This window comes from Notamacropus eugenii, chromosome 6 (genome assembly GCF_028372415.1).
Source record: "Notamacropus eugenii isolate mMacEug1 chromosome 6, mMacEug1.pri_v2, whole genome shotgun sequence".
Classification (NCBI taxonomy): domain Eukaryota; kingdom Metazoa; phylum Chordata; class Mammalia; order Diprotodontia; family Macropodidae; genus Notamacropus; species Notamacropus eugenii.
The window spans coordinates 283,570,915-283,643,003 of NC_092877.1; the positions used below are offsets into that span (position 1 = coordinate 283,570,915).

The 72,089-nt window shown below is 34.8% G+C and overlaps 1 pseudogene; it reads left to right on the forward strand.

The window, feature by feature from the left end:
- The first annotated feature begins 31,032 nt into the window (after window positions 1–31,032).
- On the forward strand, window positions 31,033–32,255 carry LOC140512361 (TATA-binding protein-associated factor 2N pseudogene; annotated as a pseudogene).
- The last annotated feature ends 39,834 nt before the right edge of the window (window positions 32,256–72,089 follow it).

The following is a 72,089-nucleotide window of genomic DNA, read 5'->3' on the forward strand; positions in this document are numbered from 1 at the left end:
CAATAGCAGTAGCAAAGGCAATAGCAGCAGCAGCTTTGGGAATTTCAGGCCACACATATTAAGGGAATTAAACATATGGTCAAAAAGAGGACCTTTTGCTGGTACTAGGTGCAGTTGATAGCGATTTGCAGCTGTATTGTCCATACTCAGTTCTATATTGCATTGCCAAGGTGGAGAGTGCCTGTGGCTGCTCAGAATGGAGCTGTGTCTATCGTGCAGTTATAAGGAGCAACAACACTAGTGGCTATAGGATAGAAGAGGGTGTGGTCATAGTTACAGAGGTAATAGATATGGCTGTAGGAGAGAAGGGGACATCATCACAGTTCCAGGGCCAAGAGGAACATCAATGCTTGCAGATGAAGGGAAGCAGGGGACATCCTGTGGCTATGTATCACAGCAGAGAACAAGAGAGTAATTATCACATCTGTTCCTGGATCATACCACCTTGAAAGCACCAAAATATTTCAGACCACCAAAACTCACTCTGAAAATACCTGAAGTGAAGGACAATATCTCCACACACCCAACTGGGCAGAGCCCAACTGTAAAGTTTGGCGTCAAGAAAGCATCTAGAGAAGTGAGCAAATAAGCAGTAAAAAAAGAACTTGACCATAAAAAGTACTATGTAGAAGTAAAGACCAAGGCATAAATTCAAAAGGACACAATGTACAAATAGCCACAAACAAAGTCTCAATAAAAAAGTATCATTATACACAAGGTTAACAATAATTTCTAAAAGAACTAAAGGAAGAGATGAGTGGTAGAAGAAAAACTGGGAAAAGAAATGAGAGAAATGCAAAAAAATATATGAAAAGAGAATTGTGTTCATCCTTCGTTCCTGAAGAAGATCATGCCAAAAGAGAAATGATGACATGACTTGCACTTGACTTTGTTCTGAGTGAGGGAGGGTTGTGCAGGTCACCAGCCTGACTTCTCCTCCAGAGACGTCTGAATCTAGTGGCCAAATAATCATCAGGATAGCTGGAGATGATCCAGTATGCATTGGGAGACCTTGGGTCCTTTAGGTCAAGGTCTTTGCAGGTACTCACTTAGGGTGAGGCGAAGCCCATTCATTGAATAAATCTGTTTAAGATGTAGCCAGGGCATGGCTCCTTTAATGAGGCCATGAAAAAGAAAGACGTCAGGCTGGGAGGAGAATGATAAAAAGGTGGGTGGGTTGAGAAAGGCTGTGGTCCAAAGCAAAACAAACTTTAGAGGAGGGACAGGATAAAAAAAAAAGAGAGAGAGAGAAAAGTATAAATATAATAGGATAGAGGAAAATACACAGTTAGTAATCATAAATGTGAATGAGATGAGCTCATTCATAAAACAGAAACAGATAGAAGGAATTCGTATCCAGAATCCAACAACATGTTGTTTACAAGGGGCACAATTGTAACTGACACGTACAATGTAAAAATAAATGTGTGGAGCAGAATCTATTATGCTTCAACTGAAACAAAAAAGATGGGGAGAGGGGATAATCATGATCTCAGATTAAGAAGAAAGCAAAAATAAGCCTAATTAAAAGCGATAAGCAAGGGAACTACATTTTACTTAAAGGTACCATAGACAAGTACTATCAAAAAAATTACAGGAAGTTTCTCTTTAAAAAGTCCTTGTTTCTCAATATATAGGCAACTGAGTCATCAAAAGTCATCTCAATTGATAAATGGTCAAAGAATATGAACAGACAACTTTCTGAAGATATAAAAGCTCTCCATAGCCATACAAAAATGCTTTAACTCACTATTATTTAGAACTATGCAAATTTGAATAACTCTGGGGTAGCACCTCACACCTATCAGAAATAAAAATACTGGAGGAGTTGACAGAAAATAGTTACAGAAATAAACCATTGATGGAATTATGAACTAGTGCAATCATCCTGGAGAACAACTTGAAAATATGCCCACAGGGCTATAATATTGTTCATATCCTTAGCCCCAGCAATACCACTACTTGGTCTGTGACCAAAAAAGATCAAAGAAGAAAGAATAGGGCCTATATGCACAAAGCAATTATTACAGCTCTTTTTGCAGTGATAAAGAATTGGAAATTGAAGAGTGGTTGAACAAATTGTGGTATGTGATTGTCATGGAGTATTCTGTTGCTATAATAAATAACAAAAGGGTTGGTTTCAGAAAGAAAAAAAGGGAAGACTTATGTAAACTTGATGTAAATTGAAGTGGAAAGAACCAGTAGATCATTATGCCCAAGACCAGCAGTGTTGTAATGATGACCAACTGGGAAAGATTTGGCTACCCTGATCAATACAATCATCCAAGATAATTCCAAAGAACTCATAATGGAAAAAGAAAAAAAAAAAAACAACATTCTTCTCCAGAGAGAGAACTGAACCCTGAGTATAAGTTTTTTACTTCATATATGTGTGTAGTATGTGTATATATTTTGCATTGCAGTTAACATGGACATGTTTTACATGATTTCTCATGTAAAATCAATATTATTTCACTTACTTTCTCAGTGTTTGGGAGAGGTGAAAGATAAGGAGAAAATTTGGAGCTCAAAATTTATAAAGAAATGAATGCTAAACAATAAATAATTTAAAAAATAAATGATATTTTTAAATAAAAGTTATTCCATGGAGTCACAGAGTCAATGTGAGTAGAGTTACTATGAATTATTTCTTGTAAGATAAGTAAAGTTCAATATGTCAAAACAAAGATAAAGATTCGCCACTGAACAAACAAAATGAGTTATTTTTCATGGTTTAGTTTATTATGACTGTGGCCTTGAGTATGGATAATTAACATCAGTTAAAAACCTAAAACTTTACAAAACCTCCCTTCATCCATAGCACTTAGTTAGCCCTTCAGATTATGTCTGTATCAGCATGATTCTAATACATCTGGAAAAACCAAATTATTATTAAATTAATTGTAGTTTCTCAAATTGTATTTTAAATTTGTGAGAACTTTCCACTTTTCTTTAGGATGCATGGCATCATGTAAGCACAGATTCAATGCCTTCTGATAAACCATAGTTTGCTTGTACTTTGACAGTATTTTAACTGACCATTTTCACATCCTGTTCCTCAATACAGTTTTCATTACTATATACATTCTAGGTTATTGGATATCTCAAGGAAAATGCTCCAGTAAAAAATGCCTGAAAACTACCTTGTGCTCTTATCTTTTCAAAGGGAAAAGCATGTGCTGAATAGATGAATTAAAAGAAGATAGGGCACCATAGACGGTCATTTAACAGAAACCATTGATCTTTACAAACTAGACTGACAACAGGGATCTGTTAAAGTCCATAGCAAAGTGAAAAAAAAATCTCTTCCCTCTGACTTCTTTTTATCTCATCTCCTCCTGTTTCTAGCTTCTCTCTTCCATTCTCTCTTGTCCTGCAGGACTGGCACTAAATATTGATGAGGTAATAGCTGATAGAACGTCAGTCTATCCCAGTTGGAGAATGATTTCTGACTCCTAATATGCTGGATGATTTTTTTTAACAATTTGAGTGATGGCATGCTTGCTATGGAATGATTACCTAGAAAAGAAATTTTATACTGAAAAAGAGGGGTGGATTATTTAACTCAGCCATATCCATGCAGTAAAAGACACTTAATAACATTGCTTATGTGTATATATGATGGGGAAAGTGTGGAAAAGTAGGAGATGGAGAGTGAGTTGGAAATTTAATGCTCCTTTTGATTCTTGGTGAATTTGTCTTTATTTTGTTGCTGTTTATAATGGACAAAACCTGTTGTGGACATAACTACTAAGTGCCTAAGAAGAAGCCTTTTAGCCTACATGGCTACTGGACAGAAATTCTCATCCTGTGAAATAAAGGGAAGATCCCCAGTAGAGTATGGTCAAGGATGATATTCAGTGCATGCAAATTCAGCTCTGGTTGAAGATGCACAAGTTCAGGTAGCAGAACTAAAGATGAAACAGTGGCAATGATTGGTAAGCATAGTGGCTGTAGCTGAGGTTGTGTGATATCAGCATTTTTCCTCCAGGTTTGAATTCACAAATTAACATCATTAATAGAACTGAAAGGGTAGAGATCAGGTCCTTATTGAGAAACAAGTGGGGTGGAATATATTTGGTTATGGAAGATAGGGAAGTAACAAAACATGCAATGTCTCAAGCCATGATTCAGTCAATCTTTTCAGTTACTGAACTTTTGCCTTTTCCATTGAATTTTTCATTTATCTTATTTTTTGTCTGTGTGTTTGTTCTTTCATCCATGTAGTTGTATGTTCACTGTTGCATTTCCCTCCATTTCATTTTATTGTTATTTGGTCCTTTAATGTTTGATTTCAAATTTCCCTGCTAAGGAAAAGTATTTGGTGACCTATATGGTGTGATATTCCCAGGTCTCTGCCACCTGTACAAAATATCTACCCAACAGGGTTCATTGTTCACTATTATTTATTATTCCCAGTCCATGAGCTTAATTTAATTTAATTCAGTTCAATAATTCAAAATATCTTTTAAACACTTACTATATGTAAGGCATGCATTGTGCTCAATTTTAAGAACACCAAAGTCAAAGAAAATGCACAATAACTGATAACAAAGAGTTTACCAGTGGGAGGGGCTAGAATAGGATATATACACATAAAGGTAAATACAAGATAGAGTAAGAGGGAGATGAAGAAAAAATGCAGTGTTTTTGAAAATTTGTGGTAGGGAGAGGAGGAACAAGAAAAGTGAATATGAAGGGTGATGAAAATAAATTTCACAAGTTTCATGATATTTGATTTTTGAAAAGTCTGCCATTTATTAAGCATAGTAAGTAGGGGGAGTAGTTAATTTAGCTTATAAGAGTAATTATTATACATAATATACTATGAGAAAGGTAGGAACTGTTTTTCAGCTAAAATTTCAATGTCTCAAAATTTCTAATACAATTATTATCCTACAGTAGCCACTAAATATTTATTAAATTGCCATACTTTGTGACTTCCTTTACAAATCAGAAGTTTTTTTCTCATTCCTTTCCATTTTCTTGTTAATTCTGCCCTATTTCTCTCACACTCTGTACTTCCTAACTATTTTTCTGCCTTAGATTTGTTTCTTCTAATTTTTACCTTGTCTTTATTGGATGTCTCGATGTCAGACATATCACAGACTGTTACTTTGGTTCAATATTTCTTTTTCTAGAAATAAGAGAATAGTTATTGTTGCTGCTGCTGCTGCTGCATGTGCTAGTGTTAAACCACAAATATTTTCATTTACCAGTTTGGTTCCGTTATGATTGTAGAAGGCTAGCTTATCCAGAAATTCATGTCTATCTAGGAAAGGTACCCACCTTCCCCCTCTCACTTTTACAGATATTCAAGAAAAATCCATTTGAGTTCCAAATTTTGTAGGATAAGGTTTTAGGGAGATATAGCCACCTACTCACAAGGATAGAGGACAATGGAACCCTACATTCTTAAAGTTATTAATAGCTCTCCCACAGTCATGTCCCTGTTCTGGAATCCTGGGCAATATATCCCTTATTATGGCATGATACACCCTCTCTAGCTTCCTGAAATTAAATGAACTAATATAAGTATGACCCTGTTTGGCTTAACTAATTTTGCTTTTCAGTAATACAGGAAAATAAATAATAATAGCTATCTGTTAGTAACTTACTGACTCCTGCTGGGACCATACTCACTATTCTGCATTTTGAGTTTGGGGTAAATCATACTCTACATTCTCCTTCTCCTTCCACAAATTGGTTAATACATCTGAAGTCAAATTACAACCAACAACATAGATAGCCTTAAAGGGAATCCATGTTATAGACATGAAATCTGAGAGTACAGTTTAAAACCCAGGGAAAAAAATGAGCCCCCCCCAAGGGAAAAAAGAAGTAGATTTGGAATCAAAGAACTTGGTTATGAATTCTCCTTCACCAAGGCAGGAACAGCCAGAGGAAGAGGAAGGTTATGTGAGAACTTTCAGCATCTTTCAGAGAGCAAATGTTAATCTAAAATCTCATGGTAATTGACCAGTCATGGAGGTGGTAATATATTGAATGATATCATTAAATGTCAGGATTGGAGATGAAATCCAATGAACAATTAGATATAATTTACAAATAATTTAACTATTATAAGGCAAAATAATAATAGTTGTTGGTATATAACAAAACTTCCAATTTTTTTACCTCTTTATAAACCATATGTCTTTTCCTAAAAATCACTTTTTTAATATGAACTGGCATTGAGTTCAAAATATTTTATCACATTCTGTAATTCATCCTCAAGCTATACTTATTATACTGGATATGAAGCATACATTTTTATAAAGAGGCATTCTTTCCTCCAAATCCAGCCCTAATTAAACCAGTGTTATTAATAGGGTCAAAATGAGGCCAATTTCCAGGCAACTGAAACTTGTTTATCTCTACCTCTTAGATAAATTTCTCAGCTTTTCATAAGGTGTTACACGTGCCACAGTGGTTTTGTGATAGTCTAAGTTAAATCAACAAACATTTATGAAAACATTTACAATGTGTTTGGCACTGTACTAAGACCTGGGAATTCAAAGAAAGAGGAGAAAATCAGTCTCTTCTGTTTGGGAGGTGACATTCTAATGAAGGACACCATACATGAACAACTATGTACAAAGATATACATGCATTGTAAACTTGAGGCAGTCTCAGAGGGAAGGGTGTAGCTTTGAGGAATATTGGAAAAAAGCCTTTTAGAGAAGATAAGATTTTATTAGATGAATTAGATCCACAGATGATCTGCAGGGGTTAATTCTTAGCATAAATCTCTTAACTCTACTGTTCCATTTATACTTACCTTTTGATTAGTACGTGTGCATGTATTTGTGAAGTTCACTTTGTTCCAACTCTCTCCATTCTGTAGACTATTCATATATTTTTCTCTTTGAGTTTTTGTTCTTTAAATGTTGGAATCAGTTTTACTCTGGTATTTTTATAGCTCCTTTCCCATGGTGCCATGTTCCAATTCTAAAGAAGGTGGAGGAGTTGTCCATGTTATTTTTAGGAACTGATAGCACATTCCTCCAAGGTAATGGGACACCATGAGGTGTACTCTTGCATATTACTTCCAATACTAATTAAACTGAATGTGAGAGTGAAAGCAGGTTGACATTGTTAAAGTAAATGACCCAATGCTTTAGTAATGAAGACACATCTAGACTGAAGTTTATTGTTTTAATTTTAATCTTGAAAAATTTGCACACTACTGAGTAGGTTGTTCTAAAACGCCCTGCAGTGCATCATTTCCAGTGAACTACAGTGCAGCACAATCATGCTATGCATGTAAAGCCATTGAAAAGAAGTTGTGCTTGGGGATGAGATAGTTTATTTATATGTGGAATGAATCAATAGAGTGCATTTATCCATTTCCGTTCATAATTTCCTCTTCTTAGTGGGGTTCCTCAGAGGGCAAAGATGTTGGGAGACTAAAATATGCTTCAGTTATGCCCCATAAACATGTTTATGAGGTTCAGTTCTCCTTTGATAGAATGTTCATTACTAAATGCTTTGAAAATGTACATGAAAGTGTTTTAAAAATAAAAGCGCTATCTAAATATTAGGCATCCTATAACCCAATTTGCCTCTGTAAAAAGACATGAAAACAATTTACTGAGGTGTGAAAGGGAGACCTATTTCCTTCATTCCTTCAGGGAGGAAATAAATTCTCCAGCCTATGTAAATGCAAGCTACTGCTTTAATCTACCAATTTCTCTCTATCTACTAGAAGCCCTCTCAATACTTTGTCCCTTCAATGCACTTTTCAAATGTGATCTCTTTTGTGATTATTTGTATCCATATTTTATACTCCTACAAAAGTATAAGTTCCTTGAGGGAAGGGCCTATATCTAATTTGTAATTGTATAACCCTCAGAATCTACCATAGTACTTACACAAAGCAGCTACTAAATAAATTTTTGTTGCCTTGAATTAAAGTCAGTTCAATATACATCTTGGAAAAATTGGACTTTTTCTCCCCATTGTAATAAATGGAGAATGATTTCTCTCTTTTATTTCCCTAGAAGGTTATATGTAAAAAGGGCTATTACTGCAGCCTTGACTCATGAGTTCTACACTGTAACATATTAGTATGTTGTCATTTATTATATATATATGTGTGTGTGTGTGTGTGTGTGTGTGTGTGTACATATAATCTATTCATCCATTCCTTCTAAACTATATGAAGTCAGTAATCTATGCTAATGGAAGTAAACAGTGGTCAGATGATCCCAAAATTGTATTTTAAATTTCAATGGATCTATGATCTCACTGATGTGAATATTCTTTACAGTAGTATAGATCACAACCCATCCAACCTTTCTCTTCATCTGCTTGATTCTTATCCACATTCTCCAGCAATCAGTTTCATTCTAGGTCTGTTTATGTTATATAGTTACTGATGCTTATTCTGGGTTTTATGATTCTGCTTAGATATAAATCTGCTTGATTATCTGGTTTTTAATAATAATTCAGATAACATGATAGAAACTCAGTGATTACTTCCTATAAGAAAGCCTAAAAAGTTGTTCAGCTTTCCAATGGTTGTCCTGCCCAAAATTTTCTCTACTGTCCTATCTGTGCTATGTATGAATGGAAAGCATCAACCTCTAGACTGGTGTAAAGTAGTTGTTTATGCTGTTTTCTCTCATGCTAACTATCCTATTTATCTTTTTGTCTATCTATATCTATCTAATCTATTATAAACCTATCTATATATCTATCATCAATCTTGTTTATCATTTATTTTTCCAACTATCTATTTAATTAGCTAGCTAGCTGCTTATTCAGGGGTAGGGAACCTGCATCCTCAAGGCTGCATGTGGTCCTCTAGGTCCTCAAGTGCAGTCAAACTTTGTATTTATTCAAAAGACTGCACTTGAGGACCTAGAGAGTGACCTTGAAGCGTCAGGCTCCCCACCCCTAAATTTAGTGACAGGATCAATGTTTGATCCATTTCAACTTTAATTATAGTTCAAATGACTAAGTTGAATAGGTTTACAAAACTACACCGATGGTAAACATTATTTCTCATCACTTTAACATATAGATAGGCCCTAAAGATACAGCTAGGACAAGTTAGAATCATTTTGATGCTGTGCACATAGACATAGTGTTTATCTTAATGTCTTTCTGGCTCACACCTTCTCTTTGAACAAAGAAGCAATTAAATGTTTTGTTTTAAAAGGCCTTCTGTTACAGTTTCTACACAACTGAAGATAACATGTGATGAGAAAAGTAAACAAAGATGCTGATAATGTTAACAAATGGCATAAGTAAGTTATGTAGATACAGATTTCAACATGAACTAGACATGAAGAGTTGTTTTGGAAAAGCTATGATGAGACAGATGCAGAGTTGATTTGACCAAATATATATGTCATGATTGAAGCTATATGATTTTCTAACAAAACTGAGGAATGTGAGAAAAGGAAGAGACCTTAACGATAGATAATCTATTCCAAGCATGTCATTTTACAAATGAGAAAACTGAGATCCAAAGAGGCAAAGCTAATTGTCTGAAGTTATTTTGTATAAGTGGGGCAGCTAGATGGTGCAGTGGATAGAGTATTGGACCTAGAGTCAGAAAGGACTGAATTTATGAGTTCAAATCTGGCCTCAGATTTAGCCTACTAGCTACATAACCCTGGATAAGTCACTTAGTCCTGTTGGTCTCAGTTGCCTCATCTGTGAGATGAGCTGAAGAAGGAAATGGAAAACAACTCCATATTGTTTTCTGTATCTCTGACATGAAAACCCAAAGCTGGTCACAAAGAGATGGACATAACTAAAAAGCAACTGAACAACAAATATTTTATGTAGAGGATAGACTAGAATTCAGGTTTCCTGATACTTAGTCTAGTTCTCTAAAGACAAACCATTTTCATTAGAATTAGTAAATCCCAGAAATCTTTATTCCAAGCCCAAGATAAATGAAAATTGGGGGTGGGGAGGACAAAGAACAGGGAATTTGGGGTATTTCTTATAGTAGAGAAATACATTAACTTTTGAATGATTACTTCCAATGAGAGTCAGTGGGACATAGTGAATAAAGAGGAAGTCTTGAATCAAAGAGCTGGGTTCAAGTCATGTCTCTGACACATACTAGCTATGAAACCATGTTCAAATTCTTTAGCATCTCTTTGCCACAGACAGTTTTCTAAGTCAATGAATTAGAAAGTGGTTGTTGATCTTCATTGGTGGACGGTGTTTTCAAATTGAGAATTTCCTGTAACAATGAGATCAAATGTCTGGGAGAAAAAAATATTCCCTGGGTAAGCTGAGGGGCCCAGCATAGAGCATAAAGCAAAGAGGCAGGTCCTTCTACTCTCTATTTCAAGTGTCATCATTTCCTGTCCCCTTGGCTACTTTGGACATTTTACCCTGCTTCTCCCTATGTTTATTTTCCTGCCCACTTATTTTTCTTAAAATCTTATTATTCCTCTTCTGTGGTGAAACATGTCTAGCTTTATGATACTAAATGATTACTATTAAACATGGACAATTGTAGAAAAAAAATGGTACAAACTCAAATGAACCAGTAAAGGCTAAAAAGCAGATTTTATTATGTATGTTTGTGGAAGCCATTTGAGTGATTCTGCATAACGGTTTTAAAGGACTTTCAATAATGCTTCCTGCAGCTGTGCAGACTTTTAACTTTTAACTCTTCATTTAAAAATACATCTAAATATAAATCAAGCACTATACACTTCCAATTTAGCTGTTTCAATGGAAGGAGAAAGTTGAAAGCTGGAGCAGTCATGAGTAAGTGCTATAGAAAGCTGCAGCAGACAGTTACAATTTAAAACCAATCAAGTGGGCAGGGGAAGGGAAACACAGAACCTGAAAATAACTGGTAATCTTGAAAATAGTTTTAAATAATAGCCACTATAATAATGGTCATGGCTAATTAGGAACCTATGTGTCTCTCCTTTGGAGGAAGTATAGTTTTAAAAGTTAAGTGAAGGAGCCAAGGTGTAGATTCTTAATTCGGAAGTGGAATATGCTCACTGGACCTGATTTCCTCCATTGAGAGGGAACTAGTTCAGCACCTTTCTTGATATAAAAGTAAAGATCATCTCCAAGTTTGCTTGATTCATTCAGTCATGTGTTGCATCAAAAATAAAAATACTCTCATTTCTGACTTTAGTGGAGACTTAGTGAAAGGCTGGAGAAATAGGCATTCTCTATAAGGATGACAAAAATCCTCACTCTGTCAAGGAAATAAGAGAGAACACTGAAGAGAAATAATATGTTTCAAGCACGTTCCCTTTGGAGTTTTATGCATATAGGAGTATGAAGAAGCAAGAGTACTTCTACATTAGTGAAGAAATATTAAAGTGCTTTTTGTCTAACACCATTTAGGGGAATTACTGTCCAGTGTAACAACTAGTTCACCAACATTTGAAAGAGAGGAGGTAGTGTGGGAAATGATTCAAGAGCCTCCAAGGTAGGTATTAAAGGTGTTATTGTTTCCATTTTGAATATGAGAAAATTAGTGAGGAGTGATCTCAAAAGAGTTGTGACATAAAGAGGAGGTAGCTACCCACTGAGTAATGGTTTTAATTTTCTCACTAAAATGTCAGATAAGGTTCTCAGTTGGGAAGATGAGGACAAACATTTTGAAGGAAGTTTGAAGAGGGAAGAGTATATTCGGAATCATTATTGTAACAAGTAGGACAGAGGATCAGTCAAGCTTCTAAGAGTGAAAGGTTGTATTGAGGTTATAGTGAAGGCTCATTTGAGATAATATAAGTGGTGCAGTAGATAGAGAGCCAGGCCTAGAATCAGGAAGAGTCCTCTTCATGAGTTCAAATCTGGCGTCAGATATATGATGGCTATGTGACCATGGGCAAGTCACTTAACCTTGTTTGTCTCAGGTCATCATTTGGAAAATGAGCTGCAAAAGGAAATGGCAAACTAGTCTAGTATCTTTGCCAAGAAAACCCAAGTGAGATCACAAATGGTCAGAAATGACTGAAAAATGACTCATTTTTTTTTTTTTATAGTGGACTTAGTCAGCATGTCTGCATGACTTCTATTCTTAGCAGTACTTGAACAAGAGAAGAGGATTCAGAGAAAATCAGGAGTAGGGTTTGGCAGCACATTAATGACAAAAGGACAAGGGTGAAAGGCATTCATGTGTAGAAGGTTCTGGGTATTTGCACTGGTTCACTAAATGATTGAAATTGGAAAGGAAAGAGAACAAAGTCAGAACAGAGTGAAGGCCTAGGAAAGTATTAAGAAGAGGGCTTATAGGTCATAGTGAAGATGAAAAATAGGTTTAGAAAGAGATGGGATAAGGAAGAGATGGAATGATTCAATATTATGATAGAATAAAGAAATTTTAGAGTTCACAGTCATTGGAATGGAAAACGTGTGGGTGATAATGAGATCAAAGCCACAACCTTCCTTCTGTGTATCTGATGTAGAGTGAGAAAGAAAGTGATGAAAATTTAGTAGACTGAGTTACTGGGAAGTTAGGGTGTTTTAGAGAACATTGAAGTGCATCTTAATATTCTCTTATATGAGAGCAGCAGTTAGAAAGACTGTGAACCAGAAACTGAAATAATTAGAATAGAATAAGGATGTCTTTGTGATTTGTAAAAGTAGATAATAGCCACCAATACCTGGACTAGGTTATAAATTTAGTTAGAGTAACCTTAAAGGATTATCATCTTTAAGGACTTTAAAATTAAAGGATCTTAAATTGCTTTGTTAACAACAGATAAAGAATCTGAATGGGAAACATATAGTAGTCTGAATTCTTCTCCAGAACTATCTGAAAGATGTAAACACCCAATACTAGAATAAAGGCAGTGTTGTCAGGGAGATTGAATCATAGGGAATGCAGGATGATAGCAGAAACATGAGAAGAAGAGGTTTAAAATGAAGGGAAGTTTGTTTTTGTTTTTAATTACAAGATGTAAGTTCTCAAGGGTACAATGAAATGAAGTGCAAAAGTGTGAGAGTAGGGTGGATAAAGAAGAGAGATAAAGGGTAGAAAGGGTTTAGGAATGAGGTTTGCACATTGGTAATCAGAGATTCAGTATCACTGGCATTGAAAGAACAGGATGAATGGCAGTTTGCTAACTTTTTGGTAATGAGACATCCCTAGCATCCAAACATTAGCTACTTATACTCAGAACATAGGGAAAAGAGATCCAAGGAATTCTGCAAGACTTTTTTCCCAATAAATCAAATATTGTCAATCTACTATGTGTCAGGTACTTTTAACAGTAAATGAAATTGAAATCTGAATGGAGTGGAAGTTGCTCTACAGACTCAGAATATAAAATTTCAGTGTACCAACTTACAGCTGAACATGAATCCCCATCATATCATTCCTTAGAAGTACTTGTCAAGCCTGAGGGACAATTCATTTCAGAGATAGTCATTCAAATTTTCCCTTGCATTAATTATTTTGGAGTGGTTCTTCCTCCCCACCCCATATCCAACCTAAATCTCACTCCAGCTCCTATCCACCTATTACCTTTTATTTTGTTCTCCAAAATAAAGCAGAACAAGTCTAATCCCTCTTTTTTGTGCCAGTACTCTACTATTTGCAATCAGCTCTCCGGCTCTGTCCAAGCCCTTTTTCTCTTTAAACTAAACAGTCTCCGTTCCCAAGGTTCATCCCCCTCAAAAGTAGATAGAAATATTTATAGACCCTTGAGACTCCTATGTTGATCCTGAAGTTTGTTAATTTCTATGAAGATGTTATTGCATCCTCAATTATAAGCATCCTTCTTAAGTCTAAAGCATTATAGTACAATACTCTCCCTTTACACTACAGTTTTCCTTTGCTCTGAAATCACACATGTGATAAACCGCTTCAGTTCTAGTGGAGTGTGTCTTTTTAAAAGAGGGTTTCTTCTCTTTTTCTTGAATACCTATCCTCTTTATGGACACATCATGGACCCATAAGAAAAAATAGTTAAAGCTTTAATTTTAATATCTCCACAAAAGGAGGAGCCAAACTGTAGTAAGTGTATATTTTATATTAAGTTTAGGACAGATATTTCATTGCCTTCAGAAAAAATAAATGATAAACAGATGCATAAGAGTTTATTGACACAAACTCAATGTAGGATACAGTAACTTTGAGCTGTTATGTTCTCTCCAAAGTTTGAGACCTAACATCAGATCACAAAATGAGTTGCTCCATTGCTGAATGGACACATTGCATTTTACCTTGATTCTACACCTTCTCATCAATGCAGATTTCTTCTAGCAAGCCAGGCCAAGGGAAGACTATGTATCACTAGTCATTCCCTCTAATGCAATAGTTCTTTCTACCACCTATTAGCTTTGACCAAATGATCTATGATCTCTGACCTCTCAAACTTACGAGGATTATCACAAGCCTAAATTGTTTCAAGAACTATGTTCTGTCAACGACACTCAGGGAAGGGACACAAAACCTAAGTGGTAGTTAAGAATCAGAGACGCTATATCAGGCTCACCTAAGTGGGATATGTACTTTAGTGAACATTTGTTCACAAATGTCATATACTAAGGATGGAAGAATGGCACTGGCTACATCCCCATACTTACAGGCATTGGCTTAATTAGACCTAACACAATGTGTAAAAAAGAGAAGAGACTTAGAGGGCAGTCTCCCTATTTCTAAGAATTTGTGACCCAGTGGCTTTCCATGCCCATTGACCGGTAAGATGATTGCTTTCCATAGCACCTGGGTCTTCAGACTGGATTTGTTTTCCAGGTAATACCCAGGGTCCACGTTTAACAATCCATGTTATATATTTTAATCCAACCACCATTCCATAAATAAATCTTAATTACAAATTTGCCTTTATAGCTTCACTGCAGACTATGGTTAAAAAAAAATTGTATAAGGCAAGGTTGGGAAGCTTTTAATTATTCTGTTAGAGGACTGTGACTCATGTAAAGCCAAACAGGGAGGTTACAAAGAAATGGAAAACAATTAACATCCTTCATTTAACCCTACAAGAATGAAAGTCTTTTGTGAGAGACAGACAAAAAGAGGAGAGAGAGAGAGAGAAGGAGAGAGAGAGAGAGAGAGAGAGAGAGAGAGAGAGAGAGAGAGAGAGAGAGAGAGAGAAGGAGAGAGAGAGAGAGAGAGAGAGAGAGAGAGAGAGAGAGAGAGAGAGAGAGAGAGAGAGAGATGGAGATGGAGAGGGAGAGAGAGAGGCAGAGGGAGAGGGAGAGGGAGAGAGAGAGCATTGAACTCACCTGATTTTAGAAGAAAAATATTCAATAAAAATAAAACTAATACCAAAAAATTGCTTAAGGTCTAATTTGTTGACAGTTATTAGGGGGAAAGTGGATGAAGGAAGAGAAACATGTGGAGAAGGTGTAGCAGTGAGGTTACAGAGGAAGAAGAAAATAAAGAAAAGTTCTGTCTTTCCTGAAGTGCACATACATATAGACACTCTCCTGTCACATTCCTCACCTACTGTTATTGCTCTTTGGAAAATAAGTGTATTCTTGAGCAGCTTGACCTCTGTTCATGGTTCTTGAACAACTCTTTTCCTTTAGTTTTCGTTAGTCTTAGTTCCAAATGGAGTATCAGCAACACTTCATTGTGACTGAGGAGAGCAGTAAAGGATGTGTTTTCTGGACTTCAGTACTTCAGTACACTCTTTCACCCGGTAGGATATACTCATAGGGTACACAGTACCAAAAGGCCAGGAGAAATGAGTGTAGCCTAGCAATTAATCTGGTACCGAGACTTAAGGTTCTTTCAACTTTAGGTACTAGTATACATGGAATGTTATGAAATGCTTTTGCATTAGTGAAATACAAAATTATAATGTGATTACAATCATTATTCTTTCACAATAAGCCTGTGATGTGGTAAAAGTAAATAAAAATAGGCATTGGTAATTTTGCTTGTGGCAAAAGGATAACCTTTGCATGGTTTATGAAGCTGAATAGCTATCTTTTGAGACACATTTAGAAATATGGGATTTTTTCTTAAAATTCTATTACTGTTGCTCGGGCTTTTCTACTTTTAATTTGTTATCCTATACTTCTATGTATCCAATAGTGGTAATTTGAAATATTAGCTTCTTCTGTGAACTCATAAATTATACTTTGAAACATACAATGATTGGATAGAGGAAAAAATAGTGATCTGAAACAGGAGGTCATTGCAGACATCCTGCAGCAATTGTAAAACCACGTAATTACACATATCAAGAGACCAACTTTTACACAATTAAGCATATTAAGATAAAGCAAGGGTCTGTTTCTCTGTTGGAGGGATACTACAAGATTATAGTTCTAGTAATCTAATGAGCCTGGATTAAGCACAAGTTGTAAGGGCAAGGAATTCATCTTTTTGGCTACTTTCATCTCCATTTTGTGATATGTGCATGTGAGACCTGTAATTGATGTAAGAAAAGCTAAATTGGTGTATACCAGAACATTTCTATCTTAATCATTTTTAAGAAAATCAATTGAATCTAAATTACAAAGTGATTCATATAGAATTATATCTAATGTCCACTTTCGAATTATTGCAATGAATACCAATAAATTTAAAACTCATTAGATCCATTCTCTTCAAATATTTCTAGGGCAAAAGAGAATGAGAGTGTAAAGAAAGTTAAGCAAATGTGATATATCTTTTATGACAGCTATTTTAGCAAAATTATGCATGTTATATGTATATATGTACATATTTATACATAATATAAATGTATATATGTAAACAAGAGAACCCTTGAAGATTGAAATAAATATTTTACATATGACATTCTTTGTTTTTAAAGTTTCTGGGTGTCTAAGCTCACTCCTTTCTTATTCTATTGTTTAATGTTTCAAGCATTGATATTTGAGTACATAGTCATGGGGAAAATCTTCAAGTTTAGCTGATAAGATACTCCCTTTGTGAAGATATGGTGTAAACCATATCAGAAAAGACAGCAGCAACTTCTGTTTTTCTGCCCTGTGTCACTCATGGTTAAATAACAGAGCACTGTCAGTGTGATCACTTTGAAAGATGTCTTACCTCCATTCCTCCCCACCTCCCATTCTTACCCTCTCCCCTTCAACCTCAGTCCTGGATTTCTTTTTGTAATTGCAATTCTTTGCAAGGTCATGATACGACAACCTGTAAAGGAGAAAATTGTTTCCAGCAATAGGATGTGAAAATAATAGAGCACATGGAAAACAATGTTTGGGCAAAAGCTGGCTAGGATGAAGAATCTTTCATTGTGCTTGATGTTAACTGAAGCCTTTGGTGTAGAAATTTATTTTCGAGGAAAGGAATTTGTTTAATGAGACTGGAAGCTGCTCTGAAGCAGAGATTTAGTTCCTTTTCCCCCCAGAAGTATTAAGAGAACTGGATGAAGAAAGAGCTCATATGACAAGCTTATGCAAATGTGAAACAAAAATGCAGTTAGATAGCTCCCAAGACATTTTGGCTTTAGGGGTGTCTGGACCATGTTAGTGAGCTACTTTGCTCCTGGCTTGCTGGATTCTGTACCTCCCCTTCACTCTCCTATTCCTCTAGCCTAGGGAAGTAACTCACTACCACGTGAGGTAAGGTAATGAGAGCATCCCACTATGAACTTCTATATTTAAAGCTTCACTCAGAATTGGGACTATTTTGGTGAAATTTGCTCATGGCTTAGCTAAGCCTGGGAAATTTTTCTCTACAGTTTATCAATCTGCATTAAAAGAAAAAAAAGGGTTGGGAGGTCATAACTGTTAACTAGGAAGATTAGTAAGATTAGTTTTAATTGTAAATGGATAGTCAGAAAGTGTATTGATTGATTTCACTAGCATTTTAGGTATCTTTTGGGTTAGAGTCAGGCAGATATCAAAGAATCACAAAATTTCAGATTTGAATGAGACCTCAGTGGCCATGGAATCCAGCCTATTACCTCTGTACCCACGCCCTTCCAAATGCTACAACAGAATACCCAAGAAGTAGTCATCTAGCCTTTAATAGAAACAGTATAATATTTTATAACATGAATTGATCAAGTTGTTAATATCATATTTAAAATCAAACCTCAGTTTGCATCTTTGTAGCATCTACTTAATACTCTTCATTCTGCAGAAACAAAAGAATATTGATGGTAATTATGATAATTAACAACAACAACAACAGTAATAACATTTATATAGCACTTTCTGACTGTCAGTTTCTCCTGCATTATAGTTACTGAAATTCTTCTAGGCAGGCATTATAACTCCTTGAGTTTTTTCTTTGGACTGAACATATCTAGTTCCAATATATTTGTGGTATGAATTCAAGGCTTCTTACCATCCTTGTTGCCCTCCTTTGTATGACTGTTAACTTATTAATGTGCTTCCTACACAGTAGTATCCAGAACTGAGCAAAATATTTCATAAGCGCCATGGTCAGGGTCGAGTAAAAGAATTTATCACTTCCATATTCCTAAAAGCAATGTCTCTCCTAATACAACCCAAGATCCTATTAGTTTACAATCCCAGGTATTTGTTGATCAAATTGCTATCTAGCTATTCACCCTCTGTCTTTACTTCTTGTAAAATCTATTTTGACTTGTATTTATATTTCATCTTCTTAGATTCAGCCCAATAGGCAATTCTTTGCCATTTTGTATTACTTGTAAATTTCCTAAAAACATCATCTACACTGTATCAAAGTCATTGATTAAAAAACAAAAACAAAAAAAAATGTTAAACAGCAAAAGGCTAAGAATTGCTCCCAGGAACATTCTACTGGGGATATTATTTTAAGGTAATACTGAATCATTAAGAAATTCTGGACAAAAGTTCAACCATTCCACCAGTTTCAGATCTACCTAAGTAAACGTTTCTCTATTCCATGCCTCTATATTTTCCACTTTATTACTGCATCCTGGACCATCTCCAGTCATCCTGATTAATATCTGGACACTGGACCCAGATGGTTCTGGAGGAGAAAGGGAGGCTGGTGACTTTGCACAGCCATCTCTCATTCAAATCAAAGTCAATTTCAAGTCACTCTCCTCTTTTAGAACAAAGGAAAAAAACCACACACACACACACACACACACACATACACACACACACACACACAGTCACTATCTGGGAGAACCTAATACTTTAACCTTAATTTTATTTGCTATATTTAGCTTGTTAGACTTCCTAAAAGTTTTAATGCTTTTTATTTTCTAATTCAAGACCTTTTATGGAAGCATCAATGTCTGCCTGAGTTTTAGGTCAAACTTATAGGTGGGTCTGAATTATACAAGGTATCACCAAATTCTCTAATTCTATTTTTAGGGTCCTGATCTGTGAATCCATTAGGATAGGTAATACTCAATGAGGAAATATAAATCAGCAACTGCTTTGTAATTTATAATCTTAGTTGCCTGGGTACTGAGTTGAGTGACTTGCCTAGGGCCAGAAAGTCACTATTTGTCAGAGGGGGATATAGAACCAAGATCTTTATGATTCCAAAGTCAGCTCCATCCAGTGTACCAGTCTATCATTTGGTTGGGTTTAGACTTACAAAAAGTTTTCCCATATCCGAATCACATGACTTAAAATAATGTAACCTCAATAAATATCTTTGGTAAAATACAAATAGATCATTTAAAAAGCAGTTATTTAGTTTCCTTGGAAGTGTGGCTAATTCATGGAATTTTCAGGGTTGTTGTTGTTATTGTTTTAGACTGGGGAGATTTTGCCAAATGAAATGTTTATTCCTTAATCATTTGGATGAAAGATCTTTAGATAGCATTTGGAAGTACTCCCCAAGTGCTTGCTACTGGATCAGTATTTTATAAGTCATAAATTCTGTAGGTAGCACTATTCAAGCTTAATTAGATTAAAAATTTACAGGACTGTCACAGTAAGATAACTGACCCTTTAATTAGTCCTTATAGAGTAAAAGATTTGGTTTGCATTTGGTTTGTTTACATACCACCAGAGATCATTCTCCTCCTTAAACATATCTTGAAAATAAAGAACTTATGTGCAAATCTGGGCTACCTCTATGAAGCAAAGGTACCAAATTCCCAGGCTATGAGGGATATGAGTTGAAAACATAAGAACCCTACCTTTTCCTCCTTTTCCCACAGATCTTCATCTAAAAATTCACCCAAAAAGCACCAAATGTCATTTTGTTCTCTGAAAAAATCTGCATTCGTTGTTGTCCTTTGAATCTGAAGAGGACTGAAATGACATCATTAGGTCAGGGTCAGGGTACAATATGTTCATGCTTGGCTGATCAGACCAGTACAAGGTCAGAAGGCTGTATCATAAGTCAAGCACAAAAAGTTCATGTGACCATTTCTAGTGGGAATGTCTCCTAAATTTCACATATCACATTTCCTTCAAGATACTGAAATTCTGCTTTTCTCATTGAATACAGCTCCTTCTTTAATGTGGGTATGCTTTGCTGAGTAATCATGTGTCAGTGTCTCTTCTGTCTCATAATCAAATCTGAAGTTCTTCAGAGAAACCTTGAGAGTGACTGCCTTGTGTCATTTCCTCTGACTTTGATATGAGTACTTGCCTTGTGCGTCCTCCATAAAATAGTGTTTTAAGTAAATATTCCTTTGGCATTTGAACAATATGGTCAGCTCTTCAAAGTTTCACTCTCTGAAGTAGAGTGAGTGCTCATCAGTTTAGCTTGAGAAAGGACAGAATCTTTCCAAGACAATTCAAATGGAAGTGATTTAATTTCCTAGAATAGTGCATGCTATTCAGATTTCAGAGGCATGCAACAATAAAGTTAGCACAACAGTATAGTCCTTCAGGTTAGTAGGCAGCCTGATAGCTCTTCTCCTCACACACTTGTCTTTAGAGTCTCCCAAACACTGAGCTAGGTCTGACAATGTGCTCATCAACTTCATCATGCATGTGTACATCCCTGGCTAAAGTAAGGGAATTTATGCACAATATTCAGAATGTCTCCAAGGGAGTATATGAGTGCTTAAGAAAGACACCTCAGGTGTGAGATCAGCCTTTTCTGAGTGTCCACCTGCCACCCAAACTCAAGTGTGGCTCCATTTACATTGGACTGTATCACAAGCTAACTAGGTGTAATAATAATTAGCATTCTTAATGTCATGCAAACAGTATGCACTTTGAATCAATGTTGATTGAATTGAAATTCTGTGAGTGAGAGTTACTGTGATATTGTGGCATAACTTCTTTTTTACCTTTCCAGGGAATGTAGGATGGTACAGTGGCTCAGGAGTTCAAATGATCTGGGATCAAATCTTACCTCTGATATTCCTTGAGTAACCCTGGGAAAGTCACTTAAACTTCCCAGGTCTCACTTTCCTCATCTCTAAAATGAGGGAATTGGATCAGGTATACTGTGAGAGTTCTTCAAGCTCTAGATTTATGACCATGCAAAGTGAATTTAGCATTTGTTAAAAACTTACTGTGTGAATAAAGGTAAAAAGCTGGAGCAGAATATATTTGCTTCACCTAAAGAGAAAAAAATCAGAGTAGCAATCCTGATCTTAGGCAAAGCAAAAGCAAAAATAGATCTAATTAAAAATTATGAGGAACATCTTCCTAAAAGACACCACAGAAAATGGAGTGATATCATTACTAAAGATATATGGACCAAGAGGTATAGCATCCAGATTTTTAGAGAAGTTAAAAGTGTTACAGGAAGAAATAGATAACAAAATAATAGTAGCAGGGGGACTGCAACCTCCCTCTCTCAGAACTAGATAAATCCAAACACAAAATAAATCAGAAAGAAGTTAAGGGAGTGAATAGCATTTTAGAAAACTTAGATATGATAGAATTCTGGAGAAAGGTAAGTGGGTATAGAAATGAATATACATTTTCTCAGCAGTACATGGAACCTACACAAATATTCACCACATATAGGGCATAAAAACTTCACAATCCAATTCAGAAAAGCAGAAATATTAAATACATATCTATCAGATCATGATGCAATAAAAATCATGTGTAATAAAGGGACATGGAAAAATAAACCAAAAATTAATTGTGAACTAAATAATCTAATCCTAAAGAATGAGTGAGTCAAACATCAGATCATAGAAACAATAAATAATTTCATTAAAGAGATTGACAATAATAAGACAACATGCCAAAACTTATGGGTTGCAGCCAAACAGTTCTTAGGCGAAATTTTATATCTCTAAATGCTTTCATGAATAAAATAGAGAAAGAATACAGTGATGAATTGGATATACAACTAAAAAAACTAGAAAAAGAATAAATCAAAAAATCACCAAAGAAATAATTAATATTTACAAAAATCAGAGGAGAAATTAATAAAATTGAAAGTTAAAAAAATCTATTGAACTAATAAATAAAACTAAAAATTGGTTTAAAAAAACAATAGAATAGATAAAGCTTTGGCTAATTTGAAATAAAAAAAGAAATAAGAAAATAGATTTCAAGCACCCAAAATGAAAAAGATCGATTTTTCACCAATGAAGAGGAAAGTAAAACCATAATTAGAAGGTATTTTGCCCAATTTTATGCCAATAAATCTGACAATCTAAGTGAAATGGATAAGTACATACAAAAATAAAAATTGCTTTGATTACAGAAGAGAGAATAAGATATTCAAATAACCTCATTTTAGGAAAAAGAAATTTGTCAAGTCATAAATGAATTCTCTAAGAAAATATCTACAGGGCCAGATGGATTTACAAGTGAATTCTACAAAACATTTAAAGAACAATTAATTCTAACATTACATAAACTGTTTGGAAAAATACTCAAAGAAGAAGTCCTTCCAAGTTCTTTTTGTGACACAAATTGGTGCTGATTCCTAAGGCAGGAAAAGTCAAAATAAAGAAAGAAAATGATAGAAGTACTTTCCCTAATGAATATTGATGCAAACATTTAGACTAAAATATTAGCAAAGGGATTGTAGAAATCTATCACTATGATAATACACTCTGACCAGTTGAGATTCATACCAGCAATGCAGGACTGATTCAATATTAAGAAAACTATCGGTATAATCCACCATAGCAATAACAAAACTAGCAAGAATCATATGATTATCTCAATACATGCAGAATAAAGCTTTTTGACACCCATTCCTTATTAAAAACTCTAGAGCGCATAACAATAAATGGAGAATTCCTTAAAGGATAAGCATCTATCTAAAACCATCTGCAAGCCCTTTATGCAATGGGAATAAGGTAGAAGCTTTCCCAGTAAGATCAGAGGTGAAATAAAGATGTGCATTATCACCATTGTAACTAGAAATGTTAGCTTTAGCAATAAGAGAAGACAAAGAAGTAGGAAATGAGGAAACAAAATTATCTCTCTTTGCAAATGATATCATGGTATTCTTAGAAAACCCTAAAGAATCAACTGGAAAACTATTTGAAATGATTAACAACTTTAGCAAAGTTGCAGGATATAAAATAAACCTAAATCATAAACATTTCTATATATTACTAACAATTCACAGCAGCAAGAGATAGAAAGAGAAATTCCATTTAAAGTAAATGTAGACAATATAAAGCATATGCTAGTTTAACTGCCAAGACAAACCTAGGAACTATATGAACACAATCCCAAAACACTTTTCATACAAATAAAGTCAAATGTAAATAATTGAAAAAATATCATTTTTCATAAGTAGACCAAGCTAATATAATAAAAATAACAATTCTACCTAAATTACTTTACCTATTCAGTGCCATACTAATTGAAATGTCAAAAATTATTCTATAGAGCTAGAAAAAGTAATAACAAAATGCATCTATAAGAGCAAAAGTCCAAAGAAATTAATGAAAAAAATGCAAAGGAAGGTGATCTAACCATAATAGATATAAAAGTATATTTTAAAGCAGCAATCATCAAAATTACTTGGTAGTGGCCAATAGAGTGGGCTAGATCAGTGGAATAGATTAAGTAAACAAGACACAGGGATCAATGACTTATAATGTCATATAGACCTAAAGACTGTAGCTTCTGGAATAAGAACTCATTGTTTGATGAAAACTGGAAAATGTGGCAGAAACTAGGCACAGATCAGCATCTTACACCATACACCAAGAAAAGGTCAAAATGGGTACATGATTTTGATATAAAGGGTGATACCATAAGTCAATTAGGAAAGCAATGAATAGTACATCTGTCAGATCTAAGGAAAAGGTAAGGCTTTATGACCAAACAAAAAATAGAAACATAATGAAAAGCAAAATGGATAATTTTGATTACATTAAATTTATTTTTCTCATAAATGAAGCCAATATATCCAATATAAGAAGGGAAGTAGAAAACCCAGGAAACAATATATACTGTCAGTGTGTCTGATAAAGACTTCATTTCTAAAACAAATGGAAAGCTGAGTCAAATTCACATCAATACAAGTCATTCCCCAAATGATAAATGGTCAAAGGATATGACAAGGCAATTTTGAGAGGAAGAAATTAAAGTATCTATAATCATATAAAAAAATGCTTCACTTCACTATTTACTAGAGAAATTCAAATTAAAACAACTCTTAGGTACCATCTTACACTGAGATTAGCTAATATGAGGAAAAAGGAAAATGACAGATGTTGGAAAAGACGTGGAAACTTTGGAACACTAATACATTGTTTGTGGAGTTATGAACTGATCCAATCATTCTGGAAAGCAATTTGAACTATATCAAAAGGTCTATAAAACAATGCATACCCTTTGATCCAGCAATAACACTACTAGTCTGTATCCCAAAGAAGTCATAAAAAGGTGGAAGGACACATATGTACAAAAATATTTATAGCAGCTCTTTTGTGGTGGCAAAGAATTGAAAATTAAGAAGGGATGCCCACCAATCAGAGATTAACTGAACAAGTTGTGCTGTATGAATGTAATGGAATTCTATTTTGCTATAAGAAACGATGAGCAGGTGGGTTTCAGAAAAAAAAAAAAACTTGGAAAAACTTATATGATCTGATTCTGAGCAAAGTGAAGACAACTAGGAGAGCATTGTACCCAGTAACAGCAACAATATGTGATGTTCAACTTTGATGGACTTTTAGCTTTTCTCAGCAATACAATGATTTAAGAGTTCTAAAAGACTCAAGACAAAAAAAATGCTATCCACATCCAAAGAAAGAACTGTGGAGTCTGAACACAGATCAAAGCATGCTATTTTGCCTTTTTGTTTTGTTCTTTCTCATAGTTTTTTTTTCCCTTCTGTTCTGATTCTTCTTTCTCAAGATTACTAATGTGGAAATATGTTTAATATGATTGTATAGGTATAGTTTATATAAGATTACTTGTCATCTTCAGAAAGGGGTAGGGGAGGGAGAGAGAAAGAAAAAATGAAACTCAAAATCTTATAAAAGTGAAGATTGAAAACTCTCTTGGCATGTAATTGGAAAAAAATAAGTAATATCAAGTGCAAAAAAATTTTAAAAACTTACTGAGTGCCAAGCTCCTGTCAATTTATAAAATTAATTATGCGGAGAAGATTTCATAAAATCCACAGACCAAAATTCATCTTCCACTGAGGTCTGCAATACTTTCTTTTGTGTTAAAATTCTCCTTATTCATGAACATACTCTTAAAATGAAAATATACATCAGCTAATCCTTAATTGTAGAAATGAATTCATTCATTCACTTGTACTCTTTAATTTTGTTACCATCCAAGACATTCTGGCTTCTCTCCCTTTCTAGATGCTTTTTTTTATGCTTTGAAGCCCTTTCCAGAATGAATGAGTAAATAATGAATGTTGTGAACTTAACCTTTGAGAAAGTGAACACTGATAAGGGTGTGGTAGGATAAAGGAAGAAAAAGGCACCAAAGATAAGCTTTAACTAGCACTAGCTACATAAGGCTGGCTCTGGAGACAAGACAAAACAAAACTGTATTATCCTGGATTTTCTACTTTTTATAAATTGATCTCATCTAGATAAGCAGTAGCTTTTGTACATGCAGCTATAAATACAGTCTGTGAGAGTTTTGCCCTCATTTATACACTGTAAATTTTCCTGTTCTCTGTTTCCAAACAATGAAAACAAGCTAGTTATTAGTAAATTAATAGAATAATTTGTAGGATATGTTTATATTTAGCTTCCAAAATCATTTTTTAGGTGTAAGATGGGAGGAGAAAGCCTAAATATGCTTTCATCTTTATCACTCAATCATAATTTATATGTCACTTTCTCTTTTAACCCAGTGTCTACTTGACAGCTGAGATCCTGGATAGAGTTGAACAACTTGACCAAACACTAGTGTGTCAATATCTACTGGAAATTCTTCAGCTGCTTCTCTTACGAAGCAAATTTCTCTCCATTGTCTTTATGGAATATGATCTTTTGTTTTCCTTGGGAACACTGACAAAATGTTTTTGGTCCATTACTTTCCTGCTATAAGAGATGGCTTTACTCCCAAAACAAGAACAGAAAGAGCTAGATTTTTTCTCTCTCACCCATGGTAACAACAAAAATACTTGCCAAGGTATAAAATAGGAAATACAGACATAATTCAAATATAAGGAAATCATATTAAAATGCCATTTTTTCAGATTGCAGGTTGATTTATGATATGGGTTTTTCCTCTGATGCCATCAAATAGAATTTGAGCTTTGTTTGTAATCAGAGAATAGAAATTACCTTCCATGATACGAGTGTACATGACTTAAGAGAAGAAAATTCCACAGAGGAACGAATCAACTCAAGGGAAATCAGAGTGTGAGACACGGATATAGCTATATTCTCTAGACATTACTCTCTAACAACAGAGACTTTTAAAGTGAATATGCCCCTTTCCCCTATAGATTTCATCAATGTTAAGATCAGTACCAGAATGTCTGTCCCTGAGGGAAATTTAGAGTTTAGGGAAATCATACTGTACATTCTCCTTAACTTTCTACTGGTTGTTTAATAAAAGTAGTTGTTACAATAAACAACATAGATAGCCTTCAAGGGAATCTACATCCCAAACATGCAATCTGAGAGATTTATGTGGTAGAGCGTAAAAATAAAAAATAAAAGCAACATGCCCCTAAAAGATGTAAATTCAGAATCAGAGCACCTGGTTATGAATACTAGTTCTTCCACTTATTCTCTAGGGGACCTTGGGCAAATTTTTTATACTCTCTAGTTTCCCTATATATAAAATAAGCAGGTTGGAAAAAATTGTCTCCAAGGGCCCTCCCAAACTTGATAGGATTATAGATTTGCCTTACAGATTTACAGTAGGTATTCAAGACAGAGGAAATATTTCTTGTTATTGCTGAATCACATACATACATACATACATACACACACAAACACACCCATGAGTTCAAATGCTAGACAATTACTATCTATGTTACCATACTATGTTACTACTTAAACCTGCTTGCCTCAGTTTTCTGATCTATAAAAATGAGTAGGAGAAGTAAATGACAAATTACTCCATTATCTTTACCAGAAAAACCCCAAAAGTGATAACAAAGAGTTTGACAGAACTGAAATAACCTCAAAACCTGAAAAAAATTCTTCATATATATATATATACACACATATATGTACACACATATACATATGTGTACATATATACATACATAGACAGACAGACAGATAGACAGAAAGATAGACAGACAGACAGACAGACAGACAGATAGACAGACAGACAGACAGACAGACAGACAGACAGACAGACAGACAGATAGATAGATAGATAGATAGATAGATAGATAGATAGATAGATAGATGGATAGATGGATAGATGGATAGATGGATAGATGGATGGATGGATGGATGGATGGATGGATGGATGGATGGATAGATAGATAGATAGATAGATAGATAGATAGATAGATAGATAGATAGATAGATAGATAGATAGTACAAGTTGAAAGCCACCAGTCTTTACTCTTTCACCCCTATCTACCTAGAAATACAATAAGAAAACCTCCTTGGCTTCAGTGTTTCCAAGAGAACCAAACACTGCCCTGCCTTACTCCTCTGCTTTACTTTATCCTAAGGAGAATTTTGAGTGTTTGAAATTTGGAAAAGTAAGTTAAGATGACGCATTATTTCTTCTATTGACATCATGAGTTTCCCTTCTGCATATACTTTAAGAGTAGAAGGAAACAATTGAGGTCATTTTATCCAGTGGCATCAAATTGAAACAGATTTCTGCTGGTAATATATTAACTGAGAAAACCATAAATTAACATTATCTATGTTTTGTTTCATTTTCATTTATTTTGTTAAACCTTTACAAGCAGTTTTCTTTTAATTTGTTATAGTCAGCTCTGAGTTAACAGCTGTGGTCTAATCCAACTTCATCAATCTGTTATTTTACTGATGAGGGACCTGGGGCCAAAGTCATTAAAGGACTTGCTATGTTTACTAGAGCACCCTATATATTGTACTGAATATGTTATCTGGTTCATTATTTGGAGATCTGAGCCTAAATGGCTTTGAAAATCAAATTCATATGTTCCTTCCTGTGGAAAAAAAATGATTTATACATCTGTGCCCCATCTTGCTCTTTTACTATAATATAATGTGAATACATACCCATGTATTTTCAGGAATTGGCTCATTTATATCAGTGTTTTTCTCATTTTCCTCTTTGATAACTATATTTGTGAAGACAGCAACTAGATTGGCTGTTGGGTTTTTTTTTTTAATTTCACTTTGGGCTCTGTTTTTCTTTCCATCAAGATATGTTCCTCAGGAGACAGAGAGATGGGTGTGGGGTAGGGACTTTAGATAGAATGTATTAAATTGTTATTGTTTGAATATGATTCAATTTTCATAATTAATAGTATATGGCAGGTCATTCAGACTGATTACCTTCAGTGCTCCTTTATGTCACCAGAGAGCATGAAGTCCTTCTTCCTGTACTTGTGATTCTATTAATTCATATCAGCCTCTGTCAGGTTTTCATTAGCACCAGTCTAGAATTTCTAAGGTGCTATCACACTCAAAGATTATTTGTTTCTATATTTCTGAGTTTTGTGAAAGAATTAGATTTATTTGTTTATTCCAAAAAGGAAAAATAAACAACCTAAAACAAGTGAGAGGGAATTAAATGTAGGCATGTTCTGCTACAATATAAAACTATCCTGTATCTAGGCATGTAGATTACCTTTTAGATAGAGGGCTGGATATAGAGGAAAGAAGACCCGAGCTCTAATCCTGCCTCAGATACTAAATAGCTCTGTGACCCTAGGGAAGTCACTTAATCTCAAGTAGCCTAAGTTTCCACATCTATAAAATGGGAATAAAAATTCCAACCTCATAGGACTGATGTGAAATCAAAGTAAGATAATAGACGTTTAGTGCTTTGTGAGACTTAAAGTACTATGTAATTGCTAACCAGTAGTATCACTAGTTTTCTTGGGTTTATAAAGGTTATAAAAATAAAACACAAACTTTGTTACTTTCTACTGGATTAGAAAGATTCTGAGTATCCAATGATGTTTATGCTTTGAAGACCAAGTCTCAAAAGCTCACTTCTAGGTTGACCAAGAGTAATGGCATTTTTAGGTCCCATGAAAACCCCTAACACCATCAAGTTGAAAAGGGTTGTCATCTACATTGCTTAAGCAATACTTACACAGATGAAATCAAATCCGTGAAATATAAGGAACTTGTAGAAATTTTGCTTTTCACTTGTTTTCAGTCACTTTTCAGTCTTTGTAACCTCATTTGGGGTTTTCTTGGTCAAGATACTGGAGTGTTTTGCCATTTCCTTCTTCAAATCATTTTTCAGATAAGGAACTGCAGCAAATGGACTTAAGTGATTTGCCCAGGGTTATACTACTAGGAAGTGTCTGAAGCTATGTTTGAACTCTAGTCCTCCTGACTCCTAGTCTGACACTCTATCCACTGTACCACCTAGGTGGCCCCTACAACAACAAGAACTTTCAAAAATTGAATCAATTGATTTGTTATGCTGTGAGTTTTTTCATGGAGGTGTTCAAAGGTAGGCTGGATCACCAGTTGTCTGAAGAGAATCATGGTAGATGAGAAAGAATACGAGGACTGACCAGAGTCAAAAGATTTGATTTGGAGTCTTGACTGCTTTTGTAGAAATTGCAGACTCTTTGAACCTCAGTTTTCAATAGTGCTGCAAGAGAAAGTTGGATTTCCTTCAGAAAACCTGCATTCAAATTATGGCTCTGGATTCTATTTCCTAGAGCAAGGTGATGGAGTAAGCAGGAAATCACTGTGGCATATTTACCTCTAAACAACCATAAGATAATGCCCCAGAACAAATTCTGGATCAGCAGAGCAGGAAGAAATATGGGGTGGAAGACTTTTAGCCAAAGGTCTGTCTCATATGGGCAAAAAGGGAGCCCATTCTAGGACCATCAGCAAACCAGCAGGAGATCCTGAGCCCCCATGTGGTGGAGCAGGCAAACACCAATGAGCCCCCCCCCCCCCCCATTTGCCTTAGTATAGTCAAAGGAACTGGCATACTACAGCTCTGAGAACAACCATGTGCTGCAGGATAATCCTGGGCAAAAAGTAGTCAAATCTCCATGTGTTTCAACACAGCACAGGGCAAAGAGACATCTTCCAGTGGCCAGACATCTACATGCTTCATTGTAGCCCAAGGAAATACAGAAAAACCCCAGTGAGCCTCAGTACATGACAGACACCAGCACTAAGATGCCACCTCAGCATTAGGTAAGCTGATAGACCCTAACAGCCTCCAGCAGCATCAGCCAATCCCCAAACCACTCCCCTTAGCACAACATCAGATATAAGGATGCACCATGGAACTCTGGGTAGCATTAGCCTACACCAAGTAAACAGTCAGGGCTTGCAACCACTGGCCCTAAAAGCCTGAGACAGAGCCCCTTTCACCTGGGGAGCAAAGATCAAATTTTAAAGAAAGAAAAAAGATTTAAAAAATCTGACTATAGAAAGTTTTAATGGTGACAGGGAAGACTACGACACAAACTCAGAAGAGTATAACTCTGTCAAAACACCTATGGACAAAACCCCAGGAAAAATTGAAAATGGTCTCAAGCTCAGAAAAAATTTATGAAAGAATACAGAAAGGAGCTTAAAAATAGCACGAGAAGAGTCTGGCTCTGGCCACTGCACTGCCTGACTCTCTTCCTCTTCCTCATTGTCCTCAGTGGGTTGTGGGGACTTCTCACCATGGCCATTAGTTATGTCAGATGCTAGAAGTTATGATCAGTGTAGGGGTGATCAGTAAAGCTATTTCTATGGCAATCTAAACAACCAAAGCTATGGACAGACACCACAAAGTTATTCTGGCTATGGGGAAATGGTTGATTCCTCTTACGGACAGAACTATGACAGCTACACAAGTTGTGGACAGAGTCGCTCAGTTATTCACAGTCCTACAGTGGTTATGAAAATCAAAAGCAGAGTTCATATGGCCAACAATCTTATAATAACCAGGGAGAGCAAAACATGTACTCATTGGGAGGCCAAGATGAAATGGCGCCTTCATAAGACTAGTCAGCCTGTGGTCAACAAGATTCATATGACCAGCAGTCAGGCTATGACCAACACCAGTCAAATTATGATCAGCAGCAATAGTCTTTATCAAAATCAGCAGTGCTATCATTCACAAAGGGAAAGTGACTGCCACTATATACAAGATGACTGTCATGACGTGAGTAGGTATGGATAACAGAGGATATGTGGGTCACAGGGAGGTGGTAGAGGACATGAGGGATATGACAAGGATGGAAGAGGTCCTATGACAGGATCAAGTGGTGGTGACCATGGTGGCTTCAAAAATCTTGGTGGCCACAAGTATTATGAACCAAAAACAGATGCTGACTCAGAGTCTGCTCATTCAGATAACAACACAATCTTTTTTCAAGGACTTGGAGAAGGGGTATCAACTGATCAAGTTGGGAATTCTTTAAGAAAACAGGAATTATTAAGACAAATAAGAAGAGAGGCGAACCGATATTAATCTTTATATAGATAAGGACATGAACAAATGAAAAGGAGAGGCAACAGTGTCATTTGATGACCCTTCTTGAGCTAAAACTGCAATTGACTGATTTGATGGAAAATAATTCCATGGCAACATCATCAAAGCATCTTTTGCCACTAGAAGAACCAAGTTCCTGGGAGTTGAGGTGAGTGAAGAGGTTCATGTGGAGAGTATAGAGGACATGGAGACTTTCAGAGTAGAGTTAGAGACCCTAAAAGTGATGAGTGGGTTTGTCCCAGTCCATCTTGTGGAAATATGAACTTTGTCCAGAGGAATTCTTGTAATCAGTGTAATGAACTCAGACCAGAGTATTATTGTCCTGCAAGAGGGGATTTCCAGGGGAGAGGCTAAGGTGGCAAGAGGTGTTATAGAGGCCAGGTGGCAGAGACCAAGGAGGTAGTGGCTATGAAGGTGACTAGAGTGTTGGCAGTGGCTACAGGGGTGACTGAAGTGGTGACAACAGGGGTGACTTAATTGGCTATGGTAGCAGTTACAGAGATGACCTAAGTGGTGGTGGTGGTGGCTATGGTGGTGACTGAAGTGGCAGCAACTATGGTAGAGACTGAGGTGGTGGCTATGGTGGAGACCAAGGAGATGGTTATGGTGGCAAAATGGGAGGCAGAAATAACTACAGAAATAATCAGCATAATTGACCATACTGATGACCATCTTGATTGTTCTTTTGCCTCTGACATGTTCGATAGTGAAGTTGCCAGAGTTCTGCCTGCTTCTGGCCTCTTCTCCAGTAGTGGAATGAAGTGACATTTGTATTTTTATTTTGGTGGAAGGGATGGGGCAGTTTTTCTTTCAGAAATTTCTTTTAGAAATTTCTTTTAGAAATTCCCCTTTTTAATTTCCTAACTTTCTTCCCAGCTCTTGAACAATTTGTGAAGCTGAATACATTGTAAAGTTTTTCTAAAATGGAAAGTGCTTTTTAGTAATGCAATGAAGATTGCTGTGTGTGTGTGTGTGTGTGTGTGTGTGTGTGTGTGTGTAATAAAATAACTAGAGGTAGAAGAAAAATTTGAAAAGAAATGAGAGGAGGCAAAAGAAATATGAAAAGAGAGGTAACAGCTTGGAAAAACTGCTTTAAAAGTAGAATTGGCCAAATGGAAAAGGAGATACAAAAATCTACTGAAGAAAATAACTCCTTACAGGGTACAATTGGTCAAATGGAAAAGAAAGTACAAAAGCTAATTGAAGAAAACACCTTGAAAGTTAAAATTGGGCAAGTGGAAGCAAGTGACTCTATGAGACATCAAAAATCAAACAAATTCCAAAGAATGAACAAATGGAAGAAAAGTGAATACCTCATAAGGAAAACAACTGACCCAGAAATTAGATCCAGAAGAAACAATATAAGAGTCATTGGACTACCTGAAAGCCATAATCAAAAGGAGGATCTGGATATCTTTGAAGAAATTATCACAGATAGTACAGACAGAAGGAATATGCATAGACAGAGGATGTGGGTATAAGGTAAATTTGAGGGAATGATATAAAAACTCTAATGCATGAGAAAGAGAAGTACAATGGGTGCAGAAGGAAGGGAGAGGTAGATTGGGGTAAATTATTTCACATGAAGAGATACAAAGACCTACTACAGTGGAGGGAAAATGGGTAAGGAGACTCATTTGAACCTTCTTATCATCATTATTGGTTCAAAAAGGCTATAATATACCCAATCAGTTGAGTATAGACATCCATCTTGCCCAATAGGGAAATAGAAGGGGATAAAAATGTTATAATCAAATATAAGAAGTCAGAAATATTAAATGTATTATTTTCTCATCAGAATGCAATAAAATTACATTCAAAAGATCAGTAGAAATGCATATTAAAGTTAATTGGAAACCAAATTATCTAATACTAAAGAATAAGTGGGTCAAAGAAAAAATCGTAGAAACAATAATTTCATTAAAGAGAATGGTAACAATGAGACAACATACTGAAAGTTATGGGATGCAATTAAAGCAATATTTAGGGGAAATTTCATTTCTCTAAGTTCTTATATCAACAACTATAATATATATGTAATTATAATGTATAATAATATAATATATAGTATAATAAACAGATTAATCACCTGGGCATGAAACTAAAAAACTAGAAAAAGAATTAAATTTCCCCAACTGACCACCAAATAAGAAATCCTGAAAACAAAGGTGACATTAACAAAATTTTAAAAAAGACTAGCTAATAAATAAATCTAAAAGCTCTTTCATAAAAAAAAAAAACCCAATAAGATACATAAGTCATTGGTTAACTTAATTAAAATAAGGAAGACAACAAAACATCCAGAATCAATAATGCAAAGGGTGAAATCACCACCAATGAAGAAGTTAAAGCCATCATTAGGAAACATTTTGCTGAATTATATTTCAATAATCTGAAAATCTGAGAGAAATGTATAAATATTTACAAAACTACAAGTTATCTAGATCAACAGATCAGAAAACAGAATGCCCAAATAACCCCATCTTAGGAAAAGAAATTGAACAGGTCATTAATGAACTTCCTAGGGAAAAAAATCTCCAGGGCCAGTTGGGTTCATGAGTGAATGCTACCAAACATTTTAAAAACAATTAATGCTAATAATATATAAACTATTTAGAAAAATAAGTGGAAAAGGAGTCCTACAAAACTCCTTTTACTACACAAATATGGTGTTTATTCCTAAACCAGGAAGAGCTAAAACAGAAAAATAAAAGTATAGACCAATTTCCCTAATGAATATTGATGCAAACATTTTAAACAAAATACTAGCAAGACTATTACAGCAATATATCATAAGAATTATACACTATGAGGTGAGATTTATACCAGGAATACATGATTGGCTCAATATAAGGAAAACTATCAACATAATTGATCATATCAATAACAAAATCAGCAGATGATCTGATGGTATACTTAGAAAACCCTAGAGCATCAACTAAAAAAAAAATACTTGAAATAATTAAGAACTTTAGTGAAGTTGCAGGATATAAGACAAATCCATATACATCATCAACATTTCTTTATCGAAGTAATAAAGTCCAGCAGCAAGAGACAGAAAGATAAATTCCATCTAAAATAACTGAAAAAATATAATATCCTAACAGTACTTGAATTTTCTGGAGGTCTTTTTAGTCTGTTTTTTTATTTCACAACTGACTAATGTGCATTTTTCATATGGCAGCATATGTATAAACTATATCAAATTTCCTGCCATTTTCAGAAGAGGGGAAGACACAAAGAAAGGGAGAAAAATTTGGAATTCAAAATCTTTTAAAAGCAGATGTCAAAAAATTTCTTGACTTGTAAGTGGGAAAAAATATAAGACTTAAGCGTAAAAAGAACATATTCTAGCCCTGTCATTTATTGGCTGCGTGACCTTGAATAAATCATGATCTCTCTACACTCATTTTCATCTGTAAAATGGAGTGGCTGGAATAGATGACCTCTAGAGTTCTTCAGATTTGAAGTTAATAAGCCTTTGAAAAGTTATATTTATGCAACTTTAACACTAGTTTTGTTTTTAAAAGTGTTTTGTTAACTTTGAATCTCTATAACTTTAAAGGTATACACACATATATACATACATCCACATACCAATGATTGTGTTCATTAGAAAATTTAGTTTTTCAGTCAGAGATTGAACTCTAAGACCTTCTAAAGCCTCTTCTGACTTTAAACTACTATGAAATACTTTCTTCTTTTCTACCTATTGAAGTTCCATTGTGCAAACCTAACAAGCTTGACAGAGAAAAGTAAGATGAAAATTTTGGTATATATTCAGGTGCTCTCATGAAAAATTGCATGAAATAGTTTAATTTTTTAAAGATCAAAACTTCAATGGAATGTGATTAGAAGAAAAAGGGTAAGGAAATAGTTGAGATTTTAAATTTAATTCCCACAAATCACATTGGCTTTCTTAGTAACTGACATCTTACTAATAGAATGTTCCTTGACTAATAGAAGATGAAGATTTTAGCAGTTTTAGAAAAAAAAAAAGAGATACCCCCATGGGGCTCTGATTCACAGGCTCAATGCTGAAAGGGTGATAAAATTTCAAAGTAAAAAAAATAAAAAGAAAAAAGTGCCAAATATTTTTTATTGAAAGAAAAAAAATATATATGATAGTTTCCTTTTCTATTATAATGGAATGAAAGCTAAAGGGGGGGTATAAATAAAAGTAATGGAAACAAAAGAGATTAAAATGAGATGGTTAGGAAATATTTACATAAAATGTTTAGATTAATTGTTTAGAATCTAATTTAATTATCTGATAAAATGGGCCAGAGGGAAGGCAAGGTTTAATCTAATGCTGAGCAAGGCTCTTGAAGTTGCTGTTATAGAGTTATTTTGATTTTTATTTCCCAGTGATGGGAAATAACTTTGACCCTGATGGAATATTTTGGTATTGTCTCATTTCCTATTCTTTATGCCACATTCTAATTTGTCCTATGTGTATTAAAATCATGTCCTTGGTTATTACGGAAATATTTAATAAGTTAAAGGGACTATACATACATACATATATGTATATAAACATATATGTGTATATATATAGATGCATATATACATATATGTATGTATATCCCATTTTCACTTAACTTAGAAATTTAAAGTCTGTTTCTATATTCCCTGCAATGATAGTGTAAACTAGTTAATAAAAAAATGAATCCCCATCTTTGGCCTCCCCTCTACTACTAAACTTTTTTTAGAAAGATGTCTCTACACAATGACTTCACTTTCTCATTTAGAATTTACGTAACTATTTCCAATTGTTCTTCCATCCCTCCCCTTAAGAGTTTATTGAAACTGCTATCCTCTCATGTATTTATCAATGACCTAATTTCTATATCTAATATTATTTTTCCAATATTCATTCTCCTTGTTGTGCATTAAATATTTGCCTCTTTTAGCTACTGCCTCATACTAAGTTCTTATCTATTCTCTTCATGGACACAAACTCTCTTATTTCTCTGATTATCTTTCTGATCACTTTGTCTATCTTAGAATCTTTTTCTGTTTCTTCACCATCCTTTCTCTTTGATATATATACGCCCCACATAGAAAACATCCCTTCTCTTTCATGTGTATGCCCCCCACCCTTGGCAATCTAATTCATTCCATTTACTTAAACTAGTAGTCCTATGCACATATGTTCCAGATCTACATCTCTAAACTGATACTTAGATTTACATATAAAACTGCCTATGAGATATCTCACTTGGATTAAAATATATAAATTTCATCTAAATTTCAGTCTCTCCAAGACCACTTTTGATAGCATTCTCACAAACTATTCCCTTCTCATGACATTACAATCTGTGTTAATGGTCTTGGCATTCACCAGATCTGCTATGTTTTAAAACTTAATGTTTTCTTTGAGTTTTTCATTTTATCTATCAAACTCAATGAATTACCAAAGTTTTATTGAAGTCAACTCCACAATTCAATTCAATAAGCATTTATTCATATATTCTTATGTTCAAAGAATTGTTCTGGGCATGCAGATTAAAAGACAAACAATAAATAAATAAATAAATAAATAAATAAATATGTATGTATATATCCCTATTCTAAAGGAGATTTCATGTTACTGAGAAAGATAGCATGTATATACATGAATAAATATAAATTATATAAAAATTAATCACAAATAAATGTGAAGAAGAGAAAGGGAATTATAACTGGAGGCATGAGGAATGTCTTTTATGTAGGAGAAAGCACTTGAATTTAACCTTGTTAGAAGGTAGCAATTCAAAGAGAAAGAGATGCATGGAGAGAATTTATTTAATGGGGGATAGCACTGTAAACATAGATATTTTGAGTAGAGGAAGAGCAAATAAGACAGTTTTTCTGGAAATAATACAGCAAAAATGGGTAAAACGTGAAATCATTTAAAAAATATGTTGGAACCAAAGTACTAATGTCTTAAAATTTAAATCATGGTAGTTTATATTCTATCCTATATGAAATATGGAAAAAAACTGAAGATTTTTGAGTAAAAGAATGATATGCTTTAAGAAAATCAATTCTGTAGTTGTGTGAAAAGTGAATTAGAAAGGGGGAAGACTGAAAAAAGGAAAACTAATGAAAAAACTATTGCAATAGTCTAGGGAAAGGATGATGACGAGCAAGGACTCACAGGAAAGGCCTGTGTATATGAAGGGAAGGTTACAGATTCAAGAGCTGATATGGAGATAGAATCAGCAAAATTTGGCAACTAATTGGATATGGGTTGAGAGGAAAGGTGAGAGAAAGTAAAGAGCCAGGGAAAACTCAAAGATTGTGAACTTTGATGACTAAAATAACTATGGACACAGGGAGAAATGAAGGCATTTTGAAGAAGGTTGAAGATGGGAGAGAATGACACTGGTTCTGTTTTAGAAGTATTGAAACTGAAATGCTTAAGGGCTTAAGATGTCTTATAGCCTTAAGTTAGGTTACAGGCTTAAGATGCTAAAGGTAGCAGATATTTATGAAAGAGTGAATCTAAGGATGAAGGGAAGGGGAGAAAGAGAGAGAAAGATAGATAGATAGATAGAGAGAGAGAGAGAGAGAGAGAGAGAGAGAGAGAGAGAGAGAGAGAGAGAGAGAGAGAGAGAGAGAGAGAGATGGACTTGGGAATCAAATGCATAGAGATGAAAACTGAACCCATGGCAACTGATGGATTTCTTTTTTAAATAAGGAATAGAGAGAAGATAAAGGAGGCTCATGAGAGAGCCATATAGTCCTGGGAACTACTGTGGTAAAGATATAGGGAGAGGAACATTGATAAATCTGCAAAGGCAACAAAAGTCATGACCAAAGTAGTAGGAAAACCTAATAAAATATTAGCAAAATGATTGCAGCAATTAATCACGAGAACAATACAATGTGATCAGGCAGGATTTATACCAATAATGCAGGGCTGGCTCAGTATTAGAAAAACTATCAACATAATAGATCATATCAACAACAAGACTAACAGAAAACATATGATAATCTCAATGGATGCAGAAAAAAGTATGACAAAATACAGCACTCATTCCTATAAAAGAACCAACAACTAGAGAGAATAGGAATAAATGATGCATTCCTTAAAATGATAAGTAGCATCTACCTAAAACCTTTAACAAGCATCATATGTAATGGGAATAAGTGACATGCCTTTCCAGTAAGATCAAGGGTGAAACAAGGATGTCCATTATCACCACTCTTACTCAGTATGGTTCTAGAAATGTAAGTTTAAGCAATAAGAGAAGAAAAAATAAATTGAAGGAATTTGGATAGACAAAGAAAAAATTAAGTTATCACTCTATTTGAAATAATAAACAACTTTAGTGAAGTTGCAGGATATAAAATCAATCCAAAAATCATCTACATTTCTATATACTACTAACAAATCTCAGCAGCAAGAGATAGAAACAGAAATTCCATTTAAAATTACTGTAGGCATTATAAAATACTTGGGAGTCTAGCTGCCAAAACAAAACCAGGAACTATATGAACACAATTACTAAACATATTTCACACAAATAAAGTCAGATCTAAATGATTGGAAAAATGTCAACCGCTCATGGATAAGCAAAGGTTATATAATAACAATGACAACTCTACTGAAATTAATTTGCTTATTCAATGCCATACCAACTAAACTACCAAAAAAATTTTATAGAGCTAGAAAAAAATATCAAAACTCATCTCAAAGAAGAAAAGGTCCAGAATATCAAGGGAATTAATGAAAAGAAATGCTAAGGAAGGTGTCCTAAACATACAAGACCATAAATTGTACTGCAAAGCCACAATCATCAAAAATGCTTGATACTGGTTAAGATAAAGAGGGGGAGATCAGTGGGTTAGGTTAGGTATACAAGACGCAGAAGTCCATGATTAGAGCAATCTATTGCTTGCTATACTGTTTGATGAAGCTAAAAATCCCAGCTTCTGATACAAGAACTTAACATTTGACAAAAACTGTTGTGAAAACTGGAAAATAATACGGCAGAAACTAGGTATAGACCAATATCTGACACTATATACCAAAATAAAGTTCAAATGGGCACACAATTTAGGCATAAAGCCTAACACTATAAAGAAATCAGGATAGCATGGAGTAATTTTTCAATCAGATTTATGGAGAATGGAAGAGTTTATGACCAACCAAAAGACAGAAAACATTATGAAATGCAAAATGGATAATTTTGATTACACTGAACTAAAAAGTGTTTGCACAAGCAATGCCAATGCAACCAAGATTAGGAGGGACACGGAAAACTGGGAAATAATTTTTGTTGTCTAAGATAAGGGCCTCACTTTTAAAACAAAAAGAGAACTGAATTAAATTTACAAGAATACAAGTCATTTCCCAACTGATAAATGGTCAAAAGATATGAACAGGCATTTTCCAGAGGAAGAAATTAAAGCTATCTATAGTCTTATGAAAAAAATGCTCTGATTCACTTTTGATTAGAGAGAAGCGAATCAAAACAACTCTGAGATACCACATCACATCTATAAGATTGGTTAACATGACAAGACAGGAAAATGGTAAATGTTGAAGAAGATGTGAGAAGTTGCAACACTGTTCATTGTTAGTGGCTCTGTGAGCCGTGAACTGATCCAACTATTTTGGATAGCAGTTTGGAACTACGCCCAAAGTGCTATCAAAATGTATACACCCTTTAACCCAGCAATAGTACTTCTAGGGTTGTATCCAAAAGAGGTCATAAAAATGGGAAGAGGACCCACATGTACAACAATATTTGTAGTATGTCTTTTTGCAGCGGCCAAGAACTTGAAATAAAGGGAATGCCCATTAACTGGGGAATGGCTGTCCAACTTGTGGAATATGAATATAATGGAGCACTACTGTACTATAAGAAATGACAAGCAGTCAGACTTTAGAAATACCTAGATAGACTTATATGAAATTGATGCTGAGTGAAGTAAGCAGAACTAGGAGAATATTGTACACAGTAACAGCTATAGTGTGCAAGGACGGTTTTTGATAGACTTAGTCTTTCACTGAAATGCAAGGATCTAAAACATTTCCAAAGGACTCATGATTCAAAATGTCATTCACATACAGAGAAAGAAATAGGGATTTTGAACACAGAATGAAGCAGACTCTTTTCTCTTTTGTTATGTTTCATTTTGTTTAGTTTTACTCATGCTTTTTCACATTCACTTTAATTTTTCTATGTAACGTGATTATGTGAAAATGTTTTTAATAAGTATGTAGATGTAGAGCTCATATAAGATTGCATCCTGTCTTGGGGAGGGAGGGGAGAAATTTTAAAACTTATGGAAGCTATTACTGAAAATTGGAAATAAATAAATAAATAAATTTGGAGGGGAAAAAAAAAGAAATGATGAGCAGGTAGACTTCAGGAAAACCTGGAAAGACTTATACGAACTGATGTTGAGTGAAGTCAGCAGAACCAGGAGAACATTACACCGTAACAGCCATAGTGTGTGAGGACTGATTTTGATAGACTTAGCCCTTCTTACCAGTGCAACGACCTAAAAAGGTTTCCAAAGGACTCATGATGCAAAATGCCATCCACATCCAGAGAAAGAACTATGGAGTTAAAACATAGAATGAAGCAGACTGTTTTCTTTTTTGCTATGCTTTACTGTGTTTTGTTTTATTTTTCTCATGGTTTTTCCCATTTGTTATAATTTCTCTATACAATGTGACTGGTGTGTAAATGTATTTAATAGGAATGTATGTGTAGATTATAAGATTGCATACTGTCTTGGGGGGAGGGAGTGAGGGAAAATTTTAAACTTATGGAAGTGAATATTGAAAACTGAAAACAAATAAATTTATAAATTAGAAAAAAATAATATAAATTCAAAAAAGTAGTGCTTCAGTTAGGGTGTAAAATGAAAATCATTATAATCAATTTTTCAAATAATTTTTTTAGTTATACTGGCGAAAAATTGTGAATACCCTTTGACTCAGCAATATTGCTTCTAGGTCTGTATTCCAAAGAGATCATAATAAAGGAAAAGGACCCACATGTACAAAAATATTTATAGTAGCTCTTTTTTGGGGTGGCCAAGAAATGGAAATAGAAGGAATGCCCATCAATTGGGGAATGACTGAACAAGTTGTGGTATATTGTTCTGTAAGAAATGAGAAACAGGCAAGTTTCAGAAATACCTGGATAAACTTATATGAACTGATGCTGAGTGAAGTGAGCAGAACCAGGAGAGCATTGTACACTGCAATAGGCACCGTGTGCAATGACTGCTTTTGATAGACTTAGTTTAGCCTTTCTTAGCATTGGAAGGACCTAAAACAATTCAAAAGGATTCATGATAGAAAATACCATCCATATCCAGGGAAAGAACTATGGAGACAGAATGTAGAGGGAAGAAGACTATTCTCTTTTTTGTGTTGTTTTGTTTGGTTTTCTTTCTCACTGTTTCTTCCATTTATTATATTTCTTCTAAGCAACATGACTAATGTGAACATGTGTTTAACAGGATTATATTGTAGAACCTATATCAGATCACATGATTCCTTGGAGAGGGAGGGTAGAAGGAGGGGGAGAAAAATTAAAATTTAAGAAAGTGGGTTTGGAAAGCTAAAATTAAATTAGCTAACAAAAATGAAGAAAAAGTAGGAAAACCTATAGGAAAAATCAATGCCATATGAAATCCCGAGAGAATAAAATGATAAGGAGATAGGGATAGTAAGAAGAATGAGAACTGTGAAAAGGACATTTTGCTATGTGGTTAAGAGATTGTTGGTACTACTAGAGAATGAAGTTTTAGTCACATGGTAATGTTGTAAACCCAACTGTAACAAGTTAAGAAATGATTGGAAGCTTTCATGATCAAAGACTTCTATATTGGTAAAGTAAGAGAAGTCAGTGTTCTTCTGAGAATGAATGGGGATAAGAAAGATGGTATAAGTAGTTTGAACAAAAGGTTTACACAAAAGAACTTGAGAAAGGGCAAGGCAAAGAGAAAAAAATCAAACATCCCAAATGAGTGAGGAGCCTGCTAATTCATAGTCTACATAGTTGTGAGCTCAAGTAGCATTCAGTAGAATCAAGAAAAATGGAGAAAGTATATGGTTTGGTTAATTCAGGAAAGAATTTTTAAAGGAAAGTGTAACAAAATAAAAGGGGCAGGAGGGACTGAAGGATAGTTTAAATAGTTAACTAGACTATGAAAATTTTGTAGGAAAGAAAAGTAAAACCAAAGCAATGGAAATGAACTGGGAAAATAGAATGGGATGAAATGACTAGAAGCTGCAATGAGTACAGAGGATAGGTTTTGTAGTGATAGGGGTGAAATGGAAGGATAAAAATTTATGTCTAGATAGGAGAATTCCAGTGTTCTGGACATATGGGTCATGATGCAATCAAGGGTAAGTCTTTCCCTCTCTATGTCTCAGGTGGGATAAAGGTGAATATTATAGAAAGAGGTTGATGAATTGGGAAAATGATTTGTTGAACACCAACGTGATTATTAAAGTCCCAATGTATAAGCGCATCAGTTTGAATGGAAAAGAAAACTGTAGACCAACAATTCATCACCTAGTGGAAGAAGGGAAAATAAACTGGGAGCTGGAAGAAAGAATTTTTTTTTGCTTTGTCACCTTTCAAATCTGTTTTACAGGTGCTGGAGGAAAAAGAAGTCAATTGTCAAACCATTTTATTAGCAATGACGGCTGAGTCCCTCCCCGCTCATTTAAATTTTGATTGGATTTTTTTCTTCTTTTCCACTTCTCTGCTAGGTAGATGGCAGTGGAGAAGACTAGTGCACACATTCTTAACTGGTTAGAATGACTTGATGATGAGAGGTTGGGGATATGATTATGGAAGGTGAAGAAATTGATTTACTGGAATTTACTGGATATACTTTATTTGATTACAGGATTTACTTGAATTGACTGGATTCCCATTTATAGGAATGGGAACATTTCTTCTCATCAAGTGTATTTTGCCTAGCTTCAATGATGTTTGTATTTTTATCCCTTGGTATCTCTCATTCTCTGATCCTAGACTATTTTGAGAGTTTAGGTGGTCTGGTAGTCATGTCTTTGTACCAGAGGTTGGATATCAAAAGGCGTTATATCCAGTCCATTGCTGGTTATGGGTATGATTTACTTACCATCTCTGGTTTGTGTCCTCTCCTCTTTACTTCTACTGACATGATTTTACTATTGACTTTTTACTATCTACCTGAAATATTGCAATGCCACTTCTATCCCTTATTCCACCTAATGTACCATTCTTCTTGCCATTTCTTGAATAATTGTCTTTATGCATGTCAGTTCTCTGCTCAGAAATCATCATGGATCCTTGTTTATAAAGTGAAGTTTAAATTTCTTTGCCTAAGTTTTGAAACCCTTCATAATTTGTGATCACTTTGCATTCCATGTCATATGTCATCTTTCTTCTCTCTGATATGCTCTGATAATTTAGACAAGTCCTTGTACCCCAAACACATTCATATCTTGATTCTTTCCCTCCTCCCTTGTATCTCTAAAATATTTTTTAACTTCTCTAATACATTTATAATGTGTGTCATGGTTATCTGTGTTTGTCTATGCAAGGAAGTGTGTCTTAACTAAAATTTTTGCCTCCTAGATTGAGCATAGTATTCTGTCCATGACAGAAACATAACTCATATTTGTTTTATGAATAATATGTTAATGAGATCACATATTAATTTAATTTTCCTCCTCTCTTGTTACTTTTCCTACTTCATTGGGTGGTGTCACTATTTATTTGGCTTCTCAAACAAACAAAAAAAAAGTCTCCATATAATCTTAATGTCATCAATTTCTTATTCATCTAATGTGATATGCTCAATCTCTTGAGAGATCTTGCCACATACTCATTAGGAGAATTCCCTATATGTATGTTATCTTACTTGAGCACCCTGGAGTGAGTTACTTATCCTCTCTCTATGATACCTTCCATACCTGCACAGCAAGGGGACAGCATTAGATGATTTCTGAGATACTTTTTTATTGTACATCTATGACCTTCTGATGCAGAGCATTTTTCCAGTACTTTCAGTGATGTTTTGTGAAAGAGGGATTCAACTTATTTTGTGAGATCTAAAATAGCATTCCTAGGAGTCATCAGCCTAACTTGCAGTTGCAAATTTAATGATGTGAAGCAAAATATCCTGAAAAAAATCAATCTCAGAATGTAATGAACTACTTATAAATGTTGCAGATTCCCTTTCACCTCATTGTATATCTTTAGACAAAAATCTGTTTCACTTTTTGGTGGGGAGGTAATTTAATAGAGTGCTGGTTAGGTATGGGTTGGACTAAATGGTCTTGGAGATTTTTTTTATCTCTAGGGTTCTATGATTCTTTTAAACATTCTAGACTTAGACTCTGAATATTTCCTAGTTGATGTGTTGCAACCTTCTGACTTCATCCTTTAGTACTACTCCTCTTGGCTATCTCAAATGCCCTTTATAGCTTATTCTTCTTATCACTTATCATTATTATTTAATTATACTCTCTTCTTGTTCCCTAAACTTACAACTCTCCTGTGGTTTCCCACTATGTAATAACATATCAAGCTATATTAATAGTTAGAACTCACATTTTTATAAGATTTTAAGATTTGCAAAGCACCTGACATACATGATTTTAATTGACGTTCATAACAATCCAATAAGATAACTGCTACTACTTTCATTTTATGGATGAGAAAAATGAAAGTATGAGAGGTTAAGTAACCTGCAAATAGCCACACACTTACTAAGTATCTGAGGTAAGACTTGAATTCATTGTTTCCAAAATCCAAGTCCAGCTTTCTTTCAACACTGAAATCCTGCTTTATAGGATCATAGATTTAGAGTAGGAAAGGATCTTAGCATCCTTCTAGTCCCAGACCTTTCTTTTAGATAGAAGAAATAAAAAAGATCTAAGTTACTTGCTGCAGGTCCCCCAGATAGTAGGTTGTGGAGTCAGGATTGAAAGCAAGGTCCTTGACTGCAAACTTGGTAATTCTTTCTCCTTGACTTCACTGCATCCTTAACTGCTTGGATTTAACCAGTATTTCAAATGGCTTCCCCTAACTGCTTTGATCTATCCTTTGATTGGGTTACGTCTTGAGGTACAAACTAGTAGAGGACAATAAGTTAAAAATTATTTGCATTTTATGTAACCTGATTCAAGTACCAACTGAAGAGGGAGAATAGGAAAGTTCCCTAGCACTGCTCCACTCCCTCTCAGAAAACATCTATAAACTCCCAAATCTGAGTGTATTCTAAATATAAATGTTCCTCCCAGCTTTGATTTGCATTGAAGGATTCAAATTCACTGGTGAGCATCCATATGCACACAAGGAATTTTTAGATGCCTTCTATCAGTGACATTCAGGGCCTAGTGGCAATGGTCCTTCCATGTAATGAACAAATGCAGGTGCTTAATGGTCCTTCAAGTTCAACCCACATAAGGGGAAAGTGTATGTTTCTCACACACTTCATCCTTGTCATGCTCATGGTATTCATGAGATCCTGACGGAACATTTTGTGCCCCCAACTGTCAAGGTCAATTAAGCCAATGGCCCTTCTGATGCTTTGACCCGACCCTGCTCTCTTAGTACTTCCTCTCTGCCTCAGTCCATATATGGCCGGGAAAAAAAAAGGGCAACATTGGCCAGAGTGACATATCAGAATTGTTGCAGGGCAGAGGCCACATGAAGATACTATTATAGCTGCAAGAGGTGAATAAATTAGAATGCATTCAGAGGAGAGTCACAAAAAGATCGACAAGCTGAAAAATAGAACTTAGGCAGAAAGACTTAAGGGATTTAAATAATTTAGCTTTCAGGGATAAAAACTAAAGTTGAATTTAATAATGGTCTTCAAACACAATATGTCTTACAGAGGCTGGTGCATGAATGGCCTCCATTATTAGTAAAAACAAGAGAAAATTGTTTTGGCAGAGAAATGTCAGTTATATAATCTCTTTTCCTTGTAAGTAACTATTTGTCTAGAGTTGCCTAAGTATGATACTGACTAGGACTAGAAAACTTATGGACAAAAGAGTCTTCAGAGACCTGTTCTAAATTCATGATTTGGTTGACTCATCTAAATGACCATGCAAGGCAGCAAAAACCTCATTATATTAATTTTGTCATTAATATTGAAATGTCCCTGTAAAACAGACTGAGCTCCTCTTTCCATCAGGTTACCAAATTATACCTCAGTTATGTAGTAATAGACTAGCTGATAGACAGGGATTAAGGATAGGGAGTAGATGTGATTTTATCAGTTTAGAAACTGATGCAGATCAGCATCTCTGAAGTCTATCTATGTAGGTCAGCAACTCTGGGGATTATAGTCTTAGTTCCTAGAAACTGAGAGCTTAAGGGCCTTGCCCAGGATCACATAGTAAACTCATATATGCACACACATATGTGTGTATGTAGATGTATACACATACATATACATATATGTATATATATACATATGTGTGTATGTAAATGTGCATATGTCCATCTGTACTTTCTAGATAGGCAGAAATAGACAGACAGATAGATAGATAGACAGACAGACAGACGGATAGATAGATAGATAGATAGATAGATAGATAGATAGATAGATAGATAGATAGATAGATAATGTCTTCCAAGGTTCAAGGTCAGCTCTCTCTCCACTTAATCATGTTGCCAATATGACTTTGTTAAGAGGATTCAAAACTCACCGACAAATATGATTACAAGAAATTTTTGAAGGAAGCACAAATTGATGCAGGACTAGTTAGCTGTAACTGCTTTTAGTTGCACTGGGAATCCTAAAGCTTTAATATTTCTAGAAGAGTAATAAAACAAACTTCTGAAGACCCAGGTGAGACCTGCAATCTGCTATCATTTCCAAGAACATATGCTTTGGGGTGGACTGATGTTATCAAGCCTAACGGCCTCTTGTTTCTCTGCTTTGTCTCAGCTTTGGCTTCCACTGCTCTATTGTAGGGCAGTGTAAATGGTTGACTTGTTTAAAGTGCTTAATTACTCATGAGGTGGCCATTACCAATACAAACTGTCTACTGTAGGCACAGACAGTGATTGTGTCCCAGCTGATGGTACAATGCTAAATAAGACGTGATTACTGTACAATGCCTTTCAATGCTGTTCATTTGCATGTGTGAATAAGTCTGTGGGGACCGGATTTTACAGCTATTGCTCTATGTAGGCTCTTTGATAATGCATTAGGAAACCCTGTGCCATCGCTTTTCTTCTCATCAGAATAGAGGATGTTTGAGAGCTTCTGACACTTTGGATGGCATGCTTTGCACCTGTGAGCTTTTCGTGGCCCATTGCGTATTAGATGGATACATTTAACTTTACTTTCAGCTCATTATTGAATTCTTGATATCTGCGAGTGATGTTACTATTTGTGTATTCTAGTTATTTGGGAAAAACTGAAAATGTGTGAAGAAAAGAAGAAGATGAATGTATCACAGGTTATTATAATGTGATTAGAGACATCCCTAATGCTTCTTTCTATAGGTTAATATTTTAAAATTCCATTTCATTAATGCATTTGCTTCTTTCTTAAGCAGGGCCGGGAATTGGATTGAGTTTTGTCTACACAGTGACAAGTAGTCAGTTCAGACTGTTTCTATACAGAGCTGACTGTCTGATTGATTGACCTGTCAATTCAGTCAGTCAACCGGTTTTAACTTATCCCTCCACCCCGGACCCAAACCGGCCAGTTATTTAAGTGAGTTTTAAAAAAATCAACAAGTTGTCTTGGTACCATATATACATAGCCTCCAGGAAAACAAAAATGGAGGGAAATTTGTATTTTATAGACCCAGTAGATGAAATTTCCAGCTATGTTAGTATTATTCTGCTACTTATTACAAATAAAATGAGATAACGTAAAAATTCTTTGAAAAGTATAAGAAATAACAACAATCATGCCTTACATTTGAATAGTGATTTATTCAGGTCATTTTCACAATCGTTGTGGTCTTCCACTATTTGGCCCATCACAGGTGCTTCATAATTATTTGTTGAATGATTGAATCCTCACGCAAATCCTATAAGGTAGGCAGGTCAGGTATTATTTTCCCCATTTTGGAAAAAAAAAAAAAAGTAAAGCAATGAAAGTTAGAGACTTAAAGAGTTAAACCATTGCTACAGGTCTGAGATCATATTTAGTATTATTGTTTAGATCAGAGATTCTTAACCTTGTGTGTATGTCACAGACACCTTTTACACTTTCTCAGAATAAACTTCTAAAGCATAAAATAAAATATAAGGGATTAGTAAAGAAACCAATATATTAGAATGATATAAGGGGATTTTTTTTTAAATCAAGAACTTGTAAGTTAAGTTCTCCTTTACACAGTCACCTAGAAGAGAAAATATAAGAAAATGTTATCTGTGGGGAAAAAAAACCTAGTCTAGTATTATTTAACAGAAAGCTAGAAATAAAAGCTTTTTTCTGAAATGAATTTGCAACATGAACTGATATGCTAAAACATCTTAACATTGATAATTTCAATATAACACTCTCTATCAGGACAGAGTAGGTCAAAGAAGAAGAGGATCATGCTGGTATAATCACAAAATGTATCAAAGATAGACAATATAGGTGATGATTCATTTTTTCCACATTTTGGCTAATTCAGGTCACCTTGGTCCTAAAAGAATGTCAAAAGAAAAATGGAATTCATACTGCACTATTCCTAAGCTGAGGTAATCCTTTGCTAGAAAGCAAAATGAATATCAAAGTTAGGGACTTGTGTCTAGTTAGGTAATTGACTCACAATGTAAATGGTTGAATATGATGTGAATAACCATGGGTGGGATTAAGATATGAATTGTTAAAGGGAATTTCCAAATTGATGAGATCACAAATTGATTTGAGTACAAATTAATTTGAATACTTTACCTGGCAGATCTTTTTATATCAACTAAATAAAGGTACAGTACATTATCAGAGAAGGAAAACTGAAGAAAATTTATGTTCAATTTATTTGAGTTGGATGACATTAGTGAATTGACTAGGGTTGTTGTGAAAAAGGTGTTTGGAAACTTTTAAGTGTCATTTCAAAGTGAGTTCTTATTGTAACCATGTCTTTTTTGAGGTTTTATTTGTTGTTTTGGAGTTATTCCTTGATTTTGGATTCCTGTCTTTAATATCCCTATTGCCATAATAACTTTTTATAACAGGATTCCTTTATGGTTTTCTATCGCAGCAAACACTTCTTCCAGCCTTATTCCTGACCAAGGGCTTGATATTAGATCTAGACTATCTTCTGAAGGGAAAGTTTAATCTGGTCCTATCACTGATTTATTGGGGTATAAAGTGTTGTGATTTTCCAGAAATTGGAGATATTTCAGGTTGGGGACCTGCCAGCTTTCTATACTCCCAAAATGATCTGATCAAGGGCAAAGTCAGAAAATTGTTACCTTGGTCTAAGCTCAGCAATTTACTGACCTGGGTGTGAGTCTAAGTAAGGAAAGCAGTAAACTGTTCCTGGACTTATCTACTTTGAACTAGTTAGGCAGCTGTACTGATTCAGTTACACAATTTCAGGCTTTTCTTTGTTCTCAGATTTCTACCTGGGTTAACTCTCTGTAGGCTTCAGACTGATTTGGAGGTTGGAAGGAAATGAAATCCCTCTCTTCTCTGGGATTTGAGGTATATTGCTGTTATTTGGTTCTGAACTTGTCTGTCAATACGTCACCTGAGACCTACAGCAACACCCTAACCCTGAACACAGTGCCTGGTTGCAGTTTCCCTTCTCTGTCCACCCTGAATGTGTGACCCACCTCTGGATAAAGGACCATAGAGCTGCTAGAGATTGCCTGTTCCCTTTGCAATAACCAGACCTGTGGCTCTGATGTTTCCTCTTGCTTTGGTAGTTAATCTTTCCCTGCATTCTATGTTATTTCCCTGAACTCTTGGCCATGCCTTTATCCCTGTTGTCCATAAATCTCTATGCTTCTGTGCCAACCTAGACTAGAAAAGTGAATATGACTTTTTTTCATGGATTTTCTCATCAGCATTAGATCTGGTGTGTGTTCTATATCTGTTTGTAACAGTTAGGGAATAGTGTACAAGAGGGTGGAGATTGTTGTATTTCTTTCTGCCACTCTGCCATCTTGGCTCCAACTACTGTCTCTTGCAATGGTCACTTATAAATTTAGAGAACACCGCTGCTAACAGATATTGAGGAAAGCAGAAGAGAAAGGGGAAGGGGAAGAAGAGGAGAAAGAAATAAAGGGAGGGGAGGAGAAGGGAAAGGATAAGTGAGAACATGTTTAAATAAGCAGTGTAAGTCAGAGGTTGTAGTGAGCCTTTAGGCTGACTCTTAGGGCTAGTGTAACTGTTGTGACCATAACTAGTACAAAACCTAACCTCATGACTTCATTTTACTTGGTTCCTTGCTGGCCCAGGGTTGTAAATCTTAAAGTGATTGGTCTGGGGTCAAAAAATATTTCACAGAGCTTAACCCACCTGCAGACTGCTTCTCCAGCTCATTATTTCAGAGGGGGAGTCAATGTTTTATATTCTTTTATTCTAGTATTAGATATTTTTAAACTTCAAATTTTAAAGTAATTTAATCTGAACTTATATTATCTACTCAGTGTCTATCGGATTTCAAATAAGAAAAACCTTGAACCTAAGACTAGGTCAGATTTAGGCTTTACCCACAACAGTAATGAACTCAAACCCAGGCCTTCCTGAATCTTAGCTCAATCCATATCTACTACATCATGTTGTTTTTTTGTTATTATTATTAAAGAAAAAAATGTCAAAAGACCATACTATTTATAACATAAAGACCATACAAATAATATAGTCTATGATTTTTTAGCCTTTTTTTGAACTTTGGATTTGTCTGGCAGTCTAGTGAAGCTAATAGCCATTCTCAGGATAATATTTTTTAAGAAATAATAAAGAAAATTCCTGACTTTAGTTGGAGGATAATGAAAATTAAGATGCATTTTTTTCTTCATTCAGTGCATAGACTTCCAAAAATCTATCAATGGAACCTTTAGTTATATGTTGATCCAAAGTTAGGAAACCCCAATCTAATCTAGTTGCCTCATTTTACAGATAATGTAATATGAGCACTAAAGTCACACATAGGTAGATATTAACAGAGCTGGAAATCAGATGTTGGTTCTCTGACTCCAAATAAAGTATTCTGTGTACCTCCTGACATTGCAAAGAGACCATTACTCAAACAGAACCTCAAATAAAACAGAATGAAAACATTGTTCATGGGCAGACTATCATTTTCAGGAATATGCACTCAGTCATTTATCATTCACATTTTACTACACCTCATTAGCAATAAGGGAACTCCTAAAGGAATGAGAGGCATAACCAGAGAGTACTCAGAGACTTGGAGTATGGTGAATTATTTTCAAAATATTTAGTTTACTGCATGTCTTGAAAGGCCATACCATCCATCGTACTGGTGAAAGCTGTTACCACGCAATCCCTAAAACATAAAAGTGTAGCTTTAGTTTGATTTCTCATTTTGTGCCACTGAACATATGCCTGGAGAGAGGCATTTTATAGCCTAGCCAAAGCAAAGCAAAGTGACAAAAGCAAGACCCAAGCAGCACGAAAGCAAATACCCTTCTTGGTCAAATAAAATACCTTCAGGTTAGAGGTGGGGGACAGCAAACCAAAAAAACAAAACCAGATGTGGTGTTAAAATTGTGTTAAGACTAGAGATTCCAACATAACTAAAGAATTCTTTGAATAATGTTCCATAGTTCTTCTCTGGAAAATTCTGAAGAATCTATCAAGATAAGTTCTTTCCTTCTATGTGGTCTTGTGCTATAGAACAGGGCTTGGAATGTAGTAAATAATACATGCTTATCAATTGATTGATAAATTAAATGACATATAAAACTCAGGATGTTTTTCCTTTCCAAGCATACATTGATAGGGAGTTCAGTGTGATGAGTGAAAAAAACAAAACAAAACAAAAAACGTTCACTATACTTAGAAGACCTGGCCTTAAGTTTCTGCTGCAACAGCTCTGTGAATATCAAGATGTTACTTAAGCTCAGTTAATAATATTTTTAGAATCTAACTCAGAGTTTATGTGAAGAATTGATTTTGTGTGTATTCAAAGGATTCAAGACATAAAGGCCTTCTGATTCTGGGCAAGACCCTCAATCTCTTTGTGCTCTTGGGCAGCTGTTTTATAAACAAATAGAAATGCGTATCTCTAAACTGGAAATGAAGATTCCCTGAGGGTCTCATATTAACTTAGAAAACTACATCTTAACATTATCTATATTCTACTGTATTTTTATTTAAAAAAAATGTTTCTTGATTACATTTCAATGTGATTCTGGCTGCATTCTGTAGAGGGTGTGGAGTATTGAACTTAGGGTATTTTACACCTTGGCCGCAGGCAGCTCTCTGAGAACTTATGAACCCATGAAAGCATGTAGGTAATTAAGGTAACCACTAAAACAGATCCCAAAACAATTCTACCTGAAATCTACTAGTAGATGAAATAAAAGAGATTAGGGTAGAGGGGTGTGTGTGTGTGTGTGTGTGTGTGTGTGTGTGTGTGTGTGTGTGTGTGTGTGTGTGTGTGTGTGTGTGTACATTGTTTAATTAATTGAATTCTTCAGTTAGCTGCTTTAGTTGTTGATTTTACTTTTTATGTGTAAAATTTAACTTCAATAAATAAGCAAAGAATATGACCTGGTAATTCACAAACCTTGATAGTCACATTATAAGCAATCACTTGGATAAATGTTCGGGCTTTCTTGAGAAAGAAATACAAAATGAAACATCATTAAAAACAATTCTCATCTTGACCAACACAGAAACAAAAGTCACAAAAATGCATCTTGGTAGAATTGCGAAGAAATGGGTAAACTCTCTGCTGCTGGAGGAATTGTAAACTGGCAGAACATTTTTGGAAAACACTATAGTAGAAAGCTTCAAAAATTGAAAATATAACCTTTTATCTAGGAATTCAATCACTAAAAACATTCCCAAAGAACATGTCAGGGTATAGATGGAAGCTACTGTGCCACAAGTAATTTAGATGATGAAAGTTTAAACTTATGTATTGAATCAAATAATTAGTCAGATGTAAAAAAAAAAAGGTTGTGGACAAATGGTTAATTTTGGAAAAGTGAAATAATTTGAACATCTAATAAAATCAGATGATGTCACACAGGAAACATTTCACTATTGGTTTAAAAAGTCAGATGTATTGCTGGTCATTTCAATAACAAGTTTCTCTAATAGTGAGCCAATAAAACTCATCTTTAAAAATGGTTCTTTTTTAAATGTTTCTCATTAGGGTCAGGAAGGAGGGGAAGGGAGAAGGGAGAACTAAAAGCATAAACAAAGGGAAAGGGAATGGAGGGAAAACACAAATAGTAAACTTAACTGTGAATGTGAATGGGATAAACTCTTCCATAAAAAGGAGATGGATAGCAGAATCGATTAAAAGTCATAATCCAACAATATGTTGTTTACAAGAAACACATTTGTAAAGGGTAAATACACATAGGGTAAAAGCAAAAGGTTGGAGCAGAATTTATTGTGTTTCAGCTGATGTGAAAAAAGCAGGGGTAGTAATCTTAATCTCAAACAAAGCAAAAGCAGAAATAGATAAGAGATAAAATAGAAAAAGAGATAAGAAAGGAAACTATATCTTGCTAAAAGGCACCATAGAAAAGGAAGCAGTTTCATTACCAAACATATGTGTTCCAAGTGGTATAGCGTTCAAATTCTTAAGGACAAGTTAGGGGAGTTACAGGAAGAAATAGACAGGAAGACTATACTACTGGGGGACCTCAACCTCCCTCTCTCTGAACTTGATAAATCTAACCTCAAAATAAACAGGAAAGAAGGAAGTGAATAAAATTCTGGATAAGGTAGATATGATAGATCTTTGAAGAAAAATTAATGGGGACAGAAAGGAATACACCTTTTTCTCAGCAGTACATGGCATATCTACAAAAATTGACCATGTACTAGGCCATAAAAACCTCACAATCCAGTGCAGAAAGGCAGGTATAGTCAATTCATCCTTCTCAGATCATAATGCAATAAAACTTATATGTAATCAAAGGCCATGGAAACATAAACCAAAAACTAATTGGAAACTAAACAATCTAATACTAAAGAATAAGTGGCTTAAACAACAATTTACAGAAACAATGAACAACTTCATTCAAGAGAATGACAATAATGAGACAACCTACCAAGTTTTATGGGACATGGCAAAAGCAGTTCTTTGGGGAAGTTTTATATTTTTCAGTGTCTACATGAATTATATGGAGAAAGAGGAGATCAATAAATTGGGCATACAGCTGAAAAAAACTCAAAAAAGAAGAAAATGAAAATCTCCAAGTAAATACCAAATTAAAAATACTGAAAATGAAAGGAGAGATTAAAAAAAATTGAAATTAAGAAGACTATTGAACTAATAAATAAAACTAGGAGTTGGTTTTATGAAAAAAACAACAAAATGGATAAACCTTTGTTCAATTTGATTTAAAAAAAGAAAGAAGAAAACCAACTTATCAATATCAAAAAGGAAAAGATTGAACTCACCTCCAATGAGGAGGAAATTCAAACAATGATAAGAAAGTACTTTGCCCAACTCTATGCCCATAAATTTTGACAATCTAAATGAGGTAGATGATTATTTTAAGATACATATTGCCCAGACTAACAGAAGAGGAAGTTGAATATTTAAATAGCCCCATCTCAGAAAAGGAAATGGAACAAGCCAGCAATGAACTCCCTAGGAAAAAATATCTCCAAGGTCTGATGGATTCACAAGTGAATTTTTTTAAACATTTAAGGAACAGTTAATTCCAATACTATATAGACTATTTGGGAAAAGTGAGGAGGAAGAAATCCTCCAAATTCTTTTTATGCTACAAATATGGTTTTGATACCTCAACCAGGGAGAACCAAAACAGAGAAAGAAAATTATAAACCAATTTCTCTAATGAATATAGATGCAAAAATTTTGAATAAGATTTTAGCAAAAAGAATACAGCAACTTATCACAAGAATAATACATTATGATCAGGTAGTATTTATACCAGGAGTGCAGGGATGATTCAATATTAGGAAAACCATTAGCATTATTGATCATATCAACAACAAAATTAACAGAAAACATATGATTATCTCTATAGATGCAGAAAAAGTTTTTGACAAAATACAACACCAATTCCTATTCCTATTCCTATTGAGAAACCTGGACAACATGGGAATATGTGGAACTTCCCATAAAATAGTAAGTAGTATCTACCTAAAACCTTTAGCAAGCATTATATGGAATTGGGATAAGCTAGGTGCATTTCCACTAAGATCAGGGGTGAAACAAGGATGTCCATTATCACCATTATTATTCAATATGGTAATAAAAATTATAGCTGTAGCAATAAGAGAAGAAAAACAAATTGAAGGAATTAGCATAGGCAAAGAAGAAACTAAGTTATCACTCTTTGCAGATGATAGGATGATATACTTAGAGAATCCCAGGGAATCAAGCAAAAAACTACGTGAAATAATAAACAACTTTGGCAAAGTTGCAGGTTACAAAATAAACCCACGCAAATCTTCTGCATTTCTATGTATTAGTGACAAAGCCCAACAGCACGAGATAGAAAGAGAAATCCCATTTAAAGATATGGTAGACACTATAAAATATTTGGGAGGCTACCTGCCAAAACAAACCCAGGGACTATATGAACACAGTTACAAAACATTTTTCTCACAAATAAAGTCAGATCTAAGTAAGTGGAAAAACATCAGTTGCTTGTGGGTGGACTGAGCTAATATAATAAAAATACCAATTCTACCTGAATTAATGTACTTATTCAGTGTAATACCAATCAACCTATCAGATAATTATTTTGTACAGCTAGGCAAAATAATATCAAAATTAATCTGGAAGAACAAAAGGTCCAGAATATTGAGGGATCTAATAAAAAGAAATGCTAGGGAAGGTGGCCTAACTCTACCAGATCTCAAATTGTATTATAAGACAGCAATTATCAAAATTGCTTGGTACTGGCTAAGAAACAGAAGGGTAGATCAGAGGAATAGGTTAGGCACCAAGACAAAGTAGTCAAAGAATATAGTAATCTACTGTTTGATAAACCCATGGACTCCAGTTTCTGGGATAAGAACTCACTGTTCCACAAAAATTGCTGGGAAAACTGGATAACAGTATGGCAGAAACTAGGCATAGACCAATGCCTGACACCATTTACAAGAATAAAGTCCAAATGAGTATATGATCTAGGTATAAAGACTGATACTCTAAACAAATTAATGGAGCAAGGAGTAGTGTATTTATGAGATTTATGCAGAAGGGAAGAATTCTTGACTAAGCAAGAGATAGAAAACATTTTGAAGTGCAAAATGGATAATTTTGAAGACATTAAATTAAAAAATTTTTGCACAGACAAATCCACTACAACGAAGATCAGGAGGGAAGCAGAAAACGGAAAGAATTATTGCAACTTGTGTCTGTGATAAAGGTCTCATTTCTAAAATACATAGAGAATTGAGTCAAATGTACAAGAATACATGTCATTCCCCAATTGATAAATGGTCAAAGGATATGAACAGGAAGTTTTCTGAGGAAGAAATTAAAGCTATCTGTAATCAGAAGAAAAAATGCTCTAAATCACTATTGATGAAAGTAATGCAAATAAAAACAACTCTGAGATACCACATCACACCTGTCAGATTGCTTAACATGACAAAACAGGATGATGATAAATATTGGAAAAGATGTGGGAGAGTTGGAACACTAATTCATTGTTGGTGGAGCTGTGAGCTAATCCAGTCATAATGGAGAGCAATTTGGATCTATGCCAAAAGGGCTACAAAATGTGCTTACTCTTTGACCCAGCAATACCACTTCTAGGACTGTATCCCCAAGAGATCACAGAAATGGAAAAGGGTCCCATATGTACAAAAATATTTATAGCAGCACTCTTTATGGTGGCCAAAAACTGGAAATCAAGGGGATGCCCATCAAATGGGGAATGGCCGAATAAATTGTGGTATATGAATATAATGGAATACTATTGTGCTGTAAGAAATAATGAACAGGAAGACTTCAGAGAGGCCTGGAAAGACTTATATGAACTGATGCTGAGTGAAAGGGCCAGAACCAGGAGAACTTTGTACATACCAACAACTACAATGTGCGAGGATTTTTTCTGGTAGATTTAGAACTTCATTGCAACACAAAGACTTAAAATATTCCCAATGGCCTCATAAGGCAAAATGCCTTCCACATGCAGAGAAAAAACTATAGAATTAGATCACAAAATGTAGCAGATCATTATCTTTTTTAATAAATTTTGGTTTGTTTTATGATTTCTTCCATTCATTTTAATTCTTCCATGCAGCATGACTAGGGTGAAAATAAATTTAATAGGAATGTATGTATAGAACCTATATAAAATTTTATGCTGACTTGGGAAGGGAAGAAGAGGGAGGGAGAAAGGAGCAGGAGGAAGGAAAAAAATGAAAAGTCATTTGGAAGTGATTGTAAAACACTGAAAACAAACAAAATAATAAAAAATTTCAGTTGTTTTCATATATTACTGACTATATCTTAGGAGCTGAACACCAATATATTTCAAAAGTTCTTTAGGTATTTTGAAAATCATTTATTTTTTTTCTATCTCTTCTTTTTTTAATTTTGTTGAGAACATATAGAAAAGCTCATGGTCTTGTAGATTTTTAAAATATTTTCCTACTTTCTAAAGTTATTTTTTCCTTTATTTTTAAAATTTATTTATTTTCAGTTTTTGACATTTTAACATTCATTTCCACAAAATTTTGAATTTCAAATTTTCTCCTCCTCTCTTCCCTCCTCCCACCCCAGGATAGCCTGCATTCTTATTACCCTTTGTTCCAAATTGCCCTCCTTTCTATAACACCCCATCTCCTTCCCTTCTATTTTCCTGTAGAGCAAGATAGATTTCTATATCCCATTGCCAATATACCTTATTTCCTAGTTGCTCGTAAAAACAACTTTTAACATTAATTTTTAAAACTTAGAGTTCTACATTTTCTCCCTTACTCCCTCCTCACTCACCCTCAATGATAAGGCAAGTAATTTCACGTAGCTTATACATGTGTAATCATGCAATACACTTCCATAAGAGTCATGTTGTGAAAGCTTAAATAGATTTCCCACTATCCTGTCCCACCCTCAATTTATTCTACTCTCTCATATGACCTGATCCTCTATGTAAGTTCATGATTTCAATTGCCCTTCCCCCTATCTGCCCTCCCATCTATTATCCTCCTTCTCTTATCCCCTTCCTCCCTGCTTTCCTGTAGGGCAAGATGGACTTCCATGCCCAGGTGAGTGTGTGTTATTCTCTCCTGATGTCAAATCTGATGAAGGTAAGGCTCACTTATTTGCCCTCACCTTCCCCTTCTTTGCCTCTATTATAAAAACTCTTTTTTTTCTCTTTTGTGTGAGATTTTTTTGCATTCTGCCTCATCCTTTCTCTTTTTCCTAGTACATTTCTCTCAACACTTAATTCTATTCTCTAGATATCATCCCATCATCCCTTCATATTCAGCTCACCCTGTTCTCTCTCTCCCTCCCTCTCTCTCTCTCTTTGTGTATATATATATATATATATATATATATATATATATATATATATATATATATACACACATATATATGTATATATATGTATATGTACATATACATATATACACAAACATACACATACATATGTGCATATATATCCACACATATATACATGTCTATACTGTACATATGCATATATGTAATACACACATATATATACGTATGTATGTATGCATGTATGTGTGTGTGTGTGTATAAATATATATGTATGTATTCCCTCCAAATATCCTAATACTGAGAAAGGTCTCATGAGTTAAAAATGTCATATTTAAATGTAGGAATACAAACAGTTCAAATTTAATAAGTCCTTTATACTTTCTCTTTCCTGTTTACCTTTTCATGCTTCTCTTGATTCTTGTATTGAATAGTCAAATTTTCTATTCAACTCTGGTCTTTTGGTTCAGCGTTTTTGGGGGTCTCCTTTAACAAGCTGTTGCCTCATTTTTCATTATTTTCTTGCATTGCTCTCATTTCTCTTCCCCATTTTTTCTCCACCTCCTTTTTGAGTTCTTCCATGGCTTGAGAACACTGCATATTTTTGGAGGCTTTGGATGTAGGAGCCTTGACCTTACTGTCTTCTTCTAGTTGTATGCATTAGTCTTCTTCTAATTGTATGCTTTCCTCTTCCTTATCTGAAAGGATAGAAAAGAATACCTTTTCATCAAGAAAGTAACCTTCTATATTCTCATTTTTTCCCTTTTTTGAGCATTTCTCCAGGTAATTATTTGACTTTTGAGTCCTTTGTCAAGTGGGGTGGTATCCTACCCCAGGGATCAGAGGTTTGGTGCAGCTGTTCTCAGAAATATCTCTAGGACCTTGTAAGTTTTCAGTTCTCCAAAGTGGCATAGTCAAGGGAGAGGTGTTTACTCCTCTCCTGGTTTGCGTTCTGATCTGTGAGCAACTATAAGCACCCTTTTTTTTCCCTGGAACTATGAGTAAGATTCCCTCTCAACAGCCATCACCAGCTCTGATATGCCATTACTCTTCCTCACCCCAGGACTGCCACTCAGGACTGAGATGCAGATCAGCTGCTCGCTTCCCTCAGGGTCTGAAGGCTCAGATCTCCAGAAGTGGCTGCTGCTGTGGCAGTTGTTGCCCTCCCTTCCATCATCCCCCCCACCTCCGCCCAGCTTATCCTCTTCTCCTCTACTTTCCTCTAGTGTAAGATAGATTTTAATACCAAATTGAGTGTGCATGTTATTCCTTCCTTTAGCCAAATGTGATGAGAGTAAGCTTGACTTTTTCCCTCTCACTTCCCTTTTTCTCCTGTATTGAAAAAGCTTTATCTTCTGTCTTTTATGAGAGATAATTTGACCCCATTTCATTTCTCCCTTTCTCCTCCCAATATGTTTCTCTCTCACCACTTAATTTTTTTTAGATATGATCCCTTCCTATTCAACTCACCCCGTGCTCTCTGTCTCTCTGTCTCTGTCTCTATCTCTGTCTCTGTCTCTCTGTATATATATGTGTGTGTATGTGTATAATCCCTCCCACCACCCAAATATTGAGAAAAATTTCAACATTTACAAATATTATCTTTCCATGCAGGAATGTAAACAGTTCAACTTTAGTAAGTCTCTAGTGATTTCTGTTTCCTGTTTACCTTTTCATGCTTCTCTTGATTCTTGTGTTTGGAAGTCAAATTTTCTTTTCAGCTCTGGTCTTCTTGTCAAGAATGTTTTATAGTTCTCTATTTCATTGAATTACCATTTTTCCTGTGAAGTATTATACTCAGTTTTGCTGGATTGGTGATTCTTGGTTTTAATCCTAGTTCCTTTGACTTCTGTAATATCATATTACAAATTCTGTGATCCTTTAATGTGGAAGCTGCTAAATCTTATGTTATTCTGATTGTATTTCTACAACACTCAAATAGTTTCTTTCTGGCTTCATGCAATATTTTCTCCTTGACCTGATAGCTCTGGAATTTGGTTACAATGTTCCTAGGAGTTATCCATTTGGGATCTCTTCAGGAAGTGATAAGTGTATTCTTTCAATATTTATTTTACCCTCTGGTTCTAGAATTCAGGGTAGTTTTCTTGATAATTTCTTGAAAGATGATGTCGAGGCCCCTTTTATTGATCATGGCTTTCAGGTAGTCCTTTAACTTTTAAATTGTCCTTCCTGGATCTATATTCCAGGTCAGTTTTTTTTTTCTAATGAGATATTTCACATTGTATTTTTTCATTCTTTTGGTTTTGTTTTATAATTTCTTGATTTTTCATAAAGTCATTAGCTTCCATCAATAATTTTTAAATTGTCTCTCCTTCATCCATTTTCCAGGTCAGTTTTTTTTCCAATGAGATATTCCACATTGTCTTCTTTTTTTAAAAAAAGAGAAATTCTTTTGGTTTTGTTTTATAATTTCTTGATTTCTCATAAGGCCATTAGATTCTATTTATTAAGTTTTGATTTTGAAGGAATTATTTTCTTCAGTGAAATTTTGAAACTGTTTTTCCATTTGGTCTATTCTGCTTTTCAAGGCATTCTTTTCTACATTGGCTTTTTGGACCCCTTTTTCCATTTGGGTTAGTCTAATTTTAAAGGTATTATTTTCTTCAACATTTTTTTTTTGGTTTTCTTTAGCAAGTTGTTGACTCATTTTTCATATTCTTGCATTACTCTCATTTCTCTTCCCAATTTTTCTTCTACTTCTCTTATTTGATTTTCAAAATCATTTTTTGAGATCTTCCATGGTCTGAGGCCAATTATTATTTGTTTTGTAAGGTTTGGATGCAAGAGCTGTGGCTTCGTTGTCTTCTTCTGATTGTATGTTTTGATATTCCACAAAGCCAGAAAATGCCTTTTCACCAAGAACATAAGAATCTATCATTTGCCTATTTTCCCCATTTGCTCATATTCCCAGCTAATTACTTGCCTTTTGAGTCCTTGTTAAGTGAGAGGCTCCAGATGCAGCCTCAGCCTCAGCAGTGGCTGCTGGTTCCCTAGGGCTGGGGCTATAGCTTGAACTGTGTCTATGGCCCTACTCTCTCAACCAGGTGAGAGACCCTTCCTACTGACATTTGAAGCTCTCTTTGTCATATGTGGGTTGTGAAATCTGGAAACCAGAGCAGCTACCAGTGATTCAGTTCCCTAAGGCCTACTACAGCTCTGTTTGTCCCAGTGTGACCCATGTTGAGGAGCACTCCACTCCCAGTCTGGTGTGATAGACACTTCCTTTCAATATTCCACCTTTTCTAGGGCTGGAAATTTGTTTCACTCTGTCATTGTGTGATTTCTGCTGCTTTAGAATTTGTTTAGAATGATTTTTAAAGTTTTTTGAGAGGTTTGGGGGAGAGCTCTAGCAGGTCCTTGCTTCTACTCCACCATTTTAGCTCTGCTCTCCCACCCTCTGTTTACTTTATCCTTAGTTAATATTAAATTTAATTGAAATGAAGTAAATCATCAGGTCATTTTGGGAAAAATGATTACTTTTGTTTTGCCCATCCTTATTCCCTAAATTATTATTTATTGTCTTACTGCAATGGCTAGCATTTCTAGGACTACATAAAATAATCATTGTGATAATCATCTTTGATATATCTTGGCCTTTTCATAATATTCTCTAATGTTTCTACATGAAACATAATACTTAATTTTGGTTTTAGATTGCTACTATTTGCCAGTTGGCCTATTTATTCCTTTGCTTTATAATGAATCTTTTTAAAATAAGAGGTATATGATATTTTCTCAAAAAATTGCCTCTACATTAAGTTGCTTTGTTTTACATATTTATTAATAACCTAATGAGTTTGTAGCATTCCTAATTTTAAAACAACTCTATATTCCTGGTGGATATAAGAATTGCTCAGAGTATATGATTCTTCCAAAATATATTTGTAGATACTTTGCTAATACTAAATTTGATATTTTCATCAAAATTCATTAGATATATTGGTACAATCCTTTTTATGCTTTATCTTTTCCTGATTTAAATATAAAAACTATATGGTTGTCTCCTATAAATAGTTTTTTTATGATTTCTTCTTTCCCTATATTTGCACATGTTCATGCAACTTTGAAATTTATTGTTCAGTGACTTTTTTTTTGGATAGTTTTCACTGATAAATTCATTTAGTTCTTTAGTGGTTTTTCTTTAGGAATTATTTTATGACTTGGCAGCTAGATGGTGCAGTGGATAGAGCACCAGTGCAGGAGTCAGGAGGACCTGAGTTCAAATCTCATCTTAGACACTTGACGCTCACTAGCTCTATGACCTTGGCCAAGTCACTTAACCCAGTTGCCTCATCCTGGCCCATCTCCAGTCATTCTGATGAATATCTGGTCATTGGATTCAGATGGCACTGGAAGAGAAGTGAGGCTGGTGACTTGCATAGCTCTCCCTCAAAACAAAGTCAAGTGCAAGTCATGTCATCATTTCTCTGATGGCATGGTCTTCTTCAGCAACAAAGGATGAACACATATTTTATGGCTTATTGAATTTCTTTTTCTAAGATTTGGATATTATCGTTAATATCCAATCCATTTGTTTCTTACCCACTTTTTCTAAACAGTAAGTCAAATTAATTTCTTCTCAAAATTTATAATTATTTGTCTTCAGTTTTCAACAATTATTTCCATAAGTTGCAAATTTTCTCCCCCTATCTTCCCCTTCCCTCCCCAAGACAGAATGCGATCTTACATGGTTTGTGCACATACATTCCTATTAAACACATTTTCACATTAGTCATATTGCATGGAAGAATTAAAACAAATGGGAGAACCCATAAGAAAAACAAAGCAAATCAAAACATAACAATGGAGAAAATTGTTTCTTTCTGTGTTCTGTCTCCTTAGTTCTTTCTCTGGATGTGGATGTCATTTTGCATCATGAGTCCTTTGTAAATATTTTAGGTCATTGCATTACTGTGAAGGTCTAGGTCTTATAAAAAACACTCTTCACACACTATGGCTATATATAATATTCTCCTGACTCTGCTCACTTCATTCAGCATCAGTTCCTGTAGGTATTTCCAAGTTTTTCTAAAATCCATTCATCATTTCTTCTATAAAAATAGTATTCCATTATATTCATATGCTGCAAATTGTTCAGCCATTTCCCAGTTGATGGGCACCCACTCAATTTCCACTTTTTTTGCCACCTCTAATAGAACTGCTATATTTTGGTATCTATGGGTCCTCTTCCTATTTTTATGATCTCTTTGGGTTTCAGCCCTAGTAGTGATATTTCTGGGTCAAAGGGTATGCACATTTTTACAATCCTTGCTAGAATTTGCTGTAAATTGCTCTCCAGAATGATTGGATCAGCTTACATCTCTACCAACAATGAATTAGTGTTCAAGTTCTCCCACCTATTCTCCTATATTTATCATTTTCTTGTTTTGTCATGTTAGCCAATCTGATAGATGGGAAGTGGCACCTCAGAGTTGTTTTGATTTGCATCTCTCTAATCAATAGTGATTTAGAGATTTTTTTTCATATGAGCTATATAGCTTTAATTTCTTCCTCTGAAAACTACCTGTTAATATCCTTTGACCACTTGTCAATTGGCAAATGGCTTGTATTATAATTGAGTCAAATTATTTCTAACAATCACTTTTGTGTCCTTGTCATTTGCTATGGATTTTCCTTTCTTATTTTGGATGTTAGCAGTTTGTTTCTTCTTTCTTTCTGAGCACATTTGCTACTGGTTTATTTTATTATTTTAAACCAAATCTTAGTTTTATTTATTAACTCAACATTTTGTGTGTGAGCATGTTTGTTTCTTTTTCCTTTTTTTGTGACATGATTGAGGTTAAGCAACTTGCGGAGGGTCACATAGCTAGTCAGTGTCAAATGTTTGAGGCTGGATTTGAACTCAGGTCCTCTTGATTCCAGGGCTGGTACTCTATCCATTGTATCACTTAGTTGCCCCTTCTTTTTACTTTTTTAAAAAAGAAAACTCCTCTTTGATGAGTAGATTTTGTTGTATATTTGCCTGCATATTTTTATATTTCCGGCTTTAAAAAATCTATTCACAATTTAAGTATTTGTTCTTTCTCTACATTGTTGAGGAAAGTATTTGGAGATATAAAGTTTCTCTTTAAGAAATGTTTTAGCTACATGCTAAAGTACTGTTATGTTGTCTCATGCTATAATTCTCTTAATTGAAATTACCTATGATTTACATGATTCTTTTTTAGATATCCATTATTTAATTTCAATTCTATTTTGAACTTTTTCTCCCCAAAGGTTTCTTGTTGATTACTATTTGTTGTGTTACTGTCATTAAAAGATATGTTTGATAATTCAGCTTTTCTGAATTTGTTTGTTTACCATCACATGGTTACTTATTTTTTAAAGGTAGCACATATAGCAGAAAAATATATATTCCTTAATTAACATTCAGTAATCAGTGAGATCTAGAACACAATTTCTAAATTTTCTAAAATTTTAGATGCTTCCTTAATTTCTTTCTTATTTTTGTTTTTGATATCCTAAACTATTATGGGTTTTAGGCCTATTTACCTAATTCATTAACTTTTACTTCTCATACTTAGATGCTGTGACTTTTGTTGTACACATGCTAAAAATAGATTTTTTCATCTCTGTAGTATTGCTAAGCATAATATAGCTTTCTGCTTAATTCTTTTGGCTGTAACCATAACTATTCTCACTGTGAACTTAACTGAGATGTCTTGCTACCCCAGTGTTTTCAGCTTATTTAAAGTATTATAAATTTTGCTCTATCTTCTCAAATTAAAACTGTGACTAAATTTGGAGTGGTTCTTATGAACAATATATTGCTGAATTTTTCTTTCTAATCCATTCAGCTTCCCTGCACCATTTTATTTGAGTTTATCTTATAAACTCTTATGATCTGTTAATTGTATATTTCTTTCAAATTTTTTTTCCTTTCTCTCCTACTCCCTCTTTCCAAAGAATGAAGAAGGCAAAGAAATTATATAATCTATGGTAATAATGCTAATAATCTATAATTTAAGAAAATTGTTTTCATTTCTGTGCCCTCTCCTTGCCTCATTCAGACTCTTGTCTATTCTTCTTTTACATTTTGATCTCTATTTAATATCCTCTTTTAAGGGGAACCTTACAAGGATGAGATATTTTTATTTACTGTTCCCTTTCTCCTCCTATTCTCCCTCCCACACTCCTCTACCCTTTAGCTTCTGCTTTCCATTTCCTTGTCAAATTTAATGTATTTCTGCACCAAATTCTTAATGCTTGAGGAAGTGTGTATGTATATAAGCTTTTCTGAGTGTCTAAGTTTTGTTTACCTGATTCAGATAACAGTAAGATAATGAGCTGCCTTCTTTTTAGGCTCATTCTTCACACTACTTCCTCATTTTATCCCTAGTGGCCCCCATACTCTTTCCTTTGCTTTAGCTCCCTCTCTCCTTAAAGACCTTTAAATTTCTGAAGAGGCACTTGTTATTTTTCTTATATTAGGAATATAAAACCCTCATCATTTAGACCCTAAGAAATGCTCAAATATATTTGCCTTTCTCGATTTCTTTTGTTTCTGATGTTTGTTTCAACTCAGTAATCCTTAAAAGTCCACAAAAAAATTTCTCTGAAAGGACTACAATTTTTTTTCTCACGCAGTAAATTATTTTAAGTCTTTGCCTATTATTTTTTGGAATATCATATTATAATATCAGTTCATCTTTTTGAGTTCCACTCTTTCATTTGCATGAGAGTGAGGGTTATTCTCAAATTCTTTTGTGTTTCAATCTTTTTTTCACAAAATAATTATACCCTTGAGTTAAGTGTATTAAAGGTTCTCCTGCTTGAGTCTTCACCCCCAACATCCAACTGTACTTTCCTTACTTCATGAATTATGGCAAATTTGCTATTTTCAACCTCTTTTATTTAAAAACAAAATAAAACATATATAACATTACATTTTAAAACTAATTCAATATCCACAGGAATGGTTACATGCTGATTACATACTGTTTCAATTTGAGTTTGACATATTTACCTTACCTTGCCAAACAGCAACAACAACGACAACAACAAACCACCACCAACAAAACCAAAACCAAAAAGCCTTGATAGATTATTGTGTATTCATTTATGCAGCTTTGTATAGTGAAAATGTGTCATGGAAAAGGAAAAAAAATGAGTTCAAATTCTGTTCTTGTCATTTATTAATTATTAGACTATGGGCAGGTGTCATTCTATCCTCTCAATTTTCTTATCTGTCAAATTTGTGTAATGATGACTGTATTATTTCTCAAATTTCTATGTATTTTAATTGACTGACAGGAAGAAGTCAAGAAAGACTTGTAATTTTAATGTTGAAGCAAGCTCTCCAGTTGAAATACCTTCTAAAGATACAGATGGAGAGGGGAAAGCAATTTCTGTGAACTATGATGTCAGAGTATGAAGTCTCTCTCACCCTCCCTTACTGACCTTTGAAAGGCCAGAAAATTTTGACCCAGGAAAACCCCTGAAGAGCTAAGTCACCAGAAAGACTGGATGCAGCAGTCTTGTAGCCCAAGAAGTATGGGGGATTAATGGGAAAGGCCATTCTTACTCTAGAGGAGAGAGATCAGTACATGACACAAAGCATCCTAGAAAGCCAGGGACATGCTCTACCTCTGCAAACCAGGGGGAGATCCTGAGACCTAGGGTGGTGGAGCATGTAAGCTCCAACACCAGAACCACCCCTCGTCCCTGTCCCCAGAGCTTCAGCAAATACAGGAGAACCAATAGACCAATAGACAACAGCTCTGAAAACCACCACATGCCCCAGGGTTCTCTTACAGCCAAGTCTCCCAGTACTTCAGCACAACTTCAGAAAGCACAACTCCAGGACTCACAGATTTGAGTTGACAGATATTCTCTAGCAGTGGAACATTTGAGTGCAAAGCTCTGGTGAGGAGGAATCTCCCAAGGGCCAGACTACCCACACCCTACCCTATGAGCTCCAGTGTTATTGACCCCAGCTCAGCACCAGGTAGATTTCCAGACCCCTTGTATCAGTAAGCATCCTGACATACACAGGGGGGCCTGCTATCACAGGTTTCTTAGATCTGTATTTATAACAGGAAAGGCAATTTTTGAGGGGTTAAAAATCTCCTTTAATCAAGCATATATATCACTCCTTTAATCAAGCACATGTATTGTTCACCCAGTTCTGGGAAAATTTCAGCACCCTGAACTTCAGAAAAAATACTGAGAAATCAAAGATCAACAGACATGGCTTCCAATTGTCTGATCATAATCAATACATATATCACAAATCAACGGATATATCCAACTATCTGACCATAATGAATGCATATATCACAAATCAGATCATATATCATATGTAATATGATATATATGTAATATGAATATATAATATGATATGCATATGTCACAGATCAGATGCAACTGCCTGACCATAAATGCATAGTTACAGAAAGGGAAGAACAAACATCTGAGTTTTCAAAACCCGGGGGCTCTTTAGCAGCTTCCCAGAGTCTCTTCTGGTCAAACAAAATATTCCAGTCAGTAAGCTGTGAAGTAAAACCTCACCCTCAGAGTATTTGTACTTTTTCTAGAGCCAGAGGGCATCAAAGTCCTTGAGAGCCAGTACTTCATTAACAAAAGGAATGGACTTTCCCACAAATCTTCCCAGGCCCATTAATGAGGGGGTGGGGAGAGAAGATCTTTAATCACATTAACAATACAGATACATGTACTGTTTCTAGTTAAAATTTTTTTTGTTTCTGTATTTTGCTCCTAATAAAGACTCTTGGTTGATTCAATCAGAGGCACTTGATTACGCTAAAACAAAAACAGCAAAAGATCCCACTTTGTCATTACACCCCTATAGTTTCCATCTGTTAGCACCTGAGGCCCCAGCACACAAAGCCAGTGCCCAAATCCACAACAAGTTTGAGTCAGTGCCCCTTAAGCTTCAGGAGAGGACCTCAGCTTTAAAAATTAGGAAATAGGCAAATACCATTAGCCAAAAGCAAAAATGGAGAATGACAATAGATTCTTATTATGGAGGCAGGGAAAACCATGTCATAAATTCAGAAGAGGACATCATTATCAATAATACCACATCTGAATCCTCAAAGGGTAATATGAATAGTCTCAATCCCAAAAAGCCTCTTGGAGAAGCTCAAGAAGAATTTTAAAGGCAAATAAGAGATACAGAAGGAAAATTGGTTTTGACCACCATCTTGGTCAATCTTCCCTCCCTTCTATGGCCAGCATCTCCCTCAGTCTACCCACTTTCCCCTTCCACTCCTACTGCCTGTAGGACAAGTTAGATTTCTGTTCCTAAGTATGTTATTCCCTCCTATATATCTTTTTAAATATCTTAATACACAGTTCTCAAGAATTATGAATATGCTCTTCCCATGTAGAGATGTAAACAGTTTGCCCTTATTGAATAACAAGGTTTTTTTCTTACCTGTTTACCTTTTTAGACCTCTCTTGAGTCTTGTATTCAAAGATCACATTTTCCAATGAACTCTGGTCTTTTCATCAGGAAAGTTTGGAAGTCCCCTATTCACTTAATGTCCATGTCCTTGCCTGAATGATTATGCCCAATTTTGCTGTGTAGTTGATCCTTGGTTGTAATCTGAACTCCCTTGCCTTATGGAATATCATACGCCAATCCCTCCATTATTTTAATGTAGAAGCTGCAAGGTGCTGCATGATCCTGACTGTAGTTTCATGATATTTGCATTGTTTTATTCTGGCTACTTCCAGTATTTTCTCCTTGATATAATATTTCTGCAATTTGGATACAATATCCCTGGACATTTTCAATTTAGGATCTCTTTCAGGATGTGATCAGTAGATTCTTTTGATGACTATTTTGCCCTCTGGTTCTAGGACTTTGGGGCAGTTTTCCTTGATGATTTCTTGAAAGATACTGTTCAGGCTTTTTTTTTTTTTCATCATGCCTTTCCTTTAGCCTAATCATTCTTAAATTATCTCTCCTGTAACTATTTACCAGGACAGTTGCTTTTCCAATGAGGTATTTTACATTTTCTTCAAGTTTTGTCATTCTTTTTATTTAGTTTGACTGATTCTTGATGCCTCATATAGTCATTAGCTTCTACATGCACAATTCAAATTTTTTAAAGAATTTCTTTCTTCAATTAGCTTTTGTACCTCCTTTTCCATTTGTCCAATTTTTTATTTTTAAGGAGTTATTTCCTTAAGTTAGCTTATCTGGGTAGAATAAAAATTGGGAAAAGAAATAAGGTATATGCAAGAGTCAATAACTTGGGAAAGGAAGGGCAAAATTAACTGTAGAAGGCAACTCATTAAAAAAATCCAATTGGCTAAATAAAAAAAAAGCACACTGAAGAAAACAAACCATTAGAAAATGCAAATGATCTAATGGGAGAAAAGTTCAGTGAAGAAAACAACTCCTTAAAATGGTAGAATTGGCCAAATGAAAAACCTTACTGAAGAGAAAAACTCCTTAAAAAGTAAAATGATCCAAATGGGAAAGCTGGTACAAAATCAAATAGAAGAAAACAGTGAATATTAGAATTATCCAAGTGGAAGTCAATGACTCTTTGAGATAAAAAGAATCAGTCAAACAGAGACAAATTAATGAAAAAAACTGGAGAAAATGTAGAATACCTCATTGGAAAATAGACCCAGGACTAACAATTTAAAAATTATTAGTCTACCTGAAAACCATCATGTAAAAAGGAGCTTGGACAGCATCTTTTAGTAAATAATCAAGGAAAATTATCCTGAGGTAAAATAGTCATTGAAAGATTCTATAGATCACCTCCTGAAAGATATGCTAAATTGAAAAAGCCAAGTAATATTTTAGTCAAATTCCAAAATTACCAGATCAAAGAGAAAATACTGCAAGAAGCCAGAAAGAAGCAATTTAAATATCATGGAATGAGAGTCAGAATTATGCAGGACCTTTCAGGGGAGGAGTGGACAGTCAATGAAATAGAGAGCTTCTAAACCTTGCTGATGAAAAGACCAGGGCTCAAAAGAAAATTGAATCTTCAAATACAAGACACAAGAGAAGCATTAAAGGTAGCTAGGAAATAAAAATGACAACAACAATATATTATTAATAAGGGCAAACTATTTACATCCCTACAAGAGAATATGGCATTCATAACTCTTGAGAACTGGACTGTTATTATGCCATTTTTAAATGGTATATATAGAGGGCATGGGTATATTTGATATGATGATAAAAAATCTAATTAGATGGTGAAAAGGTATTGTACTGGGAGAAGAGGAAAGGAGGCAGACAAGGGTAAATTACATCACATGAAAAGGCACAAAAACCTACTATAGTAGAGGGAAAGAAGAGAGAGAGATGACAATTATTTGAACCTTACTCTTAGAAATTGAAAGAATTAGAACAGACAAAGAAGAAATAAAGCTATCATTCTTTGAAAGCAATGTGATGGTATGCTTAGAGAATTCTAGAGAATCAAATAGAAAAAAACTACTTGAAATAATAAACAAATTTAGCAAAATTGCAGGATGTAAAATAAAACCACATAAATCACCAGCATTTCTATATATTACTAACAAAGTCCAGTAGCAAGAGACAGAAAGAGAAGTCCCATTTAAAATCACTGTAGACAGTATAAAATACTTCGGAGTCTACCTGCCAAAACAAACCCAAGATCTAAATGAATACAATTACAAA